Source organism: Apium graveolens, chromosome 5 (assembly GCF_009905375.1).
Source record: "Apium graveolens cultivar Ventura chromosome 5, ASM990537v1, whole genome shotgun sequence".
NCBI classification, from domain to species: domain Eukaryota; kingdom Viridiplantae; phylum Streptophyta; class Magnoliopsida; order Apiales; family Apiaceae; genus Apium; species Apium graveolens.
Genome location: NC_133651.1, coordinates 66,847,758 through 66,917,864, shown reverse-complemented (window position 1 = coordinate 66,917,864; position 70,107 = coordinate 66,847,758). Strand labels below are relative to the sequence as shown.

At 34.5% G+C, this 70,107-nt stretch overlaps 3 protein-coding genes across 3 annotated transcripts; all 3 read right to left on the bottom strand.

Moving 5' to 3' along the window:
- Positions 1-14,719: 14,719 nt before the first annotated feature.
- LOC141724129 (uncharacterized) lies at positions 14,720-19,195 on the bottom strand. The gene is made up of 3 exons (XM_074526128.1): positions 16,380-19,195; positions 15,466-15,585; positions 14,720-15,362 (listed from the first exon to the last, which is right to left on the bottom strand). Exon 1 carries the CDS (start codon positions 17,635-17,637, stop codon positions 16,576-16,578), a length of 1,062 nt encoding a protein of 353 aa, XP_074382229.1. The 5' UTR covers positions 17,638-19,195; the 3' UTR covers positions 14,720-15,362; positions 15,466-15,585; positions 16,380-16,575.
- Positions 19,196-31,369: 12,174 nt separating this feature from the next.
- On the bottom strand, positions 31,370-33,329 carry LOC141724127 (putative disease resistance protein RGA4). The gene has a single exon (XM_074526127.1). It carries the CDS (start codon positions 33,249-33,251, stop codon positions 31,929-31,931), a length of 1,323 nt encoding a protein of 440 aa, XP_074382228.1. The 5' UTR covers positions 33,252-33,329; the 3' UTR covers positions 31,370-31,928.
- A 2,218-nt stretch (positions 33,330-35,547) lies between these two features.
- On the bottom strand, positions 35,548-39,004 carry LOC141660145 (putative disease resistance protein RGA4). The gene is made up of 2 exons (XM_074467106.1): positions 37,327-39,004; positions 35,548-36,522 (listed from the first exon to the last, which is right to left on the bottom strand). Exons 1-2 carry the CDS (start codon positions 38,708-38,710, stop codon positions 35,555-35,557), a joined length of 2,352 nt encoding a protein of 783 aa, XP_074323207.1. The 5' UTR covers positions 38,711-39,004; the 3' UTR covers positions 35,548-35,554.
- Positions 39,005-70,107: the final 31,103 nt, after the last annotated feature.

Here is a 70,107-nt window from a genome sequence, read left to right as displayed (position 1 = left end):
GTTCATTATCCGTTGAAAGACAAATACATTTTTGGTAATTTTATCCCTCAACAGATAAAATAGTGTTGATCATCAACGGATAACTATTTACCTTATCCGTTGAAGTGTCACATCAGTTACTTTAAGTGAGTCACAACCGTTGATTCTTTTACTCAACCGTTGATACAGATATACACTGTTGTATATATTTGTATTAAAGGCAGTTTTCAGAATTTCTACAGTTTTCTTTATTCTTAAACGGCTGTAATTTATTTAAAAGTATCATTTAATCATTTCACTTACGTTTTAATTCAAGAAAGTATAAAAGCCCATTGAATTCTTATTTTCACTTTACGCTTTCTTGCAATTTTTATTCTCCTTCTCTCCCAAAACTCTCAAGTTTTTCTCTGCAACCTCTACTCACAACAATGGCACCAGTAGTCAAAATTATGTCTCAGTCTGGATTTATTTATGAAAAGAACAATTTCATAGCCTTGGTTGAAAAGAATGAAGCCCATACTGACTATCACAAGATGATGGACTTCATCAAAAACTGCAAACTAAGCTATGCAATGTTGGAAGCCCCAACCATTTACTGTGAGGTAATTGAGGAGATTTGGACAACTGCAGAGTTCAACCCCACAGATATGACTATTGCCTTCTCTCTCAAAGGTAAGGATTATTGCATTAACTGTGATGATAAACAGTCTTGCTTTAAGTTGCCTGAGAATAATGCCATGACACCACACACTGATAAAGATGTATATGCTATGTTAGATTCCATAGGCTATGCTTTCGATTCTGCTAGCTTAGGTAGTATTAGAAGGAAGGGCCTTAGGAAATAATGGAGTTTTCTTGGAGATGCCTTTATCAAGGTTTTCTCTGGGAAGATTAGCAATTTTGATGCCATAACTTCATCTCTTGTTAATATGCTCTATATGCTAGTTTTTGATAGGTACTTTAATTTTAACAACTATGCCATGCTAGAATTAGGTTCCAGGTTAGGTAACAAAGCTAATAGACCACATAACATCTACTATGCTAGATTCTTTATGTTATTGCCTAACCATGTTGCTGAAGGACTGGTTATATCTAATGAGAGCAATAAACTCAAATGCTGGGCACAACAGAAAAGGGTCCTTGCAGACGTTTTGAGAATCAACCGTAACAGCCAGGTGCCATTGGTCTATTTGCCAATCATGAGTGCACCACAGGTAAGTGAGGTAAACACTTCAATAACTTCTACTATTTCCAACCCCACTATTTTTTTGCCTTCCAGTGTGGCAATGGAATCTGTGTCTCTGTCCAAACAGGTTCCTACCAAAGCCACCAAAACTAAAATTTCAAAACACAAGTCAAAGAAAACCAATTCTGTTGTTTCTCAAAAGATAACAGTTGCAACAACTACCATAAACCCTGAAGGGAGTGAACAGGGTGTGAGTGGTGAGGGGAGGGGTGAACATCAAGAAACCCCCCAGGATAAGGTGGGAGAGGTGAGTGGTACCCCAGCCAGCCAAGCCACAGTCTCTCAAAAGACTGCGGTGGTTCAAAAGAAGTCAAACACATCCCTAGTTGCATCCTCCCAAAAGGATGCAGCTATTGAAAATAGTCCCCAACCAGGGACACAGAACAAAAGAGGGAGGGACACTGGAGCCACACATTCACCAATCAAAGCCTTTTCAAGGAAGAAGAGGGCCAAGACCCTAGTTTCCACACAGGGGGCACACACAACACAGATACATCCACATGTATCTTTGCCTTCTAAAATTCAACTTGATGTGACTCCAGCAAATCTGGAGTCACAGCCCCATTCTCTCATAATAGAAACACATCAATCCTCAAACTCTCCATCACCCTCTCTGGATGTGGATATGATATTCACATCAATTCCTGATTCTCCCTTCTTAAAACTCAGGGAGGAGCCCCACTCAAAACCTGATGATCATCATCTTTTAGATGATTTGTTGGATCATCAGCCAATTCTTTCAGATATAGTTGCAGAATCTGTGTCACCTCACTTAAAATCAATTCACACGGATTCAACAATTATGTCACTTTCAATATCTACATCTTTTCCTTCTTCAACAGATATCTCTCATCCGTTGACAAGTGGTTGTTCTTCGACGGATAAGCTTAACAGCAGTTATCCGTTGATATCATGAGTTTCCACTTTAACGGATACTCCCTATCCGTTGATGGTCTCTACTCAAATAACAGAAACAATTCCAACTGTAGAGGACATGGTTACTGTACAATCACTTTTAGGTTTGAGGGAAGGGAGTGATAATTTGAGTGAGAGGCTGGGTTGCTCCCAGGCAAAAGGAGAGGTTGAGAGTCACCATATGCATGCTATTTCTTCCAGCATGGCAAAAGTGAGTGAGGGGAGTGCCATCTTAGAAGGTGAGGGTGAGGGTGTGAGGGTGTGTGTGAGCCAGGGGGAGCCCCTGATGCAAGAAAATAGAGAAAATGAGAGAAAGGAAGTTACAGAAGCTATAAGGGTGGATCCAGCCATTGCTAGTGAGTCAATGATAGTGGATGATGCAGAAAAGGAAAGACAATTTCAGCAACATTACAAAGCTGTAATTGATAACATTTCCTTGGATGCTGACACTTGTACTTACCCTGTTCCAGCCTATCAATTGTTGGCTGCTCAGGGCAATGTGGAGGCAGAACAGACTTTGAACATTGTACACACTTCAGAATCTCTTCTCAGAGACAAAGCTGCTGTTAATAGGCTGCCTTCTCAAGCTGGTGAGCCATCTGAAGAATTTGGAGTAAATTCTAATTATGATGACTCTAATTCTTTGGATGAGAGCATGAACTTAGGGGGAGTAGCAGGCCCAAGTTCTGTTCCAGATCTACCTGATTGGGCATGGGCAAAGGCATCTACACCAGGAGAGTTTGGTGTAACTTTGGTCAGGCAAGTAATGACTATTCAGAAGGCCCTTCAGGAGACTACAGATGCTGGTACAAAGGCAATTCTTCAAGCTCATCTGGACTCTCTGCATCTCTTGCAGTTGCAGCATTTCAAACAGAATCTAAGTGTGGATGAACTCAAGCAGGACATTGCTGATCTGAAATCCTACAATGCTGAGAAGTTGGATTTAGTCATGTCTTATGGTACTATGCAAGATTTGTTGGGGAGACTGAGGAAAAAATCTGATGCTGACAAGAGGCTGGCCAGATTGGAAAACAGAGTCCAGATCATTGAAAACTCTATGGTCACCATTCTTCAGAATCAACAAACTCAGACAAATCTACTAATGCAGCTGGCAAAAGCACAAGGCTTGACCCCTACCCTTGATGATAACAAAAAGGGGGAGAATAAAAGGGAAGGGGAAGGAGAGCCATCAACAACAGTTCAAATATCTTAAGTGCTAGTTCCTGCCATCACCACTTCTCCAACTATTCAAATCAAAGGAAAGCTTGATGGAATTGATCTAATCCAGATAGCAGCAGCTGAATTACAAGTCAAAGAGCAAAGGAGGAAAATTGATGAAAAGATGCAACAAATTTTTGGTTCTACAACTTCTAAATCACAATCTGTGAAGCAGAGCACAAAGGTGGAATCAATCATTTTGGAGCTCAAGCCAGTTAGGAGGAATAAGGTTGGAGAAACTTCTTCCAAAAATATGAAACCTATGGTTCTCAAGCCCAACAACAGATCCAATAAGGACTCTACAAAGAATCCTCTAAGCCTTGCTCAGATGAAAGAAGTGGATTTTCCTCTTCCAAAGCCTGATGAAGACAAGGTTTTGGGTAGAAGTATCATAAAGCACAAAGAGACCATGGATGTGGTTGAAAGGATGAGTATGGCTATTATCTTTAGAGAGGGAAAAAGCATCTGTGTGATGCAAGGACATCGCAAATTCTCAATAGCCAAGAGGGAAGAAGCCAGAAAGTTGAAGGAAGAAGCCAAAAAGCTAAAGGCTGACAAAAGAGCACAAGCAAAACTTGAAAAATAGCTAAAGTCAAGTCAAGCTGAAGAAAAGAAAGAAATTGAAGACAAGAGTGAAGATGTAGGTATGGGGGATATGTTTAGTGATGATGTGGGAGAAAGAAGTAAGGAAAAAGAGGAATGACAGAAAGGGAACAGAAAGAAGGCCAATGCAAAAAGAAAGATGGTAGATGAGACTGAAGAAACCCAATCAAAATCCAAACCACTACCTTCTATTCCTGAACCCATTGTGCCTAGCCCCTTCATAAATATCCATGGTAAAATAATCACTCCTAAGGAGGAACCAATTGATTGGGACACCATCAAATTGCCCACCTTCTTAACCACTTCTCCACCAAAGAAACAGAAAAGGAAAATCAAATCAACACCTCCTCCAACCTCAATCAAATTCACTCAGAAGCCTAAGCCTAAGCCATAAGCCTCTAAGGATGATTATGTTCACATTTGTGATATAACAGAATTTTCAGACATTGAACTCTATCTGGATGAGCTGGAGGAAGTGAGGGGAATAGATGCTTACAGACAACTACCAGAAAGACTAGTGTTCAAATACAAAAGAAGTGGGGAAAGAACTTGGCCTCTCTACAGGATTCTGAATGAAGGCTACTCTACCTTGGTTAGAGTCTACTCAGCCATAAAAAGGGATTCTGGCTTTACCAGGACCGCCAAGTCTGAGATTCTCAACAAGATTGCCAACATAAGGAAGACTTGGTGGGAGCCCAATGCCTTGCCTAGAACTTTACTCATTCAAGAAAGAGGAATTACAGTTCACAAATCACCTCATTGGTTGATGGAGTTCAGAGAAAACAAAGGAGTCAGAAGATTTTTCAGACTTGAAGATCAGCTCAAGATTGCCAGTAATGAAACTCTCAAGGATATGCAATCTAAGTTGGACATCAATGAAGAAGATGAAGCTGAGTTCTACAGACAACTTCAACTTCAAATAGAGGAGAATGACAGGAGGCTAGGAAAGAAAACAAGGGATCAAAGGAAAAGAGATTAATCTGCTCAGGCTAAAGGAGCACCCTTGGAAACAATGTAATTCTTCAATTTTATCTCAGCATACATATTTTTGCAGCACTTTTGAATTTCTGCTTTATTACAGTTAATATGTTTGTCAAGTGTTTTGTTATCATCAAGCTAAACCCAAATTTATGCCTACAGTTCTAGTAGACATAAATAGGGGGAGATTGTTAGGAATATGTGTATTAGTTTGATGATAAGTTAAACAAAATACTTAAGTAGAAATCTAGTGTTTGTAGCCTCAACGGATAAGACCATCTTGGCTATCCGTTGATGGAGTAGCTTTACTTAGAAATAAGTTTAGTATTGTAGCACATTTCATTCTCTGGATTCAAGTTGTAATTCTTAGATGTTGTAGGATATTATCAGTCATGTTGACTACTAGTGGATATGCAAATAGGAGGGCTAATTGTAAATATTACATGCCTTGTAATTTTGTATAAGTGAAGAAGTATCAACTGATATTAAAGACCTTCAACGGATAAGAAACAGAGCTTCAACGGATGTCTCTAAAACTTCAACGGATAATATCCATCAACAGATAAATGCTTCAACGGATAAGGCTTCAACTGCTAATGCATCAACGGATAAAGTTTCAACGGATAAAAGCTCAATGGATAAGGCATCAACGGATGAAAGCTTCAACGGATGCTTAGTTCATTAGCAGTTGATAGTGATAATTCATAAGCTGACATAGACACATTGGTTGATAGAGACAAACTGGAATGTGGCAGCTGAAAGGAATATGTCATAAGTCCAATCATGTATTAGGATTTAAGAATAACTTTTATGTAATCTGTTTTGATTTCATTGATATTAATAAAGACTTGTTTTGTTTTTATTACGGGCTTTATCTATTTAAGTGTTTAAATAAGATATACCATAGTTTAGAGTAAACCTTTTTATGGATTATGATGAGATCATAATAGTGAGACCTAAAAAGATGATAACTCTAAACTTAAATAGTTCCTGGTCATAGGATTACTAACTGGTAATTAATAATCCGCAAAGATCGGTACATACTATGCTTGCTTCATTATGAAGGATGTCTGTTCTCATAGACATTTGTGTGGTGACACTATAGCTAGTATGTAGGTGCTTATTATAGAATAAGTTCACTGAACATGACTCGCACAGCTGAACAACTGATGGAGTTCACTCACGTGTCAGCAGTTGTTCACATAGTGATAGTTGTACAAGTATCCTTAGAATTGAGGTCATCATAGTCATCTTGTGTACACTAAACTATGCTTTGGTTTAGTTCTTAGTCTCCAGGGACAATTATTAGGGCTCTTCTGGGTATAGGAATTTGTACACGAAGATAGTGTATGATCAATAAAGGATCTACCCCTTCCAGTGAAGGAAGCGAATGTTCAAGGCTGATCCACTTATGCTAGTTCAGGAATCTCTGGCCAGAGTAAATAAAATTAGAAAGGAGTTTCTAATTTGCATAGAACTACGCATAGTAAATGGTAAGCAAAGTGATTGAATTAGAAAGGCTTGACACGAGATCCATGCCTTGTATTTAATCGGGAAATTGTAGGGTAGAAGGAGTTTATTGTACGGTAACTATTCACTGAATAGGTTCTTGGTATTCTAAGCAGTGAATTCATATTATCCGGATAGTCGCGATATGCTGAGAAGTATCCCTCACGATGTAGAAGAAATGTGATTAATTAATTAATCATATTTAATAAATTAGAGAATTTATATAAATAATGATAAAATAGTTTTATTATTATTTATTTCTACTACCGGCTTAATATTGAACCTACAAGGTCACACCATAAAAAGAGAATGATTTAATGGTGGAGGAATTAATTAATAATGGCTAATAATTATTTATTTATGAAATAAATAATTAATTGGCAAATTTAATAATTGATTAAATGAGATTTAATTGATTATAAATTAATTAAGAAAAGTTCTTAATATTATTAATTAAGGATTTAATTTTTGAAATTAAATCAAGAGAGAGAATTATTTCTAAAGTGTTTTGAAAAAGGATTAATAATTAAAAGGTGTTTTAATTATTAATGAGAATAATAAATGGGATAATAATAATATTATTTATGGAAAATTTCAGCTGAAAATTTTGCCTATAAATACACTATTATAGACCCTATTTTATTCTAACCCACATCAAACCCGAAAACCCAAAAAATTTGGAAAACCCAATTCTCTCCACCTCCTTCCTCCTCCTTAACATCATTTTCTTGGTGGATACCGGTGGAGTGCTTCACACTTGAGGAGCAACTGCTAAGGATCTCTGATCGTTGTCTCCGAATTATTTTAAAAGGTTAGATTCGATCCCTCGAATTTTTATTCACGATTTATATGCTTTTATTCGGATTTTATATGTGTAAAAGTGTTTTGCCATGCCCTCGCTGCGTTAAAAATCCTACAATGGTATTAGAGCATAGGTTGTATGCATATAGATCTGTGATAAAAATTTCAGAATTTTATGTGCTTGTATGAATTAATTATGATTTTTACAAGTTATATCATGGATTAATTATGTCTGATAAGAAATCATTTCTCAGAATAATTTTGAATGTTGATCTGGGTTCTACAAGTGTTGTAGATCGTCTGGGTATTTTTTTCATAATTTTATGATGTATATATTTTTTATTATGAATTTTTAAAGTTTTTGTAATTAAATTCGTAATTAAATAAGTATAAATATATGTATATATAGTATATATATATATGTTTGTATTGTCTTTGCATCTGCTGTGTTGGGACTTGGGACTGCTGTACTGATGCTGACAAAGAGACAGAGACAGTAGCACGGAGTTCGAGAGAGGTACGGCGGTTGCTGCGGAAAAAAAAACAAAAAAAAAATAAAAAAATAGGGGCCTGTGGCGCATTCACGGAATGCGTTACACCCTTTAATGGATTAAAAGGGGTGTAACGCATCACCGGAATGCGTTACAGAGCTTGTAACGCGTTCCTGTAATGCGTTACAGCCCGTCTGTTGATTTTAAAATTGATTTTCTAGGAGTTTCGTAACTCCGTTTTAGGCGTGCAATATACCGTTGGATTCGCTTTTCCGAGACGGATCTAATAGAGTGATCAATTTTAGTTTATATAAAAGTTTTGAACTGTTTATATTTCCATGAAGTGTTTTAAAGATGTTTTTGACTGTTTTAATTGCTTTTAAATGCTTCATGTGATACATATAGATGTATAATGCTTAGACTAATGTGCTAGATGATATAATATGCCTACCTTGATGTTTATTCATGTTTATATATGTGATATATGCTTAGTTTATCATGCGATGATATATTTAGGTGAACTTAAATAAACATAAGGCGTTTGTTAGACAACCTAGTATAGTGAAATTGTTTCATAACCTTAATAACAATATTATGAATACAATCATGAGATTCTTGTGTTTATGAAACACGTAATTGAATATGATTTTTCGATATAAGAGAAAGGATGATTCTGTCAACAACAGATTTCTATCTGTAAGAAAGGGTTATTAAGTGACGCTTCTTGACAATGCTCCACCCGATCTGAGAATCATCTGATTATTGATTATTGATTTGAAATATTTAATTTAAAAGGAAGAATCTCTTTATAATATGATTATGATTGTAACGTAATATAATCTCTCTAAAATTAAATAATATCAAGTAGTAAATGGCCAATGACACAACGGGCTTGTGTCGGTCATAGCCTTCCAACATGGTAGAAAGTAGTTCTTATTTTTGAATCATTGTCGTTTCGTGCCACAGCCGAGGGCTTTGATTTCGAAATAAGAAATACTTGTCTATTACATAGAGATGTGTACATTGAATAAGAATCTAAAGGTCGTTACGTGCCACAGCCGTGGGCCTTTGGGGACTGATTCAATTGTACGGAATGTTGGGCTAGACTTGACTTAGAATATTGAGTTTGTCGTGCCACAGCCGTGACTCAATTATTTAAGAGGCTAAAGTTTGATTAGGGAATAACATTAGATGTAATTGACAAGAGTTGTCTGCCTATTGAACATTACATGGCGTTTCGTGCCACAGCCGGGGTTGTGTAATGGAATGTAGGATCCCTATTCCCACTAGCATTATGAATGCTTAATTTTTCATGTAGGGGGTTGAATAAATTAGGAAAACTAGTGGGAGCCACTTATGAATAAAGACCCGATTCTTATAGTGTTCTGAAATGAAATCGAATAATTGCTAAGTGTTGTTATGTGTTTATCATTTACAGATTTACTTTATATGTTATGTCTTCTGTACTATCACTCAGGAGCATACTAGATGCTCACAAATTGACTGGTCCTAATTATGCTGACTGGCTTCGAAACTTGAGAATTGTTCTCAGGATTGAGAAGCTGGAATATGTGATTGACTCACCTAAGCCTACTGAACCTGCTAGTGATGCACATAATGATGAACATGTTGTGTATCGTAGGTGGATAGATGATGCAGATGTTGCTCAATGCATCATGCTAGCTTCCATGAACATTGAGTTACAGAAGCAACATGAGTATATGGATGCTCACACTATCCTCATGCATCTACAAGAGTTGTATGATGTGACGGGGAGGACATCTCGATATGAGATATCGAAGGAGTTGTTCGGTTGTAGGATGTCTGAGGGATCATCTGTGAATGACCATGTACTTAAGATGATCAATTTGATTGAACGTCTTGGACAACTTGGTTTTGCTATGGATGGGGAGCTGAGCCAAGACTTGGTCTTGCAATCGCTTCCGAGTTCGTTCTCGCAGTTTGTTGTGAACTTTCACATGAATAAGTTGGATGTCAGCCTTCCTGAACTCCACAACATGTTGAAGACTGCGGAATCGAATTTCCCCCCTAAGAAGAGTTCTGTTCTTCTAATTGGTGAAGGTTCCAATCCTAAGAAAAGGAAGAGGAACTCTTCCAAGAAGAAGAAAGTAGGTGAGAAAATGCCGGTTCCACCAAAAGCTGAAGACCCCAAGAGCAAAGTTATTTGCTTTCACTGTAACAAGGTGGGGCACTGGAAGAGGAACTGCAAGGTTTACCTTGCAGAATTGAAGAAGAAGAAGGGTAGTGAGACTGCCGCTTCTGATTCAGGTATGTTCATGATAGAAGTGAATATGTCATTAAATCAAATTTCTACTTGGGTATTAGATACCGCCTGTGGTTCTCAAATCTGCAATTGTTACAGGGACCAAGGAGAAGTAGGACTCTTGAAGAAGAGGAGGTGATTCTACTGATGGGAAATGGAGCAAGAGTTGCTGCTGAAGATGTAGAATCATTTCATTTACATATGCCTACGGGCAAGACTATTGTTTGAAATAATTGTTATTTTGTTCCCTCGATTGTGAGGAATATTATTCCCATGTTAGACTTGGCTGGATTTTCATTTATTATTGAGAATAATGAATGTTCTATTCTTAGAAATAATATTATTTATGGACGTGGTGCTTTAAATAATGGTCTGTATGTATGTAACATAATTTGTTTCAGATTGAACAAACTAATAAAAGAAAAGGGATGATGAAAATTTCACTTTATAGTGGCATTGCAGTCTCCATTTAGTAGACATGGAGAGAGGGCTGCAAATTTACTAGGAATGGTACACACAGATGTATGTGGACCAATGTCTACGCAAGCCATGGGTGGATTTTCATACTTCATTACTTTTATAGATGATAGATCTGTATTCGGATATGTGTTTGATGAAACACAAGTCTGAGGCCTTTGAAAAGTTCAAAGAATATAAGTATGAAGTGGAGAAACAACCAAACATAGTATTATAACTCTTCGATTAGATCGAGGTGGTGAATACTTGAACGGAGAGTTTCTGGATTATCTCAAAGTAAATGGTATAGTCTCCCAGTGGACTCCTCCAGATTAGTATCTGAAAGGAGAAATCGAACTTTGTTAGACATAGTTCGGTCCATGATGAGCTATGCAAATCTTCCAGTATTCCTATGGGGTTATGCATTGGAAACCTCAGCATATTTACTGAATAAGGTGCCTTCCAAAATCTGTTCCTCAAACTTCGTATGAGATATGGAAAGAAAGGAAACTGAGTCTTAAACACGTTAAGATTTGGGGATGTCCAGCTTATGTCAAGTAAGTTGACCCAAATAAGCTGGAATATCGATCCGTAAAATATAGTTTTGTGGGATATCCTAAAGAGACTTTAGGGTATTACTTTTACACCGATCATCGGGTGTTTGTATCCAGACATGCTACCTTCTTGGAAAAGGAGTTTATCCTTGAAGGAAACAGTGGGAGCAAAATTGAACTTGATGAAGTTCAAGAAGCACAAACTACTATGGATCAAGTGGAAACACCTGTTCTGACTGAACAACCTTTTGTGGAACAGCCCATTCATAGATCAGAGAGAGTGTCTCGCCAACCTGAGAGGTATTATGGCCTTGTCATTGAGAATGACAATGAGTTGTCGATCATTGATGATGACGACCCTGTGACCTATAATGAGGCTATGAGTAGTGTTGACTCAGAGAAATGGCATAGTGCCATGAAATCCAGAAAGAAATCTATGTATACGGGATACAAAAGAATGATTAGAGCAGATGGCCAGGTGGAGACCTTTAAGGCCAGGCTTGTGGCAAAAGAATTCAAACAAAGGCAATGGATTGACTTTGATGAAACCTTTTACCTGTAGCCCTGTTAAAATCAGTTCAGATTTTGCTTGCGAATGCTGTTTACTACGACTATGAGATCTGGCAATTAGCCAGATGGTTTTCTTTCCAAGAGAAATGAAAACCTAGTGTGTAAGCTGCTGCGAACCATATGTGGTTTAAAGCAGGCTTCTCGAAAGATGGAACATTGGTTTTGATGAGACAATCAAAGAGTTTGATTTTATCAAAAAACGAAGATGAACCATGCGTCTACAAAAGGGTTAGTGGGAGCGCGGTAACATTTTTTGTATTGTATTGAAATAGAGTTGACACACATAACAATATAGCAGACTCACTTACAAAGCTACTTTATGAAAGTCACTTTGATCGTCATGAAGACAAGATGGGTATTAGATACCAGAGTGATTGGCTTTAGTACAAGTGGGAGATTGAAAGGAATATGTCCTAAGTCTAATCATGTATTAGGATTTAGGAATAACTTTTATGTAATCTGTTTTGATTTCATTGATATTAATAAAGACTTGTTTTGTTTTTATTACGGGCTTTATCTATTTAAGTGTTTAAATAAGATATACCATAGTTTAGAGTAAACCTTTTTATGGATTATGATGAGATCATAATAGTGAGACCTAAAAAGATGATAACTCTAAACTTAAATAGATCCTGGTCATAGGATTACTAACTGGTAATTAATAATCCGCAAAGATCGGTACATACTATGCTTGATTCATTATGAAGGATGTCTGTTCTCATAGACATTTGTGTGGTGACACTATAGCTAGTATGTAGGTGCTTATTATAGAATAAGTTCACTGAACATGACTCGCACAGCTGAACAACTGATGGAGTTCACTCACGTGTCAGCAGTTGTTCACATAGTGATAGTTGTACAAGTATCCTTAGACTTGAGGTCATCATAGTCATCTTGTGTACACTGAACTATGCTTTGGTTTAGTTCTTAGTCTCTAGGGACAATTATTAGGGCTCTTCTGGGTATAGGAATTTGTACACGAAGATAGTGTATGATCAATAAAGGATCTACCCCTTCCAGTGAAGGAAGCGAATGTTCAAGGCTGATCCACTTATGCTAGTTCAGGAATCTCTGGCCAGAGTAAATGAAATTAGAAAGGAGTTTCTAATTTGCATAGAACTACGCATAGTAAATGGTAAACAAAGTGATTGAATTAGAAAGGCTTGACACGAGATCCATGCCTTGTATTTAATCGGGACATTGTAGGGTAGAAGAGTTTATTGTACGGTAACTATTCACTGAATAGGTTCTTGGTATTCTAAGCAGTGAATTTATATTATCCGGATAGTCGCGATATGCTGAGAAGTATCCCTCACGATGTAGAATAAATGTGATTAATTAATTAATCATATTTAATAAATTAGAGAATTTATATAAATAATGATAAAATAGTTTTATTATTATTTATTTCTACTACCGGCTTAATATTAAACCTACAGGGTCACACCATAAAAAGAGAATGATTTAATGATGGAGGAATTAATTAATAATGGCTAATAATTATTTATTTATGAAATAAATAATTAATTGGCAAATTTAATAATTTATTAAATGAGATTTAATTGATTATAAATTAATTAAGAAAAGTTCTTAATATTATTAATTAAGGATTTAATTTTTGGAAATTAAATCAAGAGAGAGAATTATTTCTAAAGTGTTTTGAAAAAAGATTAATAATTAAAAGGTGTTTTAATTATTAATGAGAATAATAAATGGGATAATAATAATATTATTTATGGAAAATTTCAGCTGAAAATTTTGCCTATAAATACACTATTATAGACCCTATTTTATTCTAACCCACATCAAACCCGAAAACCCAAAAAGTTTGGAAAACCCAATTCTCTCCACCTCCTTCCTCCTCCTTAACATCGTTTTCTTGGTGGATACCGGTGGAGTGCTTCACACTTGAGGAGCAACTGCTAAGGATCTCTGATCGTTGTCTCCGAATTATTTTAAAAGGTTAGATTCGATCCCTCGAATTTTTATTCACGATTTATATGCTTTTATTCGGATTTTATATGTGTAAAAGTGTTTTGCCATGCCCCCGCTGCGTTAAAAATCCTATAGCAGCCTCTAGGAGGAATCAAGAAAATGCAGCATTTCTATTCTGGTGCAAACGAGGGAGTATTCAAAGATTAACAGCTAAACCTAAATTGCATTGGATAGAGAAATGAAGAAGAAACATGTGAAGAGCCTTTTTAATTGTATTTTACAGTTTTGTCGTCACTTGTAAACTTGGTGTTATATAAACCAAGTAGCAGCTAGTAATTAGATGTGAATTTTCAAGAGCTGTTTAGAAAAATCCAGAGAGAAAATCATCTAGTTTGTACTAGGAAGCAGCTGTGATTTAATTCCTTGAATCACAGATTTTCTGAAATAACACATCTCTGGTGGAACAACAAATCCACCAGAAAAGTTTTTAAGTTCTTTGTGTTCTTTACATTTGTGTTTGAATATATATATCTGTCTGTATCAGCTTCAAGCCATTCACACACATTTGCTCACTAAAACACTTAGCCTTAGAAACTACTCAAAACTTGAAAAAGTTTTGAGATTTACATTCAACCCCCTTCTGTAAATCTCATTGTTAGTCCACTGGGAATAACAACTATTAGAATTTTGCACTTTGAAACCAAAATTTCTTTTGAATAATTTATATATACGAGGAGAAAGAAAAAAATACAACAATATTTGTGATAATAGTTGTTATATGTCCCACAACAGCGAGAAATTTTTAAAATAAAAAATGTAAATAGTGAGAATCGGTAATTACTACGGTCAAAACAGATAATATTTTAAAAAATTAAAATTTTAAATTTGATAAATAAATAATGTTGTGCAAAATCAAATTATAAATTCATAAAATCACCAATTTTAAATATGAAATTTATCAGTTCTCATCAATTCTCATTTAAAAGATTTTGAAAAACCGGTTATAATATTTGATAGTATATATAAAATACGTTAAATATTTGTTTTATAATTTACAATTTAAAAACAAAAGAGGATATAAATTTTGAAATATTATAATTTAAGTTATTTTGGTTTAGGACATGAATCTAGGATATTCATGGATTTGCTCTCGGGGATAATGTGCACGTTATGTGTCGAGCCAAAAAAAACATTGTTTCAAAGATATTGTCATACACCAGAATTAACAATCCCAAGTATAGCCGGAAAAAACCTTTATAAGCTTAATAGTTGTGTCGGCGACAACCTCCGACTTTACCCGCCAAACTAAATATGCTTTTCACTCATCAGGCTTAGCTAGAGTAGCTCCTCATCCTGACATAGGTCTGACCACAACGATGATGCGCGTTAAAGTTGCGTGACATCTGTCAAATTTTCCCCAAGGCATCAACTCTGCAGCTTCATACCATCGCCAATCTTTGCAGAATCATTGTTTTTCTCTGCCACTTCTAATGTTGCTCAAGCTCCATGATAATATGCTTCCACCTCTGCAAAAATGAGAAAAAAAACAATCCTGTCTACTTCCTCGACAAACTCAGTATCAGTCTCATCCTCAATCAGAAGGGATGCACCCAAGGTAAACGATTATATGAGACAGGTATCTTAAGTTTTCAATAAATAAACAGGGATCACGTGAAGACTTTCTCCTCCTTCAGTTATAAAGATCTAACAAGATTGTTCTCGTTCAAGGGGCCTCTATATCAGATGGTTGTACAATGACCTCTAGTATAAAGTCCATCCAGTAGGTAAGATGGAACCAGCTGTTTTACTAACAACGTTGTGATCTGCCAAAGGGAAACATACAATAAATGGTTGTGCCATCTACAAACATGAACTGAAAACTCAACTGAACAAAAGAAAAGAATGAACTAGATAGAAATAATCTACCTGAATTTGCCATCACCATTAAAAAGTGCAGCAGGAACTCCCTTGGCTCATTAACAAGTCTTCTCCTTAGCCTAGGGTATTAGGCAAGCTTGTGCACATGTTGAATACCAGTATATGTTCCTGAACAGATCAATTCAATATCCAAGTTAATTAGTTTCTAGGAGAAGGTGCTTTACTTCAGAATCAACTGTCTCATAAAAATAGACACCAAACATCATATTAATAAAGCAATAGTTGGTACCACCTAATATCCCCTCACATCTTGGAAATAATACCATAAAAGTTTTTTAATCCGACACTTCAATAAGTACCTCTTGCATCACTAATGAAGCCTTGACATCGAAAGGACAGTAAATTTATTTGTTTAGGCCCTTTAGAAAAAAAAACAATCCCTTGGAGATAGAATAATTATCATTTTCCAGAAACTGCAAACACACTTTATAATTCCTGTAAGATGTAACACAAAACCTATTTACTAAAGTCACTAGCAGGAGGGAATCGATGAGCAACATCACCAGCAATAGATAGATGGTTATGTAATATATACTTCTTTAAAGCTTCAGCATGCATCACCCATGTCTTAATGTCAACCATATAAATATCTTCCAGCTCTCACCCGGCTACTCGACAATTAGCCTCTCAAAATCTACAGATAACTTGAGCCATAAAAGAACTACTACGAAAATTATAAGAACTCACCAATCACCAATCATAGATAACAACAAATGAACAAGAACTTCTAATATTTTTATTACTTCGTCATTAAGATGTAGCATTATAGACCAACAAATGGTGCAGTTATTGATTAAACATTTTCTATAATGCCTCGACTTAAATCTACTATTCAAGCTGTCAGTTGATCGTTTTCACAGCTCAAATAACGTCATCAAGAGACTATTCAAAAAAAAGAATACCTTTGGACTAAAATCATCAAGCTTTTGCCGTACCTGCATGATATTAACCAAAATTTTATGTTATATGTTGATGTTATTCTTGTAGCAAAATTAGGCACGACGACCTTTAATAGAAACTCCCCTTTCGTCAAATCATGGGCTACAAGAACTTCTTTTCTTGCTAACTGCTCTGATATAACTTTATAAGTGGAATATGTTAAATCTTAAACCATTCCGGCCCACTCCCCTTTTCACATCTTTTTTTCAGGATTGGAAACTCATTTATGTACAGGCATTGAAGGCCATGAGATTCTTCAAACGTAGGCAAACTCTCCAAAATATCACAGTAGCAGATATATAAGTGCTTGAGAGATAGAAGTTTTGCTATTGAATCCGGGAGAGCTTTTACTCCTCTGAATCCATGTATTTTCAAATGAGTCAAAGCAGGAAACTGAAGTTGGTCAAAGAGCGTTATTGACTTCACCTTTTTCCACCCATACAGGTCGAAGCGAATTAGGTTAGGAAATGAAATTACAGAAGAGAATGGCCATGGCCATACAAATTCATCTAATTCATCTGAGGAGGGACCTAACCACAAAGATTCAAGTGTGTTACTGTGTATATGAACAAATACCCCATCTAAATGAGAGGATGGGAGATCCCTTATCGAAAGAGATTTGAGAGCAGCTGACCTTTCATCTGAATTATTACTAATACTTATTAGATTTGGATACCCTCTTACATCTAATTTCTCAAGAGACGCACCTAGGGTCACCCGTTTTAAACCCTTGCACTCTCGTAGGACTAATTCAGTCAAAGAAAGGGAATTGTTTTTTAAGAGCGCATTGATTCTGCATTCCATGTTTGAAAATGACGACGACGATGACGAGGATGATGATGATGATGATGATGATGATGATGACTCCTCTGCTCCTCCGTCTCTGATATTCTCCAGATCTAGAGTGGTGAGTGAGCTAACATTTATGCTTAGAGATTCTAGTATCATGCTGCTCTCCATATCCCTGATTTCCAACTTCTTTAAGCAGGGAAAACTACAATTCGGGATCTTTCTCAATATTGGGCATTCTTCGATTTTCAAACTCTCAAGTTTGGGTAATACCCTTCGCCCAACATCCCCTGTACTCATAACTGTCTCCACCCATTCTTCTAGCTTTGGCAATTCCGACAAAGAGAGTTGTGTCAATGATGGATACAATGTGGTTGTAACTTCTTTTGGGACATCACTATCTACTACAACTCCATATAGATTGCTCCCCATAACCTTGACATTTTACATCCTCCCTTATAAACAGTATCTTCAGTTTGGGAAGATGACCCAGTGCTGGAAATACTTCAAGCATCTTGCAAACTTCCATGGTGATTTCAACCAAATGGGTCATCATTTTGATCCATGATGCAAACTTCATCCCCATAAAATTGTTTATACTCAATCCTTTCAAATTTGGATGAGCTTCCAATCCTTCCATCACATCCGCATCATTGTATTTTATGTCTTCCCTTCCATCTCCATTGCTACTCCACTCCAATCGTAAATCCTGAATATTGGACTTCTCACAAAGCTTTGTTTTACTTGCTTCTTCAATATTTTTCACCTCATTAAGGTCATAGAGTCTAAGCACACCTCTAAGATTTTATAACCCTCCCAGTTGTCTAATGAGACACTTGTTGTCTCTGCTCACAATAAAATGAGGCAGCGTTTGCAAACAACTTAGCCTCTTTATCCCAATAAACATGTATCTTGTTTCATCATCTCCAATTACAAGATGTCTCAAATTTATCAGATTACAAACTTTTTCTGGAAGTTCATAACGATACGAAATTCTTAGAGTTTGCAAGTTGTAGAGTCTCGTAGTGCAGATTGGCAATTTATAACTAGTATCATCATTATACCGATTACTATATATATCTAGATGCTTAAGGAATTTCAAGTTCTCAATTGAACTATGAAGCTCCTGTTAGGAATATGTGTATTAGTTTGATGATAAGTTAAACAAAACATTTAAGTAGAAATCTAGTATTTGTAGCCTCAACGGATAAGACCATCTTGGCTATCCGTTGAAGGAGTAGCTTTACTTCGAAATAAGTTTAGTATTGTAGCACATTTCATTTTCTGGATTCAAGTTGTAATTCTTAGATGTTGTGGGAAATTATCAATCATGTTGACTACTAGTGGATATGCAAATAGGAGGGCTAGTTGTAAATATTTCATACCTTGTAATTTTGTATAAGTGAAGAAGTATCAACTGATATTGAAGACCTTCAACGGATAAGAAACAAAGCTTCAACAGATGTCTCTAAAGCTTCAACGGATAATATCCATCAACGGATAAGTGCTTCAACGGATAAAGACTTCAACTGCTAATGCATCAACGGATAAAGCCTCAACGGATAAGGCATCAACGGATGAAAGCTTCAACAGATGCTTAGTTTAATAACAGTTGATAGTGACAATTCATAAGCTGACAGAGGCACATGGGTTGACAGAGACAAAATGGAATGTGGCAGCCTCTAGGAGGAATCAAGAAAAAGCAGCATTTCCATTCTGGTGCAAACAAGAGAGTATTCAAAGATTATTAGCTAAACCTAAATTGCATTGGATAGAGAAATTAAGAAGAAACATGTGAAGAGCCTTTTAATTGTATTTTACAGTTTTGTCTTCACTTGTAAACTTGGTGATATATAAACCAAGTACCAACTAGTAATTAGATGTGAATTTTTAAGAGCTGTTTAGAAAAATCCAGAGAGAAAATCATCTAGTTTGTACTAGGAAGCAGCTGTGATTTAATTCTTTGAATCACAGATTTTCTGAAATAACACATCTCTGGTGGAACAACAAATACACCAGAAAAGTTTTTAAGTTCTTTGTGTTCTTTACATTTGTGTTTGAATATATATCTATCTGTATTAGCCTCAAGCAATTCACACACATTTGCTCACTAAAACACTTAGCCTTAGAAACTGCTCAAAACTTGAAAAAGTTTTGAGATTTACATTCAACCCCGCTTGTGTAAATCTCATTGTTAGTCCACTGGGAATAACAATTGGTATCAGAGCAAGCTCTTAACATACAAAGAGTTTAAAGATCTATTCTGCTAACATCATGAGTGCACAGAAGAATCCTCCTGCTAGGAAGGATATTGGTATAAAGATTCCAGTCCTGGACTAAGATAACTATCATCACTGGAAAGTGAAGATGCATTTACATCTTCTTTCTCAAGATGAAAGCTACATCAACTGTATTGAAAATGGTCCTCACATCCCTCACAAAGTGGCCACAGCTGCTAGTACAACAGTTGTTGTTGGACAGTCCATTCCCAAGCCAAAAGCAGAATGGACTATTGAAGACATGGAAGAAATCCGCAAGGACAAGAAAGCCATGGACATTTTGTTTAATGACTTAGATCAAGATATGTTTGACAATGTCATCAATAGCCAAACTGCAAAGGAAGTTTGGGATACTGTACAAATCATCTGTGAAGGTACTGAGCAGGTTAGAGAGAACAAGATGCAGCTTCTTATTCAACAGTATGAATATTTTCACTTTGAAGAAGGAGAATCATTAAATGATACCTTCAACAGATTTCAGAAACTGTTAAATGGATTGAAGCTGTATGGTAGAGTGTACCAAGTCAAGGATTCCAAATTAAAATTTCTGAGGTCTCTACCAAAGGAATGAAAGCCTATGACTTTCTCTCTAAGAAATTCTCAAGATTATAAGAACTTCACACTTGAAAGATTATATGGAATTTTGAAGACTTATGAACTTGAAATGGAGCAGGATGAGCTGCTGGAAAAGGGAAAGAGAAAAGGAGGAACAGTTGCACTTGTAGCTGACAGTGAGAAGATTGAAGCCAGGAATGAGGAGAAGACAATGCCAAGTCTCAAAATTGGCACAAGCAAATCAGAATCAAGCAAGGGTAAAGAGCAAGTAGCTGGGGATGAAGACAATTCCAGTCAGGATGACTCTGATGATGTTGATGAACATCTGGCTTTTCTGTCCAGGAGGTTTGCAAAGATGAAGTTCAGGAAAAATACAAAATTCACTAAGCCAAACAAAAAATGGTGGACAAATCCAAGTTTAAATGTTATAACTGTGGCATTAGTGGACACTTTGCAAGTGAGTGTAGGAAGCCAACCTCTGATAAGAAGAAATTTGAGCAAGTTGATTACAAAAAGAAGTATTTTGATTTGCTCAAACGAAAGGAAAGAGCTTTTCTCACTCAAGATGATTGGGCAGCAGATGGAGTCAATGAAGATGATGATATGGAATATATCAACCTAGCCCTGATGGCTAATTCTGATGAAAATGGAACTAGTTCATCAAGCAACCAGGTAATTACTACTGATCTCTCTCAGCTTTCTAAAAATGAATGCAATGAAGCCATAAATGATATATCCAATGAATTATATCATTTGCGTGTTTCCTTAAATCACTAGCTAAAGAAAATACTAGGATCAAAGAGAATAATGTGTTTTTAAGTGATAGGAATGCTGTGTTAGAGGATCAGGTCATTGAGCTTGAAAAGATTAAACTTAAATGCTTGACTGTTGAGAGTGAACTAGAAGAAGCTGTTAAGAAAGTAGAAATTCTTTCTAAACAGTTAGAGAGTGAACAAGAGGTAATCAAGGCCTGGAAAATATCTAGGTATGTTAGTGTTCAGATTGCCAAGGTTCAGGGAATTGAATCATTCTGTGAGGATGCCTGGAAGAAAAACAAAAAGGAGCCAGAATTAATTGATGGATTGTCAATGGATGTGGAATCAACAGATGATGAAAGTTATCCGTTGAAGTAAGAAAAAGAGCATCCGTTGAAGGCTCATCAATTAAAACAGGCAAGTAATTTCAAAAATAAAAATCTCAATAAGAAGGATGGTTCAACTTTCAAGAACTTTGTCAAAGAAGGAGCTAGCACATCCAAAGATGCCAGTAAGGTGAATATAGGACACATGACTTTAGATCAGCTGAAAAATAGGCTTAAGTTGGTTGAGGATAAAAAGGAAACTAAAAGAAAATCTAAAAGAAATGGGAAGGTAGGGATTAATAAACATAACAATTACACACCTGATAGGTATGCTCCTAGAAAAAGCTGTGTGCATTGTAAAAGTGTTAATCATCTATCTGATAACTGCAAATCTGTTAAGAATGCTCCCATGCCTTCAAATTCCTCCATGCCTAACATGTCTATGTCACCTCTGTATGCTATGCCTGTTATGTCTCATCAGAATCCCCATGCATATTTTGCAAACATGCCATATATTAATAATCCTTATTTTACTAAATTTAGTATGCCTCAAATGCCATACAATATGCCTATATGGAATAACATGTTTGGACAATCTATGCCTTATCAAATTCAATCAAATATGCTAAATGATTCTGTGACTAACCCTACACTTCAACCAACTACATCTGAGACCAAGGTTGACCCAAAGTTACCTAAGTCAAAAGATGCAGGAGGAATGAAGTCTAGGAAAAAGACTAACAAGGCTGGACCCAAGGAAACTTGGGTACCAAAATCAACTTGATTGATTTTGTTGTGTGCAGGGAAAAAGAAGGAATCTATGGTACTTGGACAGTGGCTGTTCAAGACACATGACAGGAGATTTTACCCTGCTCACAGAGTTTAAGGAGAGAGCTGGCCCTAGCATAACCTTTAGAGATGAAAGCAAAGGATTCACTATGGGATATGGCTTGATTTCAAAAGAAAATGTCATCATTGATGAAGTTGAATTGGTTGATGGTCTCAAACACAACTTATTGAGCAGCAGTCAACTATGTGACAGAGGGAATACTGTTTCCTTCAATTCTGAAGCCTGTATTGTCACAAGTAAGAAGGAAAATAAAGTGGTTCTAACTGGAGTTAGAAAAGGGAATGTGTATTTAGCTGACTTCAACTCTACAGATGCAGAATCTATTGCTTGTCTTTTCAGCAAAGCAAGTCCAGTTGAAAGTTGGCTATGGCACAAGAAGCTGTCCCACTTGAATTTCAAGACAATGAATGATCTAGTCAAAAAGGACTTAGTTAGAGGAATGCCTCTAGTAGAATTCACAAGGGATGGACTGTGTGATGCTTGTCATAAAGGAAAGCAAAAGAAAGTATCATTCAGCAAGAAGCTTGAATCTGCAATTGATGAACCATTACAACTGCTACACATGGATCTTTTTGGACCAGTCAATGTATTGTCAATTTCAAGGAAAAGATATTGCCTAGTGATTGTAGATAATTTATCAAAGTTTTCATGGGTTTATTTTCTTGGATCAAAGGATGAAGCTAGTGAAATCATTATCAATCATATAAAGCAAGTCAACAATCATCCTGATTTCAAAGTAAGGAATATTAGGAGTGACAATGGAACTGAGTTCAAGAATTCAACCATGAAGTTGTTCTGTGAAGAAAATGGGATCATGCATGAGTTCTCAGCTCCAAGGACCCCACAACAAAATGGTGTGGTGGAAAGGAAGAACAGATCACTAATTGAAGCTGCAAGGACAATGCTTGAAGAGTCAAAACTCCCAACTTACTTTTGGGCTGAGGCTTTTAACTGTGCATGTTACACTCAGAATATTTCTCTAATCAATCAGGCAAAAGGCATGACTCCCTATCAATTATTCAAGAGAAGAAAACCAACTTTAAACTTTCTGCATGTCTTTGGTTGCAAATGCTACATCTTAAGGAATCAACCTGATCACAAAGGGAAGTTTGATGCAAAGGCTGATGAAGGAATATTTGTTGGTTATTCTGCTGGAAAATCATATAGGGTCTACAATCTAAGAACCAACATTGTCATGGAATCTGTGCATGTTGTGTTTGATGATAAAAAGATTGATGGACTAACAGATGAGGGACATCATGAAGGACTCAAATTTGACAATATTGAGATATATTGTGATGATAGTGAAGATGAGAATGATGAAGAAGGCATCTCAAGAAGAATTCAAAATCTGCCTTTGGATAATGCACATAATACTGCATCCGTTGAAAGTCATAATTCAGCTTCCGTTGAAAGAAGCAATGCAGCATCCGTTGAAAGACAAAGTGCATCATCCGTTGAAGTTCATAATGAAGCATCCGTTGATCACAGTCTGTCAACGGATAATCAATTCACTTCATCAGTTGATAGAGCTCCTAATTCCTTTCAAAGGATCAGCAACTCAGGGGGAGTTTCAACCAATCAACATTCTATCTCACATCATGACAATACTGAGGCAACCTCATCTAGAGCTAATCTACCACCTCAAAGGAAATGGACCAAGAATCATCCTTTTGAACTGATCATTGGTGATACTACATCTAAAGTGCAAACTAGAAGGGCTACTCAAGATGAATGTCTGTATAGTAGCTTTCTATCACAAGAGGAACCTAAGAGAGTGGAAGAAGCTCTATTGGATCCATATTGGATTTTAGCAATGCAAGAGGAGCTAAACCAATTTGAGAGGAACAAAGTATGGAAGCTGGTACCCAAGCCAAAGAATAAGAGTTCTATTGACCCAAAATGGGTATTCAGAAACAAGATGGATAAAAATGGCATTGTCATAAGGAATAAAGCCAGATTAGTTGCTAAAGGCTATTCTCAACAAGAGGGAATAGATTTTGATGAAACATTTGCTCCAGTTGCCAGACTTGAAGCCATCAGAATCTTTTTAGCCTATGCAGCCCATGCCAATTTCAAAGTCTATCAAATGGATGTCAAGAGTGCATTTCTAAATGGGGAATTGGAGGAAGAAGTTTATGTAAGCCAACCTCCATGATTTGAAGATCCAAACTTTCCAGACTATGTGTATTATCTGTTGAAAGCACTCTATGGACTAAAGCAAGCACCTAGAGCATGGTATGAGACTTTGTCAAAGTTTCTTCTAGATAATCAATTCACAAGAGGTACTGTTGACAAAACTCTTTTCTTTAGAAATGTTATTGGCTCTACAATACTTGTTCAAATTAATGTAGATGATATTATATTTGGATCTACAGATGAAAAGCTTTGTAAAAAGTTTGCTAAGTTAATGCAAAGTAAATATGAAATGAGCATGATGGGAGAGCTAACTTATTTTCTTGGTTTACAAGTTAAACAAGTTAGTGGTGGAATTTTCATTAGTCAAACTAAATATATTTATGATCTTTTAAAGAAGTTTGACTTAATGGACTGTTCATCTGCAAAAACTCCCATGGCCACTGCCACCAAGCTTGAATTAAACAAGGCTGAAAAGTCTGTGGACATTTCAAGTTATAAAGGCATGGTTGGCTCACTTTTATATTTAACTGCTAGTAGACCTGATATAATGTTTTCTACATGTCTCTGTGCTAGATCTCAAGATGACCCTAAAGAATCTCATTTAGTGGCTATTAAAAGAATCTTCAGATATCTCAAAGGGACTCCAAATCTAGGAATTTAGTACCCTAGAGATTCTGGTTTTGATCTAATTGGCTACTCAGATGCAGATTATGCAGGCTGCAAAATAGACAGGAAAAGCACAACTGGCACCTGTCAATTTCTAGGGAACAAGCTTGTGTCATGGTTCAGCATGAAGCAAAATTCTGTTTCTACATCAACAGCTGAAGCTGAGTACATTGCTGCTGGTAGTTGCTGTGCATAGATACTATGGATGAGGAATCAACTATTTGACTATGGACTAACTGTTGACAAAATTCCTATATTCTGTGACAACACAAGTGCCATTGCCATTACTGAAAATCCAGTGCAGCAATCAAGAACCAAGCACATTGACATCAAGTACCACTTCATTAGGGAACATGTGATGAAAGGTACAACGGAACTTCATTTTGTTCCAAGTGAAAAGCAGATTGCAGATATATTCACCAAGCCACTTGATGAATCAACATTCACAAGATTAGTAAGTGAGCTAGGTATGCTTAATTATTCATAAATTTATGTCCTCTTTATAATCTTCCTTGAAGCCTGAAATTAATTTGCTGCAAGAACAAAGTTGGCTTTAAGTAAAAAAAATTATTCTATCAATGGATATTCCCTATCCGTTGAAAGCCAAAATTGTTCTATCAACGGATGTTCATTATCCGTTGAAAGACAAATACATTTCTGGTAATTTTATCCCTCAACGGATAACCGTTGATACAGATATACAGTGTTGTATGTATTTGTATTAAAGGCGGTTTTCAGAATTTCTACAGTTTTCTCTACTCTTAAACGGCTGTAATTTATTTAAAAGTATCATTTAATCATTTTATTTACGTTTTAATTCAATAAAGTATAAAATCCCATTGAATTCTTATTTTCACTTTATGCTTTCTTGCAATTTTTATTCTCCTTCTCTCTCAAAACTCTCAAGTTTTTCTCTGCAACCTCTACTCACAACAATGGCACCAGTAGTCAAAATTATGTCTCAGTCTGGATTTGTTTATGAAAAGAACAATTTCGTAGCCTTGGTTGAAAAGAATGAAGCCCATTCTGATTATCACAAGATGATGGACTTCATCAAAAACTTCAAACTAAGTTATGCAATGCTGGAAGCCCCAACCATTTACTGTGAGGTAATTGAGGAGATTTGGACAACTGCAGAGTTCAACTCCACAGATATGACTATTGCCTTTTCTCTCAAAGGTAAGGATTATTGCATTAACTGTGATGATATACAGTCTTGCTTTAAGTTTCCTGAGAATAATGCCATGACACCACACACTGATAAAGATGTATCTGCTATGTTAGATTCCATAGGCTATGCTTTTGATTCTGCTAGTTTAGGTAGTATTAGAAGGAAGGGCCTTAGGAAAGAATGGAGTTTTTTTGGAGATGCCTTTATCAAGGTTTTCTCTGGGAAGATCAGCAATTTTGATGCCATAACTTCATCTCTTGTTAATATGCTCTATATGCTAGTTTCTGATAGGTACTTTAATTTTAGCAACTATGTCATGCTAGAATTAGGTTCCAGGTTAGGTAACAAAGCTAATAGACCACATAACATCTACTATGCTAGATTCTTTATGTTATTGGCTAACTATGTTGCTGAAGGGTTGGTTATATCTAATGAGAGCAATAAACTCAAATGCTGGGCACAAGAGAAAAGGGTCCTTGCAGACCTTTTGAGAATCAACCTCAACAGCCAGGTGCCATTGATATATCTGCCAATAATGAATGCACCACAGGTAAGTGAGGTAAACACTTCTATAACTCCTACTGTTTCCAACCCAATGTTTCTTTGTCTTCTAGTGTGGCATTGGAATCTGTGTCTTTATCCCAACAGGTTCCTACCAAAGCCACCAAAACTAAAATTTCAAAGCACAAGTCAAAGAAAACCACCTCTGTTGTTTCTCAAAAGACAACAGTTGTAACAACTACCATAAACCCTGAAGGGAGTGAACAGGATGTGAGTAGTGAGGGGAGGGGTGAACATCAAGAAACCTCTCAGGATAAGGTGGGAGAGGTGAGTGGTACCCTAGCCAGCCAAGCCACAGTCTCTCAAAAGACTGTGGTGGTTCAAAAGGAGTCAAACACATCCCTAGTTACATCCTCCCAAAAGGATGCAGCTATTGAAAATAGTCCCCAACCAGGGACACAGAACAAAAGAGGGAGGGACACTGAAGCCACACATTCACCAATCAAAGCCTTTTCAAGGAAGAAGAAGGCTAAAACCCTAGTTTCCACACAGGGGGCACACACATCACAGATACATCCACCTGTATCTTTGCCTTCTCAAATTCAGCTTGATGTGACTCCAGCAAATGTGGAGTCACAGACCCATTCTCTCATAATAGAAACACATCAATCATCAAACTCTCCATCACCCTCTCTGGATGTGGATATGATATTCACATCAATTCCTGATTCTCCTTCCTTAAAACTCAGGGAGGAGCCCCACTCAAATCCTGATGATCATCATCTTTTAGATGATTTGTTGGATCATCAGCCAATTCTTTCAGATATAGTTGAAGAATCTGTGTTATCTCACTTAAAATCAATTCACACAGATTCAACAATTATGTCACTTTCAATATCTACATATTTTCCTTCTTCAACGGATATCTCTCATCCGTTGACAAGTGGTTGTTCTTCGACGGATAAGCTTAACAACAGTTATCCGTTGATACCATCAGTTTCCACTTCAACGGATACTCCCTATCCGTTGATGATCTCTACACATACAACAGAAACAATTCCAACTGTAGAAGACATGGATACTGTCCAATCACTTTTAGGTTTGAGGGAAGGGAGTGATAATTTGAGTGAGAGGCTGGGTTACTCCCAAGAAAAAGGAGAGGTTGAGAGTCAACATATGCATGTCATTTCTTCCAGCATGGCAAAAGTAAGTGAGGGGAGTGCCACCTTAGAAGGTGAGGGTGAGGGTGTGAGGGTGTGTGTGAGCCAGGGGGAGCCCCTGATGCAAGAAAATAGAGAAAATGAGAGAAAGGCAGGTACAGAAGCTATAAGGGTGGATCCAGCCACTGCTAGTGAGTCAATGATTGTGGATGATGCAGAAAAGGAAAGACAATTCCAGCAATATTACAAAGCTGTAATTGATAACATTTCCTTGGATGCTGACACTTTTACTCACCCTGTTCCAGCCTATCAATCGTTGGCTGCTCAGGACAATGTGGAGGCAGAGCAGACTTTGAACATTGTACACACTTTAGAATCTCTCCTAAGAGATAAAGCTGCTGTTAATAGGCTGCCTTCTCAAGCTGGTGAGCCATCTGAAGAATTTGGAGTAAATTCTAATGATGATGACTCTAATTCTTTGGATGAGAGCATGAACTTAGGGGGAGCAACAGGCCCAAGTTCTGTTCCAAATCTACCTGACTGGGCATGGGCAAAGGAATCTACACCAGGACAGTTTGGTGTAGCTTTGGTCAAGCAAGTAATGACTATACAGAAGGCCCTTCAGGAGACTACATATGCTGGTACAAAGGTAATTCTTCAAGCTCATCTAGACTCTGCATCTCTTGCAGTTGCAGCATATCAGACAGAATCTAACTGTGGATGAACTCAAGCAGGATATTGCTGATCTGAAATCCTACAATGCTGAGAAGTTGGATTCAGTCATGCCTTATGGTACTATGCAAGATTTGTTAGTGAGATTGATGAGAGAATCTGATGCTGACAAGAGGCTGGCCAGGTTGGAAAACAGAGTTCAGATCATTGAAGACTCTATGGTCACCATTCTTCAGAATCAACAAACTCAGACAAATCTACTAATGCAGCTGGCAAAAGCACAAGGCTTGACCCCTACCCTTGATGATAACAAAAAGGGGGAGAATAAAAGGGAAGGGGAAGGAGAGCCATCAACAACAGTTCAAATATCTAAAGTGCTAATTCCTGCCATCACCCCTTTTCCACCTATTCAAATCAAAGGAAAGCTTGATGGAATTGATCTAATCCAGATAGCAGCAGCTGAATTGCAAGTCAAAGAGCAAAGGAGGAAAATTGATGAAAAGATGCAACAAATTTTTGGTTCTACAGCTTCTAAATCACAATCTGTGAAACACAACACAAAGGTGGAATCAATTATTATGGAGCTCAAGCCAGTAAGGAGGAATAAGGTTGGAGAGACTTCTGCCAAGAATATGAAACCTATGGTTCTCAAGCCCAACAACAGATCCAATAAGGACTCTACAAAGAATCCTCTAAGCCTTGCTCATATGAAATAAGTGGATTTTCCTCTTCCAAAGCATGATGAAGACAAGGTTTTGGGTGGAAGTATCATAAAGCACAAAGAGACCATGGATGTGGTTGAAAGGATGAACATGGCTATTATCTTTAGAGAGGGAAAGAGCATTTGTGTGATGCAAGGACATCCCAAATTCTAAATAGCCAAGAGGGAAGAAGCCAGAAGGTTGAAGGAAGAAGCCAAAAAGCTAAAGGCTGACAAAAGAGCACAAGCAAAGCTTGAAAAATAGCTAAAGTCAAGTCAAGCTGAAGAAAAGAAAGAAATTGAAGACAAGAGTGAAGATGTAGGTATGGGGGACATGTTTAGTGATGATGTGGGAGAAAGAAGTAAGGAAAGAGAGGAATGGCAGAAAGGGAACAGAAAGAAGGCCAATGCAAAAAGAAAGATGGTAGATGAGACTGAAGAAACCCAATCAAAATCTAAACCACTACCTTCTATTCCTGAACCCATTGTGCCTGACCCCTTCATAAACATCCATGTTGAAATAATCACTCCTAAGGAGGAACCAATTGATTGGGACACCATCAAATTGCCCACCTTCTTAACCTCTTCTCCACCATCAAAGAAGCAGAAAAGAAAAATCAAATCAACACCTCCTCCAACCTCAATCAAATTCACTCAGAAGCCTAAGCCTAAGCCACAATCCTCTAAGGATGATTATGTTCACATTTGTGACATAAAGGAATTTTCAGACATTGAACTCTATCTGGATGAGCTGGAGGAAGTAAGGGGAATAGATGCCTACAGACAGCTACCAGAAAGACTAGTGTTCAAATACAAAGGAAGTGGGGAAAGAACTTGGCCTCTCTACAGGATTCTGAATGAAGGCTACTCTAACTTGGTTAGAGTCTACTCAGCCATAAAAAGGGATTCTGGCTTTACCAGGACTGCCAAGACTGAGATTCTCAATAAGATTGCCAACATAAGGAAGACTTGGTGGGAGCCCAATGCCTTACCTAGAATATTACTCATTCAAGAAAGAGGAATTACAGTTCACAAATCACCTCATTGGTTGATGGAGTTCAGAGACAACAAAGGAGTCAGAAGATTTTTCAGACTTGAAGATCAGCTCAAGATTGCCAGTAATGAAACTCTCAAGGATATGCAATCTAAGTTGGACATCAATGAAGAAGATGAAGCCGAGTTCTACAGACAACTTCAACTTCAAATAGAGGAGAATGACATGAGGCTAGGAAAGAAAACAAGGGATCAAAGGAAAAGAAATTAATCTGCTCAGGCTAAAGGAGCACCCTTGGAAACAATGTAATTCTTCAATTCCATCTCAGCATACACATTTTTGCAGCACTTTTGAATTTATGCTTTATTACAGTTAATATGTTTGTCAAGTGTTTTGTTATCATCAAGCTAAACCCAAATTTATGCCTACAGTTCTAGTAAACATAAATAGGGGGAGATTGTTAGGAATATGTGTATTAGTTTGATGATAAGTTAAACAAAACACTTAAGTAGAAATCTAGTGTTTGTAGCCTCAACGGATAAGACCATCTTGGCTATCCGTTGAAGGAGTAGCTTTACTTAGAAATAAGTTTAGTATTGTAGCACATTTCATTCTCTAGATTCAAGTTGTAATTCTTAGATGTTGTGAGAAATTATCAGTCATGTTGACTACTAGTGGATATGCAAATAGGAGGGCTAATTGTAAATATTTTATACCTTGTAATTTTGTATAAGTGAAGAAGTATCAACTGATATTGAAGACCTTCAACGGATAAGAAACAAAGCTTCAACAGATGTCTCTAAAGCTTCAACGGATAATATCCATCAACGGATAAGTGCTTTAACAGATAAAGACTTCAACTGCTAATGCATCAACGGATAAAGCTTCAACGGATAAAACCTCAACGGATAAGGCATCAACGGATGAAAGCTTCAACGGATGCTTAGTTCAATAGCAGTTGATAGTGACAATTCATAAGCTGACAGAGGCACATGGGTTGACAGAGACAAACTGGAATGTGACAGCCTCTAGGAGGAATCAAGAAAAAGCAGCATTTCCATTCTGGTGCAAACAAGGGAGTATTCAAAGATTAACAGCTAAACCTAAATTGTATTGGATAGAGAAATGAAGAAAAAACATGTGAAGAGCCTTTTAATTGTATTTTACAGTTTTGTCTTCACTTGTAAACTTGGTGATATATAAACCAAGTAGCAGCTAGTAATTAGATGTGAATTTTCAAGAGCTGTTTAGAAAAATCCATAGAGAAAATCATCTAGTTTGTACTAGGAAGCAAGTGTGATTTAATTCTTTGAATCACAGATTTTCTGAAATAACACATCTCTGGTGGAACAACAAATCCACCAGAAAAGTTTTTAAGTTCTTTGTGTTCTTTACATTTGTGTTTGAATATATATTTATCTGTATTAGCCTCAAGCAATTTACACACATTTGCTCACTAAAACACTTAGCCTTAGAAACTGCTCAAAACTTGAAAAAGTTTTGAGATTTACATTCAACCCCCTTCTGTAAATCTCATTGTTAGTCCACTGGAATAACAGCTCCTTATAATATGAATTTAAAATTAGAACTCTCAAGTGCTTAAGGTTAGGTAACACGATATTAAATGAACTGTCCTTTGCATATAATGCTTGTACCATATCAAAGCGCACCTTTAAAAGTTGTGGTTCTAGATTTTCAAACCCTTCCAGCCTTACATATAGAGCCTTTGAAACCTGGTTAATACCATGACTTTTCGTTACAGTAGCAGAGCAATTACTTGACACATCAAGTGCAAGATCATGCACAAGGTCATGCATCTTGCATTTGTAGATGTTTTCGTATACATCCCTTACTACGTCTTGTAACAAAGAATTCCACAACAAAATGTCAAAGTACTCATTTCCGATGTCTTCCATCAAAGCACTGCCATCTCCTGAAAGGAATCCTAAGGCCATCTATATTTCTATTATTTTATCTTTCCAGATATAAGAATCCTTTGGTATACTAGAGCAATATGCAAAACATCGTTTCAAAGATGAATAAGGTAGATTATTATATGACAACCTTAATGAAGACAATGCACCTTCTAGTTTCCATGTTTCATTGTCATGGATTCGCAACCACTCTTGTTCAGTCTTCTTTGAGTATAATAAACCCCCTAGTGTTTTAATTGCCAAAGGCAGGCCACCACACCTTTTCACCATTCTTCTCCCTAGGGATGCAAATGCCTCTGTCTCTAAAACTCCTCCATCCGTAAATGCTCTATGCTTGAACAATTCCCAGCTATCTTCCTCCGATAGTTTTTGCACCTGATAAGGATCAGAACATCGCATGGCATCAACAACTTCCTGCCTACGGGTGGTGACCAAAATATTGGTGTCTCTCGCACCACCAACTGCAAGCAAAGAATTCCCCAACTTCTCCCATTCCTCTGGTTTCTCATTCCAAACATCATCTAGTACAAGCAAAAACTTTTTTCCCTTTAGCTTTTCTTGAAGATCTTTGATTAGTCCTTCTGCATTTTCTAACACAGATGGCCTTGAAGTGAGTGATACTACCATCTGATTTAAAATCTTGATGAAATCAAAATCATCTGATACAGTAACCCACATCCTCTCGGGGAACATATTGACTACAACATCTTTATTGTAAACCATACGAGTAAGAGTTGTCTTTCCTTGACCTCCCATCCCTAGTATTGCATTTACCGGTAAACCCTCATCATTTTTGTGGCAAAGCATATTGACTAGAAAAGATAGATCGTCATCCCTTCCGAATATTAACGACTCTTCTTCAAAGGGTGGGGTATGACGTACCTCACTATGTTGCACAATAAATATCAAATGCTCAACTGGCCTAAGACCGATATCGGTTGCCCGTTTACAAATCTTGTCGAAGGAAGTATTGATGTACTTGATCTTACGTGCAACTTTGAAACGATAAATTAAGGTGTTTTTAGAAGGACTGAAAAAGCCCCTTACCTTATGATATATCTGATTCTCCACTTTTCTTCGAGTAAGTTCATACTCAAGTTCATTTATAAAAGCTTCAGCTACACGAGCTACATCTTTAAGTTTGTTGAACCACATCCTGGCAGTAGACATTATTAAGTTGTTGGAACCAGCATCGTTCAAGAGAGCAGCAGTTAGTTCAAATCTCTCACGCAGTGTCTCCAAGTCTTCATGAAGTTTCAAAACCTGAATGACTTCATTCATCGCAAGTGAAACAAGTTGGCGAATGAGTCCAGCAGCAAGATCAGATGCAATTGCTTCAGCCATAACTTGTTGTTATGTTGAGGGAAAAGTGTATGTGGTGATGATGGTTGCAACTTGCAAGGAGCCAAGAAGCAGCCCTTGAGATGATATTTAGCAAAAAGTCTTCGTCAACTTTGTGGTGCTAAAGGTGACAGATGATACAGTTAAATTTTGATTGCGAAATATGCCAACTGCAACTTGTTTGTTTGCAGAAATACATGTTTACATGTTTACGTTCAGAATCATCTTCACCAATTTGTTTTGACACACAGCTATATTTATATATGCAATAATTTAAATCTACTTTGGTAATTTAAAATATGCAGTAAATTTTGTTTACGATTTTTCATTTCATTCCTTCATCGTTCCATTCTCACATATTGGATGCATCAATGTAGCTAGATAGAAAGGAAAAATAAAATACTCAAATGATAAAATAATTTTCATGGTATATTAATTTAGGAAAGCAATGGAATTGACAAACAGAGAGTCAGAACCCTGTTTGTCTCAACTTACACAGTTAACTTCTAATTTTCTAAAGAATCTGAAGTTCTGCAAGTTGTACTACTTGGGAAAAAAATGAAACAAAACATTTTTCTGTAGACTCTTAATGAACACTAAATTTTAGTTACAAGTTTGACCTCTTCTAACCTGAGCTCCAATTTCAGGTTACCATCAAATATTAGGAGAAATGCTTAACATGATCATTTTAGAATAATATAAGATTATGAAAAATACCATTTTTTAACACCTCGAGATTTTAAAGTAACTGGCAGATGATGGACACGGTTCTTTAACAAGTACCAATATTTGATTTATAAAATTACCTATATAATTACTTTGTCCAACTTCTGGTGACTGTCTGTAATTTTGTACCTTGACAAACAAGTACCAACATTTGATTTTTCTTGATTTATAAAATTACCTATATAATTATCTTGTCCAACTTCTGGTGAATGTCGGTAATTTTGTTAAGTTTGCCAAAATCTCTGTCTGATAACAAACATCATATTCTCAAAGCTAGCAAGTTTACATAGTCAGCTTATTTTGGGGTGATATGCAGCTACGGTTAGGCGATCATATCATGCCACAAAAAACTTTTCAATTCACAATGTCTGCATTAATATAAAAATTTGCATTAAGATCAAGTATTATTAGTGTTGTCAATAGAACAGTATAATTAATAGTTCTGAGATTGAAAAACAGAACATGTTAAATGTATTAAGCCAATTAAAAATAGAAACAGAGGGAAAAATATCTGATAGAGTTTGGCTTGTTATTATCCCAAGAATCTGAGAGAGCTTCAGTGCTTCCAAAACAATTCAAGCCCAATTTGTATACGAGGAATATGTTGTATCTTGAACCATTCTGACCCAGTCTCCCTCCTGCATCTTTCTTCCAGAATTGTACATTGAAATATTTTAAGGTATTCAAGGCTATTGGACTCGTTAAACAGGGCAAACTCTCCAAATTATTACAATTCCATATCCGTAATCGCTCAAGAGATGGAAGCTTTGCTACTGAATCTGGAAGAGACTCAACTCCTTGGAAATCATTTATATACAATAGAGTGAGGGCAGGGAAGGTGGACGAGAGACAACTATCAAGTTCCCCATCCACAAGTATGGACCTTACCTTTCTCCAACCGTACAGGGTCAGCCAAGTCAGTTTAGGAAACGAAATTACACAAGAAGAGGAGGGCCATGGAAATTCATCTAACTCCTCCGAGAAGGGACCTAAATTCAGTTTTGCAAGTTTTGACCTTGTACTGGGAACAAATACTAATTCTGAAAGAGAGGGGCATCTCACAATAATAACATATTTTAGGCCACCTTCAACTACATTAATACTTGTTAGATTAAGACAATCACTCACTTCTAGTTCTTCAACAACAGCACCAGTGGTTAGAAATGTCAAGCCAGGGCAGTTATCTAGGTTCAAAGTTTTCAAGGACAGAATATTGTTTTTTAAGAGCTCGTCAATTACAAAGTACATATTTGATGAAGAACCTCCATCTCTATCATTGATACCCCTCAGTCGTAGATATGTGAGAGAGCTAATCATCTTGCTCATTGTTTCTAATATCATGCTACTGTCCAGATTTGTGATTACCAACTCCTTAAGTTGAGAAACTAAAAACACACTACTTGGAATCATTCTCAACTTTGAACAACGCTCGATTTTCAGCACCTTAAGTTTTGGAAGTACAGGCACCGTACTTTGATCATCACTGTGAGTGGTAATAATTGGTTCTAGCCATTCTTCTAGCTTTGACAAGCCTTGTAAAATGAGGGTTGTTAATGATGGATACATCGACCCACAGTCACTCAACTCACTACTGCTGCTAGGAAGAAATCTCTCTCGATAAGCTTGACATTGTGCATCCCAAATATTACCATCTCCCTCAGTTTAGGAAGGTGACCCAATGGTGGCAATCCATCACATCTGTTGCAATCTTTCAATGTGATCTTCTCCAAGTTCATCATTGTTGTAACCCATGCTGCAAACTTCCTTCCCTTGAAGGATACAATTGACAATTCTTTCAGATATTCGTGAGGCTTCAATCCTTCCATCACATCCTCGTCGTTGTATTCTCTGATTTCCCTTTCATCTTCATTGTTGCTCCAGTCTAAGAGTAAACACTGAATGTTAGATTTTTCACAAAGCTTTGCGTTCCTTGCTTCTTCCATGTTGGACACGTCACTCAGACCATAGAGATCGAGTGTACCACCAAGACTTTTTAGCCCTCCCAGTTGGCTAACGAGACAATTCCGTTCTCTACTCACAACAAAATGAGGCAGTGTTTGCAGACAAGTTAATCTTTCTATCCCAGTAAACATGTATCTTGTGGATAACTCTTCTGCATATCTCTTCTGGACAACAAGATGCCTCAAGTTAATAAGGTTACATACCTTTTCTGGAAGCTCATTTAAAGCCCAAACTCTCAAAGTTTGCAAGTTGTAGAGTCTCATGATGGATTTTGGCAATTTATACCTCGTGTATCTGGGAGAATTTGAGATATCGAGATGTTTAAGGTATTTGATATTCCCCATTGAAACTGGCAACTCTTTATAATGTGAGTTGAAAACCAATACTCTCAGTTGCTTGAAATTGGGTAACACGACACTGAGTATACTAGCCTGTGCGTACAGTCCTTGTATGGAATCGAAGTATACCTTAGAAGTATTTGGATTTACAACCTCAAAACCATCCAGTCTTACATATATAGCCTTTGGAACCTGGTTTAAACCATGACCCGGTGTTATATTAGCAGAGTAGTTGGTTGACACTAGAGCTGGCCAAACGAGCGGTTTGGCTCGGCTCGTTCGTAATTCGGCTCGTCAAAATTCGTATAATTTGGCTCGTAAGCGAACGAATAATTATTCGGCTCAAACCGTCTAATCCAACGATCCGAACACGAATAGCATTTGAGGAAACCGGAACCGGCCCGGAACTGGCTCGGCCCGGACTGTGTAATTCGTAAGCGAATAGAGCAGCAGAAAGCATGTTTTAACCGCGAATAAGTCGTTCGCCTGGCACGCGAATTATTCGCTATTCGCCTGGCACGCGAATTATTCGCGAATTATTCGCTATTCGCCTGGCACGCCAACGATCAACTCCAATTATTTGATACCGTCCTCTTTTCCTTAAAAATAATACAATTCCAATTATTTTTAAAAAAACTAACTTTTTAAAAATACGATTAAAAATAAAATTTTACTAATCTAATAATATAATCTTAAAAATGTTGAAATATGTTAAAAATCGATGATAATCTTTTTCAATATAAGGAAATGTAAATAAAAAACAGAAAATAAAAATAAAAACAGAAATTCACCGAAACATAAATACAAAAATATAGTTGATTGTACAAATAAAAATCAAAACATAAAAAAATCTAGTACATTGTACTAAGTAAAAAACCTGCCACAATTCTATTCGTTATTCGCCTTTTATTCGCCTATTCATTCATTCATTCGTTATTCGTTATTCGCCTATTCATTCATTCATTCGTTATTCGCCTGTTCATTCGTTTATTCGCCTGTTCGCCAAATTCGTTCTATTCGCAATCCGTTCACGGTTTCATATTCCTTCTAACCAGCCCGGCCCGGCACGGCACGCTCAATTTTACGGGCAGTCCACGATCTACCTGAGTAATGAACCGGACCGCCGGAAATTCGGCCCGGCCCGCACGGACCGACCGTTTGGCCGGCTCTAGTTGACACATCTAGTGCGAGATCATGCACAAGATCATGCATCTTACAATAGATAATGTTGCCGTATTCATCCCTTTTCATGTCTTGTAACAGAGAATTCCACAATAGAATATTGAAGTATTCATTGCCTACGTCTTCCATTAGTACGTTGCTACCTTTAGGAGGCAAAAGAAATCCTAGTGCTATCCATGTATGTACAAGTTCATCTTTATAAATATGAGAATCCTTTGGTATAATAGAACAATATGCAAAGCATCGCTTCAAAAATGAATAAGGTAAATTATCATATGACAACCTCAAGGAAGACCGTACACCTTTTGATTTCCACATTTCACTGTTGTGGATCAGCAACCACTCTTCCTCGGACTTCTTTGAGTGCAATAAACCCCCTAATGTTTTTATTGCCAAAGGCAAACCTCCACACTTTTCCAGCATTCTTCTGCCTAAGGCCACAAATGCTTCGGTCTCTAAAACTCCTCCATGTGAAAATGCTCTTTGCTTGAACAATGTCCAACTATCTTCCTCTCCTAGTTTTTCCACCCGATAAGAAAGAGAGCATCGCAGTGTATTAACCACTTCCTGGTTACGAGTGGTAACAAGAATACTGCTTCCTTTTGTGCCATTAACTCCAATCAAAGAATTCATCAAGTTATCCCACTCCTCTGGTTTTTCATTCCAGACATCATCAAGTACAAGTAAAAACCTTTCCCCCTTTAGATTCTTTTGCAGACATTTGATGAATCCTTCCGTATTTTCCAACACTGAATTAACTGAAGTGAGTGATACTACCATTTCATTTAATATCTTTATGAAATCAAAATCGTCTGATACAGTAACCCACATCCTTTTTGGGAACATATTAATGACAGCATTCCTGTTGTAAACCACACGAGCAAGAGTTGTCTTGCCTTGGCCTCCCATCCCTACTATAGCAACTACTGGTAAGTCCTCTTCATGATTTTTGCACAATGTTTGGACTAAATATGATATATCATTATCTCTTCCGACTATTTTAGATTCGTCTTCAAAAGGTGGGGTCTTGTGGATCTCTCTACGTTGCACAATTGAACCTAAATGCGCTACTGGCTCAAGTCCTAGATCTACCGCCCACTTAAAATATTTGTCAAGAGAAGTATGAATAGACTTGATCTTGCGTGCCAGCTTGAAACGATATAATATACTGTTTTTAGAAGGAACGAAGAAATCCCGTACCTTATGATGATTCTCCACCTTTTGTCGAGTAACCTCATACGCAAGTTCATCCATTAAAACATCAGCAACACGAGCAACAGCTTCAAGTTTGTTGAACCAATTTTGAACAGCAGAGAATGTTGGTTTTTTGGTATAAGCATCGGACAAGAGAGCATCAATCGATTCCAACCTCTCACGCAGTGTGTCTAGGTCTTCATATTAACAGATTAACAGATTAATCTTCTCGAATTTTGCCTGTGACGAGTTCCTCGTGGTGATCTTGCAAAGCTGATCCATATTAACAGATTAATATTTATCTGATATAGTATTTAAATTTTAATAAAAAAACTAAAATATGTAATCTTGTAGTATAAAGGTATACACATGTACAGTAGTTTGCTGAGAAACAGTTTAGATATTTCAGACTTGTCTTTCCTACTACTTATGTGGTAGAATTTCTTAAGTTGCAAGCATTTTAAGGAATGCTTTTGGCTCTTGCATGAGATCATTGACATGTACTGATATGTTGAGGAGTTGAATACAAGTGAGGGTATACTAACTTTAAGATTAGTGATTAAAAATCAATGCTAGAGGTATTATTAATCTCTTCATCCTTATGTGTGTTTTCACTGATGCAAAAATTTAAATACTCATCACCTTGTCTCTATTGACACCTAAACACTTGATCTCTTATTACCAAGAGCAAAGAGATCAAGTCTCACATCTCGCCACAGATATCAGTCTCTTTTACTTCCAGTTTTATCTTTGTAGGTCAGCAATGTATTGAGCTTTTGTAAGAATCTCAGGGTTCTTACATTAGTTCCAATCAGATTGTTTTAGCCACCGGATTTCATCAGCTGCATTGTCTTTGGAAAAGGGTTAACTGGATTCAAATTATCACAAAAACCAACTAGAAGGCAAAATCTTTTTGTAAATAAATTATTTTCATGGCTGTCTCTTGGATGAAGATTTGCATGTTCTCCGACAATTATTTATTTTCGAGTAAATTGCAAATTGATGACAGAACCAGTGAACTTTACCCGCTTTTAAATTTTGGTGAACGGAATTTCAAATTTGTAATATAGTGTCATATATTTTTTAGCTCTTCTTTCACCTTTTTAAGAAAAAACAACAATTTTTCTCTCAAAAAAGTTGTCCTTAGCCACCTTTTTAAAATATATAAGTAATGTTTGGCCACTATATTGCAAATTTGAACAAGAACGTATAAAGTTGAACCAGTAGTTTGTCTGTAGTTTACCTTGTAGATTAATATTGTGTTGAGGAGTTGAAGACATGTATCTCTTCATCCTTGTGTATGTTTTCACTGATGCAGAAATTTACCAATAGCAAAAAAATGACTATACTACTTTATTAACTAGTACCTTGTCCGTGCTATATGCACTGAAAAACAAATTCATCCATTTTTATTATTAAAGTTATAAAATTTTAAACAAATCATTAAGTAAATGTAATTTAGAGAAATACTTGAGTTTGCATATATAATAAAATATTAATAACAATATTTTAAATGTATATTATTAAAAAAAATCATAACTGCTTATATTTTTGAAATCTTATGTACAATGCATATATGCGGTGACAATTTAATTAAAATTATATTATAGAGATTTCTAGAGAATGACATAATAAAATTATCCAAATTATTATATATTTGAATCAAATTGAGTTCTAAATATTGTACTACATAACTCTAATAAGCATTAGTGCTCATCATATAAATAAATAAATATATATATATATATATATTTATATATTATAATACATATAATTGTAGGTATTGTACATTTTTTAATAGTCAAATGTAATTTTATGTTTTATATTTTTTAATATTAAAATGTAATTATTATATAAGTTCTAAATTTTAAATTTTAAATTTTTTCAAATTATGATGAGATTATTATATTATAGTTTTTGATATATTTTATTTTTTATGATAGATAGTTACAGATTTTAAATGTTAACTTCAAAATATGAGGTTGTAAAATTTTGTAATTTTGTAATTTTTCATATTATACAGTTACAAATTTTAAATGTTAAGTTCAAAACAAGAAATTGCAAATATTGTTCAGTATAAAAATTATTGAAAATTAATAAAATATTTTAAATTAATAAAATATTACATAACAAAGTTTTTCAAAAGTATTATATAATAAAAGTAATGGTTTTTGATTAATAAAATATAAATATTATATATTAGTTCTAAATTTTATATTATCTGAAATAAAATTTGATTACTTACCTTTACTTTTTTAATTTATGAGATTATATAATATAACCAATGGTTTTTGTATATTAAAATGTAAATAATATATATTAGCTCTAAAATTTTTATGTTATGAAATAAAAATTGATTATTTACCTTAATTTTTTTAATTTAAACTGATAATGCAATAGCATAAACTCAACATTTATACGAGAGGTTTTGTAAATATTAATTTCAAAATAAAAAGTTATAAAATCTGAAAATAATAATAGTTTAGACTACTTTAGTAGTATATTACCTGATTACTTAAAGTTAAACCGTAGAGACATTTCGTTTCAAATTTTTTTTTTAAAAGATATTTACGTCTCTATTCTAAAATATTAATAATAATATTTTAAATGTATATTATTAAAAAAATCATAGCCCTGCTTATATTTTTGAAATCTTATGTATTATGTGCATATATGCGGTGGCAATATTAATAATAATATTTTAAACGTATATTATTAAAAAAAATTATAACTGCTTATATTTTTGAAATCTTATGTATTATGCATATATGCGGTGACAATTTAATTAAAATTATATTATAGAGATTTCTAGAAAATGACATAACAAAATTATCCAAATTATTAAATATTTGAATCAAATTGAGTTCTAAATATTGTACTACATAACTCTAATAAGCATTAGTGCTCATCATATAAATATATATATATATATATATCACTACAACAAAATTGGCCATTTACGACGGAAAAAAGTGTGCGCCCAACTTACGACGGAAAAAAGTAAACGTCGTAATTATTTACGACGAAAAGCAAAACCGTCGCAAGTTTAGTATTTTATTAATAAAATTGTGCACGACACGATTAAACAAAATAAAAAACATTTGAAGTTACGACGATTTGAACATTTCGTCGTAAGTTAATTATTTTTATTAAAATTTTAACTTGAAATTGAATAAAAAATATTTTATCTAAATTTACAACGAAATATTTGCGACGGAAAAAATCGGATCGTCAAATTTACGATAGAAATTAAAATTCGTCGTAAGTTATCAAAGAGAGAAATTTAACTTTTCCCTAATTTTTTGGTGGGAAAATAAAAATCATTTGAAGTTGCGACGATTTGAACATTTTGTCGTAAGTTAAATATTTTTATTAAAATTTTAACTTGAAATTCAATAAAAAAAAATATTTCATCTAAATTTACGACGAAATATTTGTGACGGAAAATATTGGAACATCCAATTTACGACTGAAATTAAAATTTGTCGTAAGTTATCAAAGAGGGAAATTTAACTTTTCCCCACAATTTTGGCGGTAAATTTAACTTTCTCAAATTTTTTGCAGATAATAACTTATGACGGATTCCGTCGTAAATTAGCACATGATTTTTGATATTTTCAATTTTCAAAAAATACTATTTCAAGATTCAACCATATTAATGTCAGCATTTATTTATTTGGGTGACATTTCAAGAATTTCAGAAAAAACATTAAATATTTTGATAAAATAATTCAATATGAAATATTGATTATAGCACTAATATATATATGTATATATTTTCATCCATACGGTTGGATCGATGAAAAATATTTTTAACATAATCGAAACACAAATTCAGAACTAAACACTAGTTAGTTGTACTAGTCGAACTGATACTTGACTGTTAAAATGACAAACCAAATAAATTTATTTTGATATGGAATTTTGGTTATATCACTAATATATATCTATTGACATCCATATTGTTGGATCTTTGAAAAATATTTTTTAAATAATCAAAACATTAATTCAGGATTAAACACTAGTTAGATGTACTGGTCAAACTGATGTTTGATTATTAAAATGCCAAACCAAATACAAATTATTTTGATATGAAATTATGGTCATATCACTAATATATATATATATATATATATCTGTTGACATTCATACGGTTGGATCGTTGAAAAATATTTTTAAAAAAATTGAAACACCAATTCAGGATTAAACACTAGATAGTTGTACTAGTCAAATTGATGTTTGACTGTTAAAAAGGCAAACCAAATAAAATTATTTTGATATGAAATTTTGGTTATATTTTTAATATATATATATCAATTGTCATCCATACGGTTGGATCGTTGCAAAATATTTTTAAAATTATCGGAACACCAATTCATGATTAAATACTAGTTAGGTGTACTCGTCAAACTGATGTTTGACCGTTAAAATGGCAAACCAAATAAAAATATTTTGATATGAAATTTTGGTTATATCACTAGTATATATATCTATTGACATCCATACGGTTGGATCGTTGATTTTTTTAAAAAAAAAATAATTGAAACACTAATTCAGGATTAAACACTAGTTAGTTGTACTGGTCAAACTGATGCTTGACCGTTAAAATGACAAACCAAATAAAACTATTTTGATATGAAATTATGGTCTTATTACTAATATATATATCTATTGACATCCATACGGTTGGATTGTTGAAAAATATTTTTAAAATAACGAAACACTAATTCAGGATTAAACACTAGTTAGTTGTACTAGTCAAACTGATTCTTGACTATTAAAATGTCAAACCGAATAAAATGATTTTGATATGAAATTATGGTTTTATCAATAATATATATTTGTTGACATCCATACGGTTTGATCGTTGAAAAATATTTTCAAAATAATCGAAACACCAATTCAGGATTAAACATTAGTTAATTGTATTAGTCAAACTGATGCTTGACTGTTAAAACGGCAAACCAAATAAAAATATTTTGATATGAAATTTTGGTTATATCACTAATATATATATATATCTATTGACATCCATAGGAATGAATCGTTGAAAAATATTTTTAAAATTATTGAAACACCAATTCATGATTAAACACTAGTTAGGTGTACTGGTCAAACAGATGCTTGACCGTTAAAATGGCAAACCAAATAAAAATATTTTCATATGAAATTTTGCACGACACGATTAAACAAAATAAAAAACATTTGAAGTTACGACGATTTGAACATTTCGTCGTAAGTTAATTATTTTTATTAAAATTTTAACTTGAAATTGAATAAAAAAATATTTTATCTAAATTTACAACGAAATATTTGCGACGGAAAAAATCGGATCGTCATATTTACGACGGAAATTAAAATTCGTCGTAAGTTATCAAAGAGAGAAATTTAACTTTTCCCTAATTTTTTGGTGGAAAAATAAAAATCATTTGAAGTTGCGACGATTTGAACATTTCGTCATAAGTTAAATATTTTTATTAAAATTTTAACTTGAAATTCAATAAAAAAAATATTTCATCTAAATTTACGACGAAATATTTGTGACGGAAAATATTGGAACATCCAATTTACGATGGAAATTAAAATTCGTCGTAAGTTATCAAAGAGGGAAATTTAACTTTTCCCCACAATTTTGGCGGTAAATTTAACTTTCTCAATTTTTTTGCAGATAATAACTTATGACGGATTGCGTCATAAATTATCACATGATTTTTGATATTTTAAATTTTTAAAAAATATTATTTCATGATTCAACCATATTAATGTTAGCATTTATTTGTTTGGGTGACATTTCAAGAATTTCAGAAAAAAATTAAATATTTTGATAAAATAATTTAATATGAAACATTGATTATAGCACTAATATATATGTATATATTTTCATCCATACGGTCGGATCGATGAAAAATATTTTTAAAATAATCGAAACACAAATTCAGAACTAAACACTAGATAGTTGTACTAGTCGAACTGATACTTGACTGTTAAAATGACAAACCAAATAAATTTATTTTGATATGGAATTTTGGTTATATCACTAATATATATCTATTGACATCCATACTGTTGGATCTTTGAAAAATATTTTTTAAATAATCAAAACATTAATTCAGGATTAAACACTAGTTAGATGTACTGGTCAAACTGATGTTTGATTGTTAAAATGTCAAACCAAATACAAATTATTTTGATATGAAATTATGGTCATATCACTAATATATATCTGTTGACATTTATACGGTTGGATCGTTAAAAAATATTTTTAAAAAAATCGAAACACCAATTCAGGATTGAACACTAGTTAGTTGTACTAGTCAAATTGATGTTTGACTGTTAAAATAGCAAACCAAATAAAATTATTTTGATATGAAATTTTTGTTATATTTTTAATAAATAAATAAATAAATATATATATATATTGTCATCCATACGGTTGGATCGTTGCAAAATATTTTTAAAATTATCGAAACACCAATTCATGATTAAACACTAGTTAGGTGTACTAGTCAAACTGATGTTTGACCGTTAAAATGGCAAACCAAATAAAAATATTTTGATATGAAATTTTGGTTATATCACTAGTATATATATCCATTGACATCCATATGGTTGGATCGTTGATTTTGTTTTTAAAAAAATAATTGAAACACTAATTCAGGATTAAACACTAGTTAGCTGTACTAGTCAAACTGATGCTTGACCGTTAAAATGGTAAACCAAATAAAATTATTTTGATATGAAATTATGGTATTATCACTAATATATATATATATATATATATATCTATTGACATCCATACGGTTGGATCATTAAAAAATATTTTTAAAATAACGAAATACCAATTCAGGATTAAACACTAGTTAGTTGTACTAGTCAAACTGATGTTTGACTATTAAAATGTCAAACCGAATAAAATGATTTTGATATGAAATTATGGTCTTATCACTAATATATATATTTGTTGACATCCATACGGTTTGATCGTTGAAAAATATTTTCAAAATAATCGAAACACCGATTCCGGATTAAACATTAGTTAATTGTATTAGTCAAACTGATGCTTGACCGTTAAAACGGAAAACCAAATAAAAATATTTTGATATGAAATTTTGGTTATATCACTAATATATATATCTATTGACATCCATATGAATGGATCGTTGAAAAATATTTTTAAAATTATTGAAACACCAATTCATGAATAAACACTAGTTAGGTGTACTGGTCAAACTGATGCTTGACCGTTAAAATGGCACACTAAATAAAAATATTTTTATATGAAATTTTGGTTATATCACTAGTATATATATCTATTGACATCCATACAGTTGGATCGTTGTTTGTTTTTTAAAAAAATAATAGAAACAACAATTTAGGATTAAACACTAGTTAGTTGAACATGTCAAACTGATGTTTGACCATTAGAATGACAAACCAAATAAAATTATTTTAATATGAAATTATGGTCTTATCACTAATATATATATCTATTGACATCCATACGGTTGGATCGTTGAAAAATATTTTTAAAATAACAAAACACCGATTCAGGATTAAACACTAGTTAGCTGTACTAGTCAAACTGATGCTTGACTGTTAAAATGTCAAACCAAATAAAATTATTTTGATATTAAATTATGTTCTTATCACTAATATATATCTTTTGACATCCATACGGTTGGATCGTTGACAAATATTTTTAAAATAATCGAAACAGCAATTCAGAATTAAACACTAGTTAGATGTATTAGTCAAACTGATGCTTGACTGTTAAAACGGCAAACCAAATAAAAATATTTTAATATGAAATTTTGGTTATATCACTAATATATATCTATTGACATCCATATGGTTGGATCGTTGAAAAATATTTTTAAAATTATCGAAACACCAATTCATGATTAAACACTAGTTAGGTGTACTGGTCAAACTGATGCTTGGCTGTTAAAATGGTAAACCAAATAAAAATATTTTGATATGAAATTTTGGATATATCACTAATATATATATATATATATATTTATTTATTTATTGACATCCATACTGTTGGATCGTTGAAAAATATTTTTAAAATTATCGAAACACTAATTCAGGATTAAACACTAGTTAGTTGTATTAGTCAAACTGATGCTTCACCTTTTTCACTGATCGTTACGTATTTTAAGGTTTCCATATACTATAGTTTCATAACTTATTTTTAAAATTTTCGTTTTCTGAATACAAATTAAATGTTCAAAGTTTAATTCAGAAAATCAAATTAAAAAATAATTTTGAAACTATATTATATCGAAACCTTAAAATACATGCCAAGTAGTTGAAAAGAAACGTAAAGAAATGAGGGAGACGAAGGGAATATATTTTAATATTTTAAATAGAATTGTCTGAAAGTGTTATTAATCATTTATTTTTAAAATGCCCTCCCTTAATTTCGAAAGATTAGTTATTTAAAATTTTAAAATTATCTAAAGATGGGTAAATTTATAGAATTTTGGTTCGGTTTTAACCGAATTAACCGAAGTAAATAAATCTATATTTTTAAATTATATTATATATATTACAATTTAATAAAATATTAAACAAACTGTTAGGTCCCGAATTATTGTAGAAGGGGGGTTGAATACGATAATCACTAAATTAAAATTTTTTTCGAATCTTTAGCGGATAAAATATTTAGTGCTCGGTTAGTGTTTCGTGTTCTTGAGAGAAATAGTGTTTGGAACGATAAAAACGAGGAACACAAGATATTCAGGGAAATATATATTCGTATATAAATCCTCGAGGGTGTTGCTACACTCCGGTAAATAAATTAACCGGCTACAATCTAGGAACAACAAAGTTCCTAGCTACTACAAAGATTTACAAATCAAATCCTATACAATAATCTAGCTTTTGTTTGTACTAGGATTTAATTACCGGGTAACGATTATAATGCCCCTAAGAATATACAAGAGTTAAATCGGGCATTATAACGTTACTCCGGTGAGAATTTAAACGGATATTCAAGTAGCTTGAACTACTCTGTAAATCTCCGCTGCCATTTTCACTTCTCTTTTTGGGAGAGAAGATGAACAGAAAATAAATGAATGGCTCAATATCTTCTGCTGCTATTGTGTAGACTTTATCCAATAATTGTGTGGCTGAGGAGAGAGGAGAGCTCTGTGGCGACCATACCTTTTGTGGCGACAGGAGTATCTGTGGTGACAGGGAGTTGCTCTATGGAGACAGGGGGGAGGGGGATGCCTCTGTGGTGACATGTACACTACTAGTACAAGTAAGTGTACTTAACTGATCTTAACAAAAATATAAAAACCTTGTGTGGCGACAACTACAATCACAAACCAACTGACTTGTACTTATTATATTCTGTTAGATATATTTGATAATGTCATGGTTAATATGATTTATGTTTAGTTTTCAGATCTTACTTAAACATGATAAATCAGTACTTACTGGAAGTCAGGACTTAAGGATATCAGTACTTATATTATCAGGAGATAATCATCAGAAGATGGATATCAGAACTTAAGTGCTGAAGGATGTTCAGATAAGGACAGTAGCTGATTAAAGGAAAGAAGATCGAGATAAACATAAGAAGAGATATGCATGAAGAAGGAATTCTATGAAGAATAGAATACTTGGAAGAAAAGATATCTGATTGATATATTTTAGGAAGCAGAATTATATTCCATATTCAATTAGCGATTATCTTGTAACTGTGTAGTATATAAACACAGACATAGGGTTTACACTATAAGTGTTATTATATTCGAGAAGATTATTCATTGTAACCCTAGCAGCTCTCGTGATATTTGTTCATCACTGAGAGGTAACAGTTCCATACTGTAACAGAGTTTATTGTTTCAATAAAGTTTGTTTTCTGTTACTTGAGATATTAAAGTTCGATTTGATTGTACTTTACACTGTATTCACCCCCTCTACAGTGTATGTGACCTAACAAGTGGTATCAGAGCCTATCTGTTAACGCACATACAGTTTAAGATCCAAACACAATCATGTCTGACACAAGCCTACCAAAACTGAAGAACCACCAAAGATACAAATTCAAAGTCGGTATGAGACCATCAGAGTTCCCATACTGAGACCATCTGAATATCCCATATGGAAGGTAAGGATGACCATGTTCCTGGAAGCAACAGATCCAGAATATCTTGATAGAATCAAGGAAGGGCCTCACAAACCAACCAAGCTCGCTGTTGCAGTTGCAGGTGAAGCAGCAAAGATCGTACCAAAGGAGAATATTGATTATACTGCTGAAGATATCGCATCAATTGCTAAGGATGCTAAGGTACGACACTTACTGCATAGTGCCATTGATAATGTAATGTCAAACAAGGTAATTAACTGCAAGACTGCTAAGGAGATATGGGATGCTCTGGAAATAAGGTGTCAGGGAACTGATACAATTAAGAAGAACAGGAAGAAAATACTCACTCAAGAGTATGAACACTTTGACTCAAAGGCAAATGAGTCATTGACTGATTTATATGATAGATTTGTCAAACTCTTGAATGATTTGTCATTGGTTGATAAGGAGTATGATCTTGAAGATTCAAACCTTAAATTCCTGTTAGCTCTTCCTGAATGCTGGGATTTGAAGGCAACAACAATAAGAGACAACTACAATCTTGATGAAACAACTCTTGATGAAATTTATGGAATGATCAAGACTCATGAACTTGAGATGGAACAAAGAAGCAATAAGAAAGGAGGAAAATCAAGGACAGTTGCTCTTAAGGCTGAAGAAGAATCCCCCAAGTAAGCTACCTCAAGGAAAGACAAGGGTAAAGCTCTTTTCACAAAGTCTGATACTGAGTCATCAAGTTCTGAAAGTCATGATGACTCAGATTCTGAAAGCTTTCCTGAGATTGATGCTGATGAGGAGATGATGAAGCTGTGTGCTCTTATGGTGAAAGGGATCACAAAGATTGCATACAGGAAGTTCAGGAAGGGAAATAAGTTTTCCAGGAAAGGCACAAGTTCTGATAAGAAGAATTTCAGAAGATCTGAGGGCAGAGGAGGAAATTCTGATAGAGGAGATTATACCAATGTCAAATGCTATAACTGTGGTGAGAAAGGCCACATATCTCCTGATTGCAAGAAAGTGAAGGGTGACAGAGGCAAGGCTCTTGTCACAAAGAAGAAAAGCTGGACAAACACCTCAGACTCTGAAAGTGAGGAGAACTATGCTTTGATGGCAAATGCTGATAAAGAAAGTGCTGAGAGCAGTTCTGAAGCTGCTGAAATAAAGGTACCTCAGACTACTTATGCTTTTCATACTGATGATATTAATGAGTTGAGAAGATATCTTAAAACCATGTTTGTTAGTTATAGAGATCAAACTTTAACATGTGAAAGATTAACTTCTGAAAATCTTGCTTTTAAGAAAAGAAATGATTTCTTAGAAAAAGAGTTAGTTATGTTCCATCAAACTCAGAAGGATAGAGATGATGTTTTTTATGTTAGGGATGAAGTGCTAAAAATGAATGAATCTCTAAAAACTGAGTTAGAAAAGGAAAGAGAGATTATCAGGACTTGGACTAACTCTGGCAGAACAACTCAAAATTTGCTAAGTAGTGAAAATTGGAAAGAGGGCTTAGATTATGGAGAGGATAAGAATGATAAAGGAACTGTAGAAATTAAGCCTGTTGTTAAGCAAAAGCCAAAATTAAAACCTGTTAAGTTTGTAACTGTAAAGTCTGATAATGATAAATCAGAAGTTAAAGAGGAATTAATTTCTGACAAACTAAAACAGGAAAAGACAGCTGAAGTAAACATAGGCTTAATGACTAAGAAGCAGCTTAAGCATAAGCTGAAAGATGTGAAGAATGCAAACAAGGTAAAATCACCTAGGAAAAATAGGAATGGAAAGGAAGGTGTGAATAAAAGCAATAATTATAAGCCTGTTCCTGAAGCTCCTAGGAAAACGTGTCATAACTGTGGAAGTTCTAACCATCTGGCTTCTTTTTGCAGGAAGAATAAGAACATAAACTCCTTACCTTCAAATTCAGGAGTTAAGAGTCAGTCTGTTAGATATAAACCACAAAATCCTTGTTTTCATTGTGGTAGTTTATGGCATTCCATTTATACTTGTAAGGAATATCATAGTTTGTACTATGATTATTATCAAATAAAACCTTCTTTGAAGAAAGTTTCCATTGTTCCTTCTAGTGTAAATTCTGATTTAAAGTCTGATAGTGTAAGTTTTGATAAGAAAAATGTTAACATAAACTCTGATGCTAAATCCGCTGCAAATGTTAACAAACTTGATAAGGCCAAAGGATACAAGCAAGTCTGGGTCCTTAAAACTAATCATTAGTGGTCTTTATGATTGCAGGGCAACAGAAAAAATATTCTAGTTCTGGACAGTGGATGTTCAGGACATATGACTGGAAATAAGGCCCTGCTATCAGACTTTGTGGAGAAAGCTGGCCCAAGTGTTTCATATGGAGATGACAACATTGGAAAAATATTGGGATATGGCAATATCAATCTTGGGAATGTCATCATTAAAGAAGTAGCTCTGGTCTCAGGACTTAAACACAATCTGCTGAGTATAAGTCAAATCTGTGACAGAGGTTATCATGTTGATTTCTTTGAAGAACACTGTGAAGTTGTGAGTAAATCTAAAGGCAAAGTTGTTCTGAAAGGATACAGGCGTGGTAACATTTATGAAGCTAAGCTTTCAACAAGTACTGATGGTTCTGCAATCTGTCTGATGAGTAGAGCGTCAATTGAAGAAAGCTGGAATTGGCACAAGAAACTCTCTCATTTAAATTTCAACAATATAAATGAACCAGTCAAGAAAGATCTTGTGAGAGGACCTCCAAAGTCAGTATTTGCTCCTGATGGCCTTTGTGATTCTTGTCAGAAGGCTAAACAAAGAAAATCTTCATTCAAGAGCAAGACTGAATCATCAATTCTTGAGCCTTATCATCTACTACATGTTGATCTATTTGGTCCAGTGAATGTCATGTCTATTGCAAAGAAGAAATATGCGTTGGTCATAGTGGATGAGTTTACCAGATACACATGGGTGTATTTCTTGCACACAAAAAGTGAAACTGCATCTATCTTGATTGATCATGTCAAACATCTGGATAAATTGGTCAAAGATTCTGTGAAAACCATAAGAAGTGATAATGGCACTGAGTTTAAGAATTTGATAATGGAAGAGTTCTGCAAAAACCATGGAATTAAGCAGGAATTTTCTGCTCCTGGAACTCCACAGCAAAATGGAGTTGTTGAAAGAAAGAATAGAACTCTCATTGAAGCTGCACGTACAATGCTTGAAGAAGCAAAACTTCCAACCTATTTCTGGGCTGAAGCTATGCAGACTGCTTGTTTTACTCAAAATGCAACACTCATTAACAAGCAAGGAAAAACACCATATGAGATGGTAAAGAAAAAGAAGCCAAATCTGAAGTACTTTCATGTATTTGGATGCAAGTGTTTTGTTCTCAAGACTCATCCTGAACAACTATCCAAATTTGATCTAAAAGCTGATGAAGGAATCTTTGTTGGATATCCACTTTCCACAAAAGCCTTCAGAGTCTATAATTTGAGAACAAGAGTGGTCATGGAATCTATCAATGTCTCTTTTGATGACAGGAAGATTACTGATCTTGAAGATTTTATTGATCATGATCAGCTGAGATTTGAAAATGAAGACTCAAATTCTGATATTGAAAATCCTGACAGTCTAAGTCCTGATACTGTAAACTCTGATGGATTAAACTCTGATGTTATTGAAACTGTGGTGACTACGCCAAAGGAAGATGCACCTATGCAGGGGGAGCATACTCAAGAACATACATCTGGCTCTTCAAGTTCTGATCCGTCAAGTTCTGATAAGCCAAGTTCTGATAGTTCTGAAAATCTAAATTCTGAAGAATCCAATTCAGAGAGCATAGTTTCAGGGGGAGCATCAGAAAATGAAAATGAAGACAGCATGGATCATGGGGGAACATCCAGTTCTAGAGAAAACCTTCCATCTGCAAGGAAGTGGACTAAATCACATACACCTGATTTGATAATTGGAAATCCTGATGCAGGTGTCAGAACTAGAACAGGTACTTCAAACGAATGTCTTTACAATTCTATTCTCTCTCAGACTGAGCCAAAGAAAGTGGAAGAAGCTCTTCAAGATGCTGATTGGGTGCAAGCAATACATGAAGAGTTAAATGAATTTGAAAGAAACAAAGTCTGGACCCTAGTGCCAAGACCAAAGAATAGATCCGTTGTTGGTACAAAGTGGGTATTCAGAAATAAAACTGACAGTGATGGCATAATTACAAGGAATAAGGCAAGGCTGGTTGCAAAAGGATATTCTCAACATGAGGGAATTGATTATGATGAAACATTTGCATCAGTTGCTAGGTTAGAAGCCATAAGGATATTTTTGGCTTATGCTGCTCACAAAAAGTTTACTGTCTTTCAAATGGATGTGAAAAGTGCTTTTCTCAATGGAGAATTGGAGGATGAAGTATATGTTGAACAACCTCCAGGCTTTGTAGATTCCAAACATCCAGATTATGTCTACAGGCTTGATAAAGCACTTTATGGACTTAAGCAAGCTCCTAGAGCATGGTATGAGACTTTAGCTCAGTTTCTTCTGGAAAGTGGATTTAACAGAGGAACTATAGACAAAACACTGTTCTACCTCAACCATGGAAATGACTTACTTCTGGTCCAGATTTATGTTGATGATATCATTTTTGGGTCTACAAATGACAGACTTTGCAAGAAGTTTGCCAAACTGATGAAGTCAAGGTATCAGATGAGTATGATGGGGGAACTTAGCTATTTTCTGGGCCTTCAAGTCAAGCAGAATGAAGAAGGCACTTTTATTTGTCAAACTAAGTACACCAGAAACTTGCTGAAGAAATTTGGAATGCAAGATTGTTCAAGTGCATCCACTCCCATGGCCACTGCAACAAAACTAGATAAGGATACTGGTAAATCAGTAGATATTACTGATTACAGAGGTATGATTGGCTCTCTACTCTGTCTAACTGCTAGTAGACCTGATATCATGTATGCTACCTGTCTTTGTGCAAGATTTCAAGCAGATTCAAGAGAACCTCACTCAACAGCTGTGAAAAGAATTTTCAAGTATCTTAAAGGCACAGCTGATCTGGGATTGTGGTATCCCAGAGAATCAGATTTTAAACTAAAAGGTTACTCAGATGCATATTTTGCAGGTTGCAAAATTGACAGGAAAAGCACAAGTGGAAGCTGCCAATTTCTTAGAGGCAGATTGGTTTCTTGGTTTAGCAAGAAACAAAAGTCAATTTCCACATCAACTGCAGAAGTAGAATATATTGCTGCAGGAAGCTGTTGTGCACAGATTCTTTGGATGAAGAATCAGTTACTAGATTATGGGTTAACATATTTCAAAATCCCTATTTACTGTGATAATTAAAGTGCTATTGCTATGACAGGTAATCCAGTTCAACAATCTATGACAAAGCACATCAGCATCAGGTACCACTTCATCAGGGAACATGTAGATAAAGGTACAGTGGAATTGCACTTTATTCCAACAGATCAACAACTAGCAGATATCTTTACAAAACCATTGTGTGAAGCTACTTTTACAAGATTGGTAAATGAACCTGGAATGGTTTCAGGTTCTTTCTCTAAATCTGCTTAATTTTGTTCTGATGCATCCGACTTTATGATCAATATTTACAAAATTTAATCTCTTTGTGTATTCTGTGCTTAATTGAAAAATATGTTTAAGTACTGACTGTTGTCTGATCAATGTTTCTAAACTCTGATAGTGATATGTCTGTTTAGGTAACTATTCAATCCTATGAGGATAACTGTGCTAGATGCTGACCTAGTAGTCTTCAATAAACAAGGGATCCCATATAAGAAATAATTATTTCTGTGGAAATCTATTGACACAAGCAAATTCTGATAATTGAGCTTAGTTGAGTTTACTTGGTCTATCTTATTACTAAGTCACAAACTAGAATATTGCTTCTCATCTGTTAAGTTCTGATGCTAGTAAATCTGTTGAATGTACTAAGTGCTGGTAAACCTCTCTTATCAAAAGAAAAAGAAAATAATCATGGATTAAAATCAGGTACTCCTTTGAGATCTAGAGTAAAAATGTGGAAGGGACGACCCAAGTGGATTGCTGGTATTAAGTAAATATGCATTAGAAAAGCAAAATATTTTCTTGGTGACTTTTCACACTCTATGATTACTGGAGAAATACTCTGATTATAGCATAAATTCTGATAAGCAGTCGTGACTCACTTACACTGAGAAGCCACTGTAAAATGGAATTTAAAAAGATGCACAAAATTAGCACAAAATAGTTGAGGTGGACTCAAGCATAAACTCATTCAACGGTAGGTTTCAGAATAATGACAGCTGTTTAGCAAAGTTTTAGTTATGCCTTATTTCTAAGATGTACTGAAGTGAATCAGGCTTTACTCTTTGTCTGATATTTAGCTTAATGCACATACTAACCACTCCATATGAATGATGAAAATCACTGTGGTGATCTATGTTGTTTTAGATGAACAGTCATTGTGTCACATTGCACAAATTCTGAGGACAAGTTCTGATTGCATGTTCTGATGATTAAGTTCTGATTGCATGTTCTGATGATTAAGTTCTGATATAAGTCTAAGTTCTGATATTACAGTCTGATTCTTTACTTGACTTATTTGTGGATAAAATTTGACAACAGTCTCAGTTTAAACCAGAATATGTTGAAGTGGAAGATTAATAGTCACTATAGTTAGGGATAGTGGTACTCGTACATGAACAGTCAACTTTTACTTGCTTCTTGTGCGCATTAAACCATGTTTTCTCTTTCCAATGAATGTTTTTCTTTTTCCAAGTCTGGGGAGACGAGGTAGAATTAATTCTACCTGTCAGCATTAAATTTCTTTGCGTCTCCTGGCATTCTCTTGCCTATATAAGCAACCACTTCACATCAGCCTTCCCATCAAATCTTTTATCACAAACTCACCTTCATAATCTTTATATCAAAAACACCATGGTCAATTACAATATATTTTTGAACTACGAAACATTCAACATGGAGCTGAGCTGTGCCGATTGGCAGCAGGAATGGCACGTCACTGCCATTCCTGATGAGATATGGGACTCAGTTCCCGAGGAGGTACTCACCCACCTCCTGTTCTTCTACATGGACTACCATCGCCATCTGGAGCGATTGGAGGAGGAACGGCTGGAAGCTCTCCGCCAGCAAGAGCGAATCATACAACTCGCTATTCTGTTTGTCGAGAGTAGGAAGAAGAAATGATTTATTTTCTTCTTCCTATTTTTCTTCATCATCAGCCTTGCCCTGCTTCTTGAGCTAGGACAAAGGCTGTTGACGTTAGGTTTAGCAGCTTAGGGAAATCTTGTACAAGTTCTGATGTAATTTAAATTTCATGAATGTATTCTCTTGATATATTAATGAAATTTGTTTTTGTTTCAAGATCTTGTCTCTGAGATATTTTGTAATGCATTGATAAATCCTGATACATATTCATATTCTGATGACCATATAAATTCTGTTTTAACTTAAGTTCTGATTTTACTTTATCAGTACTTGCTCATCTGATTTATTATGGTCATTTTCACTCGATTTTTTTTCTTCAGAATATTGATGTTGCAGTGAAAAATAATTAAATAAGTGGGAACAGATAAAATTGTGAATTAAAACTGATTCACCTTGATTAATGGAATAACTGGGTAAGAGGAACGGTTTTTTTTCCTTGAAAAACTGCAAGTGGGTAAGTAATGATTACTGTTTTCTCGTGCCCATTAACTATTCATTTTTACTGCATGTCTGACAGGTGTCCAACGATTACATTCTTTTTCAAAAGTATAAGTAAGACAGAGAGAGGATTTTTTAATCTTTTATTTCCTTTCACACTTTTTCTCTCTATTTGCTTTTACTCTCTTTCTTCTTCTAACGTTGGTTTTTCATATAGACATTCTATCAAACACCTAACAGGCACTTATAAATCTTGATTAATTTCATGGCACCTAAGGATTTAATCATTGATGGAGCTTAATTTGTTCCAAACAACTATGCTGTAATTCTTGATAATGCTGAAGCTCCGTCTGAATTGTATTTTGTGCAAGATCTTCTTGCACACAGTAAAATCGGGTATGCATTGACCCAACCTTCAGTCTTCTCAAGCCAACAAGTTCTGACACTTTGGAGGACTGGAAACTTTGATAATGGTGGTCAAACTGGTACTCCTAGTATTATTTTCGAAGTGGGTGATTCTCCATATGCAGTCACTCCTGGTACAATACGCAAGGCTCTACATCTCCCAGAAGGATGTACTTTTTCAATTCCAGAGGAATCAGCTCTTCAGGAGTTAATGGACAGTTTGGGATATGAACAGAGTTTGGCAAAGCTTGGGCAGTTGAAACGGGCTCATATCAGAAGGGAATGGAGCTTCTTCTTCGACTGCATCACTAAAACTTTTTGGGAACAAGTGTTCGAATTTTGATGTCATCCCCATAATGAGTCAGCACATCGGGTATGCCATTATAAACCAAACTCATTTTGATTTTGCAACTGCTATAATAGGTTTTATTGGGGATAGGATGACAGAGGATAGGAATGTTGTCTACTTTGCTAGATTCTGTCAACTTATATTTACTTTTTGTACTGATGAACCTCGACTAACCAGTACCTTAACTCTACCTTTCAAAGTTACAAAATGTTACTTTAATGACCTGATAAATGCTGACACTAAGAAACCAGTGGTTAGACCTTTACAGATTCCTCAGTCTGTAAAACAGATCTTAGTAAATGCTGATCCTGATTCCTATAGATCTGTTTATCCTGAAGTCCAACCAACAACCACCTCCCAAACACCACAACAACCATCAGAACATACCACTCATACTACTCAACCAACCCTCAGGCAATATATCAAATCCTATCTCTCCACTTCACAGACAGTTCAACCCTCATCCTCAGCACCTACTGTGAAGCCTTAATCTTCCAAGCCTAAGAGGATAAAGACTGTTCCTCGAACACCTCAAAAGAGAAGGAGGATTGCTTTGAGAGATGAGTCTAACAGTGAGGAACAGGTTTCTACATCAGAACCTGTTGTCAAAGAAGCTGAGACAGTGACTTCTCAGGAGGATTCTGGAATTGGGGGATCTAGGCTTCTCAAGAGGCTTAGAAGAATGACTGTTCCTGACACTCCCAAGGAATCCATATCTACAAAGAGATACAAGAAACAGAGGGCAAAAAGGCCAGTTTCAGATGATGAAGAAGCAGCAACTAAGGAAGGAGATCAGGAATCTATGATCTCACAAGAAAAGGAATTTGCTAAAGTCACTTCTTCTTCATCAACTCCATCTCAGGAAGCTGTTCCTGACAAGGCCAACACACCATCTGTGTCTCCTGTTCGAACGTCTGTATCTCCTGTTGTTCCAGGCACAAGTACTGAAATTGATGTTCAGAACCTGGTTGTGCCTGAAGTAATTCTCTTAGAAGCTCCAACATCAACTAATCCATCAACAACACCTGTTACTGATGCTGCTCAAAATCCAGACTTCTCTTCTACACCTTCTCTGCATCTAGATGCTGATGATCAAAATATAGGTGAGCATCAGGATATGGCTGTTGATCAGAACTTAGAACCATATCAGCAATTAGAGGATGATGAAGCCTCCATTGCTACTCACACTGTTGTTTTATCAGAAGATACTGATTCTGTAAGTTCTGATGCTGTAAATGCTGGAGATACTGGCGATGCTGCTCCAAATACAGATGCTGATGAAGCAGGTCCTTCAGGACATGCTCCTCAACAAACTATTCTTAAATCTGAACTTGTTAAGAAGTTTGTTACCAGAGAAGCACCAGTACCTTGGAGTGAAACTCCTGCAGGACAGGAGTGGACTAAGGAATGGAACTCAGTTTCTTGTGTTCCAACTGCAAAGCATCTTGCCGAGCACTTGACTAAAGCTGATGAGATGTTAATTACTGATGATTTCAAAACCCAGCTTAGAGTCACTGCATTGTGTACTAAATATCTACAAGGTCTCCATTCAACTACTCATGCAGAGCTACACAAGATTCAGGAAGAATTCATCAAACGGGAACAAATTCAGAAAATTGACAAGAAAAAGTTCTTCCAACCTACCTTTGACAGGATTGCTTATATTGAGAAGACTCAAGAGAAACAACAAGCTCAGATTGATGATATTCTGCAAAATCAAGCTTCTCAGCAATCTCAACTTACTGAAATCCAAGCCTCAGTGGAATTGTTTATCTCTCTTCTACTATCTGCTGATGCCAAAAAGGGGGAGAAAGTAATTAAGTCCAAATACAAGACTGACAAGACACTGAAAAGGAAGGATGATGAAAAGGATGATCAAGAAAACTCTGGAATGGGTAGAGGTCATAGTCAAGGTAGAGGTTTCTCATCAAGAAAAGCTGAAATCACAAGTCCCATGACAAGTTCTGATACTGGAAAAAGAATTAGTTCTGCTACTGGTAAAAGGATAAGTTCTGATGAACTTTTAGATCTTGATGAAGAAATGTCAAGACAGTTATTTCTTCAGGAAAATCCAGGAATGGACTTGGAGAGTTTAATGGAAGAAGAAGCCAGACTTAAATCAGAAAAAGTCATATCTAAATCTGAAGCTTCTGGTAAAAAGACACTTCCAAAACTCAAAGGCATTGTGATAAAAGAAAGGACAAATACTGAAGCAACATTGGCTAAATCACAACCGCAGATAGATCCAAGATCCAAGGGTAAAGAAAAGGTTGGTGAACCTATCAAGGTTTATGTGCCTCCTGAGAATGAAGAAATCACTGATGAAAAGGATGATCTTGCTCTGACTTCAAGAAAAGTTCTTAAAACAACCTCTGACATGGCTCAAGTTGTTCAGAGTCAAGAGACAGTAAGTTCTGATATTCCAAAGAAGCAAGTAACCTCTGACATAGCTCAAGTTAACTTGATATCAGAAGTTAGATCAAAGACACTCCTACCAGGATTTACTAAAGCAAAACAGACTCAACCTTTGAAGACTGGTGCAAGTGGTTTTGAAGCAAGAGTAGTTATTGGAAAGAAAGCAAGAGATAAAACTGGATTGGGAAGTGCTGATGAAAGAAGAATACAGAACACTACCAATGATCCAACTTCCTTGAGTGAACCAGGTATTGGAGCAACTCCTGAGAGATTGAATCAACTGGAATCTGTACAAATGGTTTACCATACCTACTTGAAAAAACACATCTTGTTGTACTTCATGACAGATGGTAGGGTTTATCATATAAGGCAAAATGCCATTCCATTGAAGTATTTTGAAGAATTGGAGCATGTACTATTCTTACTTCAAGTGGATGACAGATTGACAGGAAGTGCTGCAAACTATTTGAAGGATTAGATTCAGAGACAGAAAAGGCTTTATTCTGTTAAGTCTGACAGCACATATGTTCCAAAGTACAGAGATCACAAGGGTGATATAGTTGAAATGAAGCCCAATACTGCTAAAATTATAACTACCTTTCTGGGTTACAGGGCTGTAGAATTCAATCTTGAGTCTGATAAAGCTTATTTGATCAGACTGGATCAGGATATAAGAAAAGCAAAGATTAATGATCTCAGGGCTGCAATCTTTCAAATTGGTGAAGATAATGCAGAGCTTAAAGATGCTAAAAGGAGGATGATTGATGAACTTAGATATGCTGAGAGATGTTTGTTGAAGAACTATCTCAGAACAACTCCTGACATCAGAGAGATCAGAAGATGAAGCCAAGTCAAGATCTACAACTATTTAAATTCTGATATTTGTATAGACTGAAGCTGTTATCAGAAGTTAAATATTGGTAAAGCTTTAAGGACTGTAAGTTGTAGTTATCTAGTCTAATTCTCATGCATTTGAAATTAATGTTTTTGACATCATCAAATATCTATTAAACTTGTATATTATGATAATTTACAAGTTGGGGGAGATTGTTAGATATATTTGATAATGTCATGGTTAATATGATTTATGTTTAGTTTTCAGATCTTACTTAAACAGGATAAATCAGTACTTACTGGAAGTCAGGACTTAAGGATATTAGTACTTATATTATCAGGAGATAATCATCAGAAGATGGATATCAAAACTTAAATGCTGAAGGATGTTCAGATAAGGACAATAGCTGATTAAAGAAAAGAAGATCGAGATAAACATAAGAAGAGATATGCATGAAGAAGAAATTCTGTGAAGAATAGAATACTTGGAAGAAAAGATATCTGATTGATATATTTTAGGAAGCAGAATTATATTCCATATCAATTAGCGATTATCTTGTAACTGTGTAGTATATAAACACTGACATAGGGTTTACACTATAAGTGTTATTATATTCGAGAAGATTATTCATTGTAACCCTAGCAGCTCTCGTGATATTTGTTCATCACTGAGAGGTAACAGTTCCATACTGTAACATAGTTTATTGTTTCAATAAAGTTTGTTTTCTGTTACTTGAGATATTAAAGTTCGATTTGATTGTATTTTACACAGTATTCACCCCCTCTACAGTGTGTGTGACCTAACACATTCCCTGTTTGTTTTGATTTGCTTTTTGTTTTCCCCCTTTTTTTTCTTTTTTTTCCTTTTTCTTTTTCTATTTCTTTTTGTTTTCTTTTTTTGTTTTTGTTTTTCCTTTTTCTATTTTCCTTTTTTTTTGTTTTTGTTTTTGTTTTTGTTTTTGTTTTTCTTTTCTTTTCTTTTCTTTTTTTTCTTTTCTTTTATTTTAGTTTAAATTGTAATTAAATTAATTTATAAAATAAACTTAAATATAACTTACATAAATAAACTAATTTAGATTTATAAAATAAACTTATTTAAAGTTTATAAGATAAATCATTTTAAGTTTATTAAATAAATTATATTAAAGTCCATTAAATAATTTATTTAATCTAACAATTAAACTTTAAGCTTCATCAATCCCCTGAGCTGTTTTAGCTATATACCCGCGCACCTCTTCTCGTACTTTAACAGATAAACGTTCAATCCAAGTTTGTTCATCAACTTAACAATCCTTCTATAAATAATACCCAGATTCCTTTCATGAGCTGTTGACGCCTAGTGCAACTGGTCTGGTTTACAGGCGACTAACCCCGATTCAGGCCTTCGTATTATAGCCTTAATTACATTGTTAAGCTTGCCTCAACTTTATTGCTTCAAGCACTGATTGTCAATAAACAAATGTACTTTCACTGGAATCCTTTCTGGTACTTTAGACAACGTCTTCAATAACCTCTGTCTATACCCTGTCTTCAATTCTTCAGATTCCTATACTTCGAAAACTGTCTATCTTCAATCAATCCCAATACACTGAAATCTTCCGGTAGCACTTGTATACTGAATCTTTAACCTTTCTGAAACCCTGAAAGTCTTTAACCTTTGTTCTTCACTGAGGCATGATCATATTAATGGACTTTTTTCAGTGACCTGTAGACAGACTTCAGGCTTTCTTCTAATCTTTTGATTCTTTGTATTTGCCTTGTCTTCATTCTTCCTGATTTCTTGTGTAGATGTAGTATTAACCAGTGTTGTTCTAGTGTTGTTATTGTGTTGAGTTATCACGTAACTGTTCATATAGCTACGTAGTCTCACCAACACAAACAAAACATGTGAAGTTGTGAAAAGGGACCAGATAGAAAGAGAATAGAAAATAGATAAGTGGGTTACTGGGTTGAGTTGAGCTTGAGACCTAATTTTAAAGTCAGTCGGACGCCGATTCAACCACTTGCTACTTGCAAAGTATATAAAAGATTCAATCATTATAGGCGCCTCTACATACAAAGCCAATACTTTATGTTCGTTTTTATTATCATTGTAAATGAATATCTCTCTCTAGCCTTCTCAGATCTTATTTCATCCCCCCTGACATATCCACAAAGGTGCGTATACTTTGTGTATCCTTTGTGGATACTCACCTTTATTTCTCTTATTTATCTTCTTTATTTTTTATCGATCCGATTGCTTTTTTTTATAACTCTTTATTTAATTTTTATTGTTGTTGATTTCATGTGATTGTAATTATTTCAAGTGTTGCATACGCTCTTTGAATTTTCGATATTGCTCGTTTGATAATTTCATTCATTTCTGTCATTTATTATTATCAATTTTGATTGCGTATTATTATTCAAATTTTAATTGTTTAATTCCGTTAGTGTATGTGCGTGGGTGTGTGTTTACGGTTGAACCAACTGAGAAATTGAAATATGCTTATCGAAGCTCTCGATAATGGTAACAACTTATGCTGGCGTTTTTTGTTGTAGGCTAAAATGGTTTCAGGTAGTACATGAGGATATGAATGTATATTGTTTTCTAATTGAGTTGGTTTTGTAGAGAAGGGTTCTGATTCTGATTCAGATTTATTTGGGCCTGATATTGAGAAAAAGTCTAAAGCTATTGACGCCAAGAAGGCGGTAGAAGAGCAACTGACAAATGATGAAATGCTGATAAACATTAAGGAACAAGATGATGATTATAGATTGCTCACACCTCGGGTAATTTTTTAACTTGAAAATATTATAATTGGTTGGAGTAGTTTTATTTATTGTTCATTTAGTATATTTGTATCATTTGTTTTGAAATTAGGAATTTCAAGAAAAGGCTCAGGGACCTCCTGATCTTCCTGCTCTGTACAGAAACTGGACAACTGGTACTCTCAACTCTGTACTCATTCGTTCTGTACTCTCATAAATTTTCATTTGTGGGCATTGTTGTGGTCATTTGTGGTCTGGTGAGCATTCTGCTTTGACCTCAGAAACCAAATATGCATCTACAACCAAAAAGGTCATCCTGCAGGCCAGTTGAATAATTTATTGCCATCTCAGCCTGACATTTGTGGTTTATACAATAACTTATGAGTTTTGACTGGAAAAATTAATTTAAAATTAAGTTCCGTGATTACAGAGTCAAAATATTGTCGTTAAGCAGGGGTATGTGAAATTATGTATATACATTTTGAGCTTGTCACAATGAAATAGCAAGTTTAATACAAATGCAGTGGTGTTGATTGCTATTCACAAGTTTAATATCAAAGTATGAGTCCTAAATAGCAATCCCCAACAACAATTATATTTTCAGTTAGTATGATTGTTACCTTCTAGTCAAATTTTGTTGATGTTTTCACATAGTCAATAATGCGGTTATACCTTACTATACAATTCTTTATTATGAAATATCTAGATCTCGTATTCTAGTCCAATATTTTAATATCCGGTCTGGGGTTCAAAGTTAAGTAGTTAACATTAGCTAGTCTTCGAACAAAACAGTAGCAATTTATATGCCATGTTAGAAATATCTTTTTATAATGTAATGGATGGAAATAACTAAATCAGATATATACATAGAATATTGTGTGTTAGAGCAAAATGAATGTAGTTTTTATTGGGGAAAAATGAAATTTATTTAAAGTAAACTTAGTAATTTTACATTTTCAGCTTTATCAAAAAATTTCTGTAGATGAGTTATTATTTTTTATTAATTACTTCTTCGCCCTCTATATTGATTTAAAATTTTCTAATTAAAATATGTCATGTGTAACATTTTAAAATGATGATTAGGTACACCTTTTAGCTTTAGGAATTGGAACATGTCATGATCATTTGAGTTTATTAATAAGAAATTCCTTATTAATTCAATCTAATATGGCTCCCAATTATAGATTAAGAAACACTTTTTTAAGTGAGGGCTTAAGTTAATAAAATTTGAATGTAATGACTGTAAAGGAAGTTTAGGCAGAAAGCAGAAAAAAGGAGAAAAAAACTCACCTTAAGTTCAATGATTAAGTTTGACTATCTATCTTCTAATTTCCAAAATTATATATAAATACACACATCTAACAAATAAGTTGATTGTTAATTTTTTATGCTCATGTTACAACCTAATCATTTTTATTATAATTAAGTTAGATATAAAGTTTAACACTCCAAAGAGAGTAGAATTGATCTGTATTTCAAAATTTAAAATGAATAATATTGTCAATTTGTAATTAAAGACATATACAAGGGGTAGTATAAGCATGTTACCTTGAACATATAGTGTTTAATTAAAATAACCAGATAGTTTGCAAGGAAAGTTAAGAAGTCCTTCTATATATAATAATAATTTGTCCTATACAAGGAGTTGTATACGCTTGTTTTAAACATATGAATTTAAGCATAATGTAATAATTTTAATTAAGCAATAATTATATTCAAATTTTAACATTAGTTAAGCTAATTTGAGATTAGCACATGAAGACATAATGTTTTGCTAATTTGTCCAATTATTAAAAGTTAATCTTAATTAAGCCTTTGAAATAAATATATTTGCGGTGCATCCCTTTTATACTTAAGCAAGTCTTCACCATCTCTTGAAATGACTGATTGATTGTATATCTGGATTCCACTTCAACATGATCCAACAATTACTTTTTTCGCGACTCCATCTTACTTTAATTCAATCATTGACCTGGTTGTTAGCACTAAATATTCGATCTAATGACTTCTTCTTTTTTGCTTTGCTAGTTCTGACCCATCTACTACGCTCCTGGACCCGTCTTAAGGGGCGAGGAGTTCGATGGTGCAGAGGTTGTGCGCCGCTTGGAGAGCTGGTTGATTGAAAACCATGGGTTCCCGCCACAGTATGTCGAGTATGCCGTGTCAGAGCTCAATGAGAAGAGTTTCTGGAAGATGTTTGATGCGGCCCAGTGTAGGAGGAAGTACGGAGCTTGTCGAAACCTTCATGAGCGTGTACTACAAGTGTAAGAAAGGTATGAAGACTGAGAAAGAGGTTCAGAAGCCGGGCAAGCCCATCTTGAGACCGCTTATGCAGAAGTAGACATGTCAGTAGATTAATTTTTATGTAGGTTTTCTCGCTAGATCATATGAGATCTGTCTCTGCTTTTTTCATTTACTGTTCGTGCAATGTTTGTAACTCTTGCACATTTTTGGCTATGGTTGCTTAACTACTTCCCGGAAATGAAGTTAGACTTTGGCATGTTTAGAGTTTGTGTTAACTTTGTGATTGCATTAGACTTTGACATGTTTAGAATTTAAATTGGAAGCCGAAAATGGCTGGAAACTGAAAAATCAGAATTTGGTTATTCTGGAAATACAAACTTACGACGGTCGTTGATCACATATTCTGTCGTAACTTGGACCTAGTTCCTAACATACGACAGTTTATTCTGTCGGAAGACAAATTTGTGTCGTATATTTATGTTATATTTTATCAAGGTGGGACCCACAAGAAAATATCCGACGATTCCTTCGTCGTAAGTAACTAACATACGACGATATTTTCCGTCATAAGTTTATAACATACGACGATATTTTCCGTCGTAAGTAGATTTATTATTTTATTGAGTATGTGGACCCTTTCTTCTTAACTTGCGACGCAATTTTATCTTGTGACGAAAAAACGAACTTACTACTCGACCAAAAACGACAATTTTTTCCGTCGTAAATGGCTCAATTACGACGATTTCAGTTCAAAAAAACCGTCGTAAATGGCCAGATTTGTTGTAGTGTATATTATAATACATATAATTGTAGGTGTTGTACATTTTTTAATAGTCAAATGTAATTTTATGTTTTATATTTTTTAATATTAAAATGTAATTATTTTATAAGTTCTAAATTTTAAATTAGATATTTTTTCAAATTATGAGGAGATTATTATATTATAATTTTTGGTATATTTTATTTTTTATGATAGATAGTTACAATTTTAAATGTTAACTTCAAAATATGAGGTTGCAAAATTTTGTAATTTTGTAATTTTTCATATTATATAGTTATAAATTTTAAATGTTAAGTTCAAAATATGAAGTTGCAAAAATTTGTTTGGTATAAAAATCATTGAAAATTAATAAATTATTTTAAATTAATAAAAATTACATAACAAAGTTTTTCAAAAGTATTATATAATAAAAACAATGGTTTTTGAATAATAAAATATAAATATTATATATTAGTTCTAAATTTTATATTATCTGAAATAAAATTTGATTAGTTACCTTTACATTTTTAATTTATGAGATTATATAATATAAGCAATGGTTTTTGTATATTAAAATTTAAATAATATATATTAGCTCTAAATTTTTTATGTTATGAAATAAAACTTGATTATTTACCTTTTTTTTAATTTATACTGATAATTCAATAGCATAAACTCAACTTTTATATGAGAGGATTTTTAAATATTAACTTCAAAATAAAAAAGTTGCAAAATGTTTTTTGGTATTACAATCGTTGAAAATAATAATAGTTTAGACTACTTTAGTAGTATATTACCTGATTACTTAAAATTAAACCTTAGAGATATTTCGTTTCAAAAAAAATGTTAAGAGATATTTATGTCTCTATTCTAAAATATTAATAATAATATTTTAAATGTATATTATTAAAAAAAATTGATAGCCCTGCTTATATTTTTGATATCTTATGTATTATGTACGTATATGCTGTGGCAATTTAGTTAAAACTTCATCATATAAATATATATATATATATTATAATACATATAATTTTAGGTGTTTTACTTTTTTAATAGTCAAATGTAATTTTATGTTTTATATTTTTTATTATTAAAATGTAATTATTATATAAGTTCTAAATTTTAAATTTTATATTTTTTCAAATTATGATGAGATTATTATATTATACTTTTTGGTATATTTTGTTTTTCATGATATATAGTTACAGATTTTAAATGTTATTTTCAAAATATGAGGCTGCAAAATTTTGTAATCTTGTAATTTTTTATATTATATATTTACAGATTTTAAATGTTAATTTTAAAATATGAAGTTGCAAATTATTTTTCTGGTATAAAAATTATTGAAAATAATAAAATATTTTAGACCGTTTTAATAGTACATTAACTGATTACTTAAAGTTAAATGTGAGTGCTCCATATTTACTGCCTTCTGATCGACAGTAATTCTCTGTTTTCTTATTGATTACAAAAACTCAACATTTATATGAAAGGATAACTAGAAATTGCTGGGAGTTTATCGCCCTCGACACACAGGCTACATGGAAAAAGAAAAACAATGAAACGAAAAAGCAAGCAGGTTTAACATTCGCACTTGCTTCTTTCTTTTTGTTAAATTACTTGATTAGAACACTGAAGCTAAATATTGCAATTTTAGTGGCACATTGGAAGGGAAGAAACCAACTCCAGAGCAATGCAGCCACAAAATCCAGTCCGCTGTGATTAAGGCGAGTTTTATAGCACATAGTTGTATTCTCCACCAGTGTCAGCTAGATTGTACATAGAGAACAATGGTAATAACAGAGAGAATTTTGACATTCAACGGTTTTGCAGAAGGTGGTGACAATGGTGCACCATCGAAGTGTGACTACAAGTTTCACTCCCACGATACACCTGTGGCGTTCATAGGGTATTAACAAGTTGTCAAAGTTAGTGTGGTTGTCGTCTAAGAGCGTGATTGGACAATGGAGTGCTATAAAGACCAGGATCTTCAGTGTCATGCCGTAATAACAATGTTGTTTATCAATCAGTAAGTTCTACATGCATAATACTTTTAAATTTACGAAATGTGTAAAAATCGGTTGACTGTGCTGCGTACTTGAATATCAGTCGAACTGGATTTAATGGAGTGTACTTGAAAATGAGTCCAGGGTTCCCGTGAATACTTTGATTCATGCTACTTTGAGTTGTTTGTACTTTGCAGGGGGATATTGAGCTAACTTTGCAACTCAACCCCTACATATATATTCAAAACATTGGCGAATAAAGGAACATGAGCTGAGCAGCTCAGATCCCATATTCTATGCAACCAGTATTATTAACACAAACCTTCAGAACCCCTCAGAAGGGTGGGGCCACCCGGGTCCACCGTCCGAGTGCGCCCCCACATGCTTCCCATCATCTCGTCTTATTCCTGCTTTATCTCCAATTTACCGCAGGCCAACTTTAATATCTTCCCTCAATTTTATATCAAATTGTCAACATTTTACTTCAATAATTAGCAACTTTTAACTGGTGCCTATGTGGTCCCTTAAATTAAATTGTAAAAGACTCATAAACTAAAAAAATGCATTATTGATATAAATTCTTGAGATTTTTTCATAAATACCCAAGTTGCAGAAAATATTTACAAAAATACGGATCAACTTCATATGCAACCTTATATGCAATCCGTATCCGTATTTTTGCAAATATTTTGCTAAAAATGATATTTTTGGTAAATTCTCTATTTTTTTTGCATTTATATATGTATTTTAACTATTTTAGGAATTTGTCAAGTTTTGACAGCCTTGATAGGCAACCTGTTGGCAACCATATAATTTCAATACATTGGCAAACAAATGTGTCATGCTTTGACAACCCCTTAGCAACCTCTATTAGAAATGCTCTTAGAATGTATATTTGATTTATGAACGGAGGTTAACAAAAAATGAAAATGGGTAAAATGGTGGGACCAATTAATATTTAATGTATAAAGATATAGTAGTGGAAAAAATAGTGGATGTTAGTGAGTGTAATTAATTTTTATATTATAAAATTTTTACTATTTTTTATAATTGTTGAAATGTATAGAATTAAACGAGATATAAAAAAAAAGTTTATAACAGGGGAGTACTAGTATTTTTTATAACAATTATTGACAGAAGGATGGGATGACGGGGACAGGTGGTGGGTGATGTGTATAAAGTGACCTTGCTGACTCCGCTCAGCTACCTGGATTCGGGTGGATAGGAACGGATTTTAGACGCTTATTATTATTATTGTTGCTTACTGAAATGTGAATTATTAATATCACAAAATGGGGTCTCTTACTCTCTAATGTCAATGTGCATATATTTTTCCTTTAAAATTACACTAAAATGGAATGCAATTTTTCAAAGAAAGATGCACACTTAAATTTGCTTAGGTATTGTCAACCTTTTAAAAAGATTACCTCCTATACGAGAATCTGAATTTTATTTGAAATTTTAAAATAGATTAAATAACATATTTGAGAATTTAAATTTAAAATTCAAAAAATTTAAATATTAATATAAATATGTGAACTTGATAATTCAAGTTTTATCATTCAAAATTCATCATTAAAAATAAAAGTATATGTATCCGAGCATCCTCCTATACAGAGCCAAAGCGCGTTTTCAGTTTATGCTAACTGTTTGGCAAAAAACTCCAAAGTGATTATTACACTTAAATAAGCACTTTAGCTGAAAGCAGGCAGTGAGTACATTCCCCATTCCCCATTCCCCATTCCATTCCCCGTGTAACACCTCTTTAAATTAGTTTATAAGTTATGTTTTTTTATCTTTTTATTTAATTTTGAATTTTATATTTACCATTTCATATTTATTTTTTAAGATTTTTGTATATGGTTCCAACTAATATTGTAAAAAGTGGGAATTAGATTTAGCCGGTGAGGTACCGTCCAGGAATTAATC

Coding starts and splice junctions, on each gene's coding strand:
- LOC141724129 (XM_074526128.1), bottom strand. CDS start 17,637: ATGGGGAGCAATCTATATGGAGTTGTAGTAGATAGTGATGTCCCAAAA.
- LOC141724127 (XM_074526127.1), bottom strand. CDS start 33,251: ATGGCTGAAGCAATTGCATCTGATCTTGCTGCTGGACTCATTCGCCAA.
- LOC141660145 (XM_074467106.1), bottom strand. CDS start 38,710: ATGGATGAACTTGCGTATGAGGTTACTCGACAAAAGGTGGAGAATCAT. Junction 36,523..37,326: donor TGCCGTGCCGGGCCGGGCTG/GTTAGAAGGAAT, acceptor TCGTTTGGCCAG/CTCTAGTGTCAACCAACTAC.